General features: G+C 34.7%; 2 long non-coding RNA genes across 3 annotated transcripts in view; one reads left to right on the top strand and one right to left on the bottom strand.

The window, feature by feature from the left end:
- Window positions 1-19982: 19982 nt before the first annotated feature.
- On the bottom strand, window positions 19983-50466 carry LOC148947596 (uncharacterized). 2 transcript variants are annotated; one of them, XR_016142383.1, is made up of 4 exons: window positions 50400-50438; window positions 24528-24699; window positions 22095-22589; window positions 19983-20887 (listed from the first exon to the last, which is right to left on the bottom strand). It is a non-coding gene; the product is annotated as an uncharacterized LOC148947596 (long non-coding RNA). The 2 variants fall into 2 exon arrangements; XR_016142384.1 differs by lacking the exon at window positions 24528-24699 and having other exon boundaries at window positions 50400-50466.
- A 9875-nt stretch (window positions 50467-60341) lies between these two features.
- LOC148947595 (uncharacterized) overlaps window positions 60342-72089 on the top strand; it is a 15043-nt gene continuing 3295 nt past the window's right edge. Inside the window, exons 1-2 of the long non-coding RNA XR_016142382.1 lie at window positions 60342-60502; window positions 67682-67756. This is a non-coding gene — a long non-coding RNA (uncharacterized LOC148947595). The remainder of the gene's footprint in view (window positions 60503-67681; window positions 67757-72089) is intronic.

The raw sequence follows: 72089 nt of genomic DNA, 5'->3' as shown, positions 1-72089 counted from the left end.
CTAAGCTGTTTAACGTTATTTTGCGTGTTTGTTTGAACCATATAGTGACCTAGTTAATTATTAAGTAAATTATTTTTCTAATAAAAGCTGAGACGATATCCTATCAAGGTGGTATCCAGAGGGGGGGGGGGTGGTAGGGGGGTATTACATTTAAATGATAATATCTCGAATTTTTTTTATTGGAAGCAGGGATCCCAAAAAGTAAATTTTTTTAATATAAAGCAGAGAAGGCATCATATCAAGGTGGTATCCAGAGGGGGGGGGTAGTAAGCTATCATATTTAAATGATAAAACCTCAATTTTTGGTTTGAAAGCAGGGATGCCAATAATTTAATTATTTTTTTTATTTAAAGCAGAGACGGTATCCTATCAAGATGGTACCCAGAGGGGGGGGAGGGTATAGGGAGTTATTATATTTAAGTGATAGTACCTTGAGTTTTTTTTTATTATTGAAAGTAGGGATGCCAAAAAGTTGAAAAGCTGACAAAAATTAACAAGATTTTCGTGAGTTATACTTGATACAGCACTTGCATGGTTTTATCTTCCAAAGGAAAAGGGACATATGCGTCCAACCCGTATTTTTTTCTTATTGATGAAACGAGTTTACTTTTAAAACATTCATTCATAAGTACCAGCAGGTTCACACTAAAACGAATTGGTGTGACAAAAGCAATATCGACATCCCCACCTAACGTTGCGCCCGAGTGACAATGGCGCCCTCGGTCCAGTGCCCAAGTTACATTAAAAAGCCTGGTCAGTAGGGAGACCCCAGAAGGCATAGGGGGGACCGTGTGCTGCCATCTATAATTGAGTCTAAGGCTCACAGGACATAATTTATTCATGGATTATCGATCTACTAACGGGTCAATTACATCTAGGGGAACTAGATTCCTGATAAATTGATTTGCATAATCGAGGGGAATTACTGATCCACGAAAGGGGAATTAAGAAACAATATGGCTTTTTTGGTATTTAGGTCTGAAAGATAAATGGTCTTTAGTGACAGAGATAAATTAATATTCTATTTTTTAAATACGGATTCTCTGGTCATTAGGCTTAGTGATAAATTCAGGAATTAATATTCTTTCGAAAACTTAATAGTGTAGCTTGGAACACCTTAGAGAGCAAAATATTTAGATGAGAATTTTTTCATGGGAATTTCAAAAGTGACAGTGCAGCGATGCCAAAACAAAAGGCACACGTAGAAATTACGTTTAGGGATTATTTGGGCGAAACCATTTGAGGCAATTTACAAGATGATTTGGGTAAAACAGTTTGATACATTTTAGAAGATGATTTGGGTGAAACTCCGCGCTCGATATATTCTTTACGTAACGTCCCTCTTAAACCCATTTTACAAGTTGAAGTACTCATCTTTTTCACACACAACTTTAACTTACGGCTTTTTGCATACCCCAACACCAAGCAATACTTTTCAAAAAGGCATTATTATATTATTTCAAAACAAGTTCCGTTCTTAATGTCCCCCCTAAACCAATTTACAAGTTGAAGTACTCATCCTTTTCACCCACCTACAAACAGAGAAAGACAGGCACGTTAGACATACAAACCAACAAAGACAGACACTTCAGACATACAAACCAACAAAGACAAACACTTCAGACATACAAAAAGAGATAGACAGGCACTTTAGACATACAAACCACCAAAGACAGACACTTCACAAATACAAACCAACAAAGACAAACACTACAGACAAACAAACAGAGAAAGAAATGCATTTTAGACATACAAACCAACAAAGAGAGACACTTCAGACATATAACCAACAACGACAAACACTTCAGACATACAGACAGAGAAAGACAAACACTTTAGACATACAAACAGAGAAAGACAGGCACTTTAGACATACAAACCAACAAAGACAGACACTTCAGACATACAAACAGAGAAAGACAAATACTTTAGACATACAAACCAACAAAGAATTACACTTCATACATACAAACCAACAAAGACAGAAACTTCAGACATACAAACCAACAAAGACAAACACTTCAAACATACACACCAACAAAGACACACACTACAGACATACAAACAGACTAAAGACATGCACTTTAGACACACAAACTAACAAAGACATACACTTGAGAAATACAAACAGAGAAAGACAGGCACTTTAGACATACAAACCAACAAAGAAAGACCCTTCACACACACAAACCAAAAATGACACACACTTTAGACATACAAACGTAGGAAGAAAGGTAGTTTGGTTACACAAACCAACAATGACTGGCACCTCAGACACACAATCCAACAAAGACACACACTTCAGACATACAAACATAGAAAGACAAACACTTAAGACATACAAAAAGAGAAAGACAATCACTTTGGGCATAAGAACCAAGAAAGACAGGCACTTCAGACATACGAACAGAGAAAGAGAGGCACTTTAGACATACAAACCAACAAAGACAAACGCATCAGACATACAAACCAACAAATACAAACTCTTCAGACATGCAAGGCAGCAAAGACAGACACTTCACACATACAAACCAACAAAGACAGACACTTCAGACATACAAACAAACAAAGACAAACATTTCAGACATACAAACAAAGAAAGACAGACACTTTGGACACACAAACCAACAAAGACAGACACATCAGACAAGCAAACCAACAAAGACAGACACTTCAGACATACAAACCAACAAAGGCAAACACTTTAGACATACAAACAGAGAAAGACAATCACTTTAGACATACAAACCAACAAAGACAGACACTTCAGAAATACAAATCCACAAAGACAGGTACTTAAGAAATGCAAACCAAAAAACACAGACACTATGCATATACAGACCACGAAAGACAAACACTTCATACATACAAACAGAAACAAACAAGCACTTAATACATACAAATCAATAAAGACAAACACTTCAGACATACAACCCGACAAACACAAACACTCTAGACATACAAACAAACAAAGACAAAAACTTCAGACATACAAACAGAGAAAGACAGTCACTTTAGACATACAAACCAACAAAGCAACAAAGACAGACACTTCAGACATACAAACCAACAAAGACTGGCACTTCAGACATACAAACCAACAAAGACAGACACTATAGACATACAAACCAGCAAAGACAGACATTTTAGACATACAAACAGAGAAAGACAATAGACATACAAACCAACAAAGACAGACACTTTAGACATACAAACCAAAAAAAGACAAACACTTATGATTATGATTTTGAGGAGGACAATCCTCCACAGCCCTCAGGGCAAGGGTTGTAAGTTAAGCCCTGGGAGCATATAAGTTTTTTATAGAAAGTGTTGTCGTAGAAACTTTAAAAAAGGCTCATTTGACTGGAAATACAAACAGAGAAAGACAGACACCTCAGACATACAAACCAACAAAGACAAACACTTCAGACATACAAACATAGAAAGACAAGCACTTTAGACATACAAACCAACAAAGACAGACACTTCAGACATACAAACCAAAAAAAGACAAACACTTATGATTATGATTTTGAGGAGGACACTCCCCCACAGCCCTCAGGGCAAGGGTTGTAAGTTAAGCCCTGGGAGCATATAAGTTTTTTATAGAAAGTGTTGTCGTAGAAACTTTAAAAAAGGCTCATTTGATTGGAAATACAAACAGAGAAAGACAGACACCTCAGACATACACACCAACAAAGACAAACACTGCAGACATACAAACAGAGAAAGACAAGCACTTTAGACGTACAAACCAACAAAGACAGACACTTCAGACATACAAAGCAACAAAGACAAACACTTCAGACATACAAACAGAGAAAGACAAGCACTCTAGACATACAAACCAACAAAGACAAAAACTTCACACATACAAACAGAGAAAGACATGCAATTTAGACACATAAATCAACAAAGATACACACTTCAGTAAAAAAACAAACTAACAATGACGAACAGTTCAGATATATAAACATAGAAAGACATGCTATATAGACACACAAAAAAACAATGACAGACACTTCAGACATACAAACCAACAAAGACAAACACTTTAGACATACAAACAGAGAAAGGCAGACTCTTTAGACTTACAAACAGAGAAAGACTGGAACTTAAGACATACGAACCAACAAAAACAGGCACTTCAGACATACGAACATAGAAAGACAAGAACTTTATACATACAAAATAAAAAATACAAACATACCATATATGAAAGCAAAAAAAGACAGATACTTCACCAACAAACAAAAAGAAATAACGGCAATTCACACATAAAAAACAAGACAGACAAACACTTCAAATAAACAAACCAACAAACAGAGACACTTTAGAAATAAAAACCAACGAACACACACACTTCAGACAAGCAAACCAACAAAGACAGACACTTCAGACATACAAACCAACAAAGACAAACACTTTAGAAATATAAATTGAGAAAGACAAGCACTTTAGACGTACAAACCAACAAAGAAAGACACTTTAGACATACAAACCAACAAAGACTGGCACTTTAGACAAACAAACCAACAAAGACAGAAACTAAAGACATACAAACCAACAAAGACAGACACTTTAGACATACAAACAGAGAAGGACATGTACAATAGACATACAAACCAACAAAGTCAGACACTTCAGACATACAAACCAACAAAGACAAACAGAGAAAGACAGACAGTTTAGACATACAAACCAACAAAGAGAGACAAGAGACACTTTAGACATACAAACGAAAAAGACAAACACTTCAGACATACAAACAGAGAAAGACAGGCACTTCAGACATACAAACCAATGAAGACAAACACTTAAGACATACAAACCAACAAAGACAGACACTTCAGACATACAAACCAAAAAAAGACAAACACTTATGATTATGATTTTGAGGAGGACACTCCCCCACAGCCCTCAGGGCAAGGGTTGTAAGTTAAGCCCTGGGAGCATATAAGTTTTTTATAGAAAGTGTTGTCGTAGAAACTTTAAAATAGGCTCATTTTACTGGAAATACAAACAGAGAAAGACAGACACCTCAGACATACAAACCAAACAAAGACACACAATTCAGACATACAAAAAGATAAAACCAAGGACTTTAGGAATACAAACCAACGATTACAGACAATTCAAACACGCAAACAGGTAAAGAGAATCAATCTAGACATCCACACCACCAAAAACCAACACTTTGCACAAGCAAACCGTGAAAGTCAGGAAATCTAGATACATAAACAGCCACTGAAAAATACTTCAAACAAACAACCCAGCAAAGACAAACACTTCAGACATACAAACAGAGAAAGACAGGTGCTATAGACATACAAACAAACAATGACATACACTTCAGACCCACAAACCAACAAAGACACTCACTTTAGACATACAAACAGAGAAAGTCAGACTCTTTAGACTTACAAACAGAGAAAGACAGAAACTTCAGACATACGAACAGAAACAAACAGGCACTTTAGACATACAAATAGAGAAAGACAGGCACTTTAGACATATAAACCAACAAAGACAAATACTTAATATATACAAACGAAAACAGACAAACACTTAACACATAAAAACCGAGAAATACAAACACTTCAGACATGCAAACAAACAAAGACAGACACTTCAGACATACAAACAGACAAAGACAAACACTTCAGACATACAAACCAACAAAGACAGACACATCAGACAAACAAACAAACAAAGACAGAAACTTCAGACATACAAACCAACAAAGACAAACACTTTAGACATATAAACAGAGAAAGACAAGCGCTTTAGACGTACAAACCAACAAAGAAAGACACTTCAGACATACAAACCAACAAAGACTGGTACTTTAGACATACAAACCAACAAAGACAGAACCTATAGACATACAAACCAGCAAAGACAGACACTTTAGACATACAAACAGAGAAAGACATGTACAATAGACATACAAACCAACAAAGACAGACACTTTAGACATACAAACAAACAAAGACAAACAGAGAAAGACAGACAGTTTAGACATACAAACCAACAAAGAGAGACAAGAGACACTTTAGACATACAAACAAAAAAGACAAACACTTCAGAAATACAAACAGAGAAAGACAGGCACTTTAGACATACAAACCAATGAAGACAAACACTTCAGACATACAAACCAACAAAGACAAACACTTTAGACAAACAAACAGAAAAAGTCACACACTTTAGAAATACAAACCAAGAATGCGAGGAACATTAGACATACAAACCAAGAGCGACGGAAAAGACTAAAACAAGCAAAGAAAAAGACCGGCTTCTTATATATACACCCCAGCGATGGATGCCAATTACCACGTAAACCCAGACACATACAAACTCTACGAGTGTACAAACCAACAAAGATAATCACTTCAGACATACAATCAGATAAAGACAGGCACCTCAGACATACAAACCAACAAAGACAAACACTTCAGACATACAAACAGAAAAAGACAAGCATTTTAGACATACAAACCATCAATGACAGACACTTCATAAATACAAACCAACAAAGAAAAACACTTCAGACATACAAACAAACAAAGACAGACACTCCAGACAAACAAACAGAGAAAGACAGACACTTTAGACAAAAAACCAACAAAGACAGACACTTCAACCACACAAACCAACAAAGACAAACACTTCACACATACAAACAGAGAAAGACAAGCACTTTAGACATACAAAACAACAAAGACAGACGCTTTAAACCTACAAACCAAGAACGAGAAACAGTTCAGAATTACAAACATAGAAAGAGAGGCACTATAGACATACAAACCAACAGAAACAAACACTTCGGACAAACACACAGAGAAAGACAGGCACTTTAGACATACAAACTAACAAAGACAGACCCTTCAGACATACAAACCAACAAAGACAAACACTTCAGACATACAAACGGAGAAAGACAGGTGCTTTAGATATACAAACAAACAATGACAGACACTTCAGACATACAAACCAACAAAGACAAACACTTCGACATACAAACAGAGAAAGACAGACACTTAAGACATACAAACAGAGAAAGACAGACACTTCAGACATACAAACCAACAAAGACAGACACTTTAGACATACAAACAGAGAAAGACAAGCCCTTTAGACATACAAACCAACAACGACAGATACTTCAGACATACAAACCAGCAAAGACAAACACTTCAGACATACAAAGCAACAAAGACAGACACTTCACACATACAAACCAACAAAGACAAACAAAGTGTCTGTCTTTCTAGATTTTTTTGTCTGAAGTGTCTGTTTTTGTTGGTTTTTAGGTGTTAAGCGTCGGTCTTTCTTTGCTTGTATGTGTTAAGAGACAGTCTTTTTTTGCTTGCGTGTCTGAAGATTTTGTAATCGTTTTTTTGTATTTCTGATGTACCTTACTTTCGCTGTTCGTAAGTCTAAACATTTTGCCTTTCTCTGTTTTTATGTCTGAAGTGTTTGTCTTTTTTGGTTTGTATGTCTGAAGTGTCTGTCATTGTTGTTTTGTATGTCTAAAGCGCCTGTCTTTCTCTGTTTGTATGTCTTTAGTGTTTGTCTTTGTTAGGTTGTATGTTTGAAGTGTCTGTCTTTGTTGGTTTGTTGGTTTGCTTGTCTTTCTCTGTTTGTATGTCTGAAGAGTCTGTCTTTGTCGTTTTTTAGGACCAAACTACCTGTTTTTCTCTCTTTGTATTTCCTAAGTGTCTTTCATTATTGGTTGGTATTAATAAAGTAACTGTCTGTCTATGTTTGTATGTCTTCTGTGTCTGTCTTTGCTTGTCTGTATTGATATAGTGTCTGTCTTTGTTGTTTTGTATGTCTTAAGTGCCTGTCTCTGTTCGTTTGTATGTCTAAAGCGTCTGTGTTTGTTGGTTAGTATGTCTTAAATGCCTGTCTTTGTTTGTTCGTATGTCTTTCTTGGTTTGCATGTCTAAAGTGTTTGTCTTTGTTGGTTTGCTTGTCTGAAGTGCCTGTCTTTTTTGGTTTGTAGTTCTAAAGTGTCTGTTATTCTCCGTTTGTATGTCTAAAATGTTTTTAATTGTTTGTTTATATGTCTTAAATGTTTGTCTTTGTTAGTTTATTGTATGTGGGAACTATTTGTCTTTGTTGGTTTTTATGTCTGAAGGATTTGTCTTTGTTGGTTTGTATGCCTGAGGTGTCTGTCTTTGTTGGTTTGTATGTCTAAAGTGCTTGTCTTTCTCTGTTTGTATGTCTGAAGTACCTGTCTTTGTTGGTTTGTATGTCTTGAAGTTTCCATTTTTCTACGTTTGTCTGTCTAAAGTGTCTTTCTTTCTGTGTTTGTATATCTGAAGTGTTTGTATTTGTTTGTTTGTATGTCTGAAGTGTCTGTCTTTTTTAGTTTGTATGTCTAAAGTGACTGTCTTTCTCTGTTTGTATGTCTGTAGTGTTTGTCTTTGTTGGTGTGTATCTCTGAAGTGTTTATCGTTGTTGTTTGTATGTCTGAAGTGTCTGTCTTTGTTGGTTTGTATGTCTATAGCGCTTGTCTTTCTCTGTTTGTATGTCTGAAGTGTCTGTATTTGTTGGTTTGTATGTCTAAAGTGTTTTTCTTTCTCTGTTTGTATTTCTGAAGTGTTTGTCTTTCTCTGTTTGTATGTCTGTAGTGTTTGTCTTTGTTGGTTTGCATGTCCGAAGTCTCTCTTTGTTGGTTTGTATGTCTAAAGTTCCTGTCTTTCTCTGTTTGTATGTCTGAAGTGTTTTTCTTTGTTGGTTTGTATGTCTGAAGTGTCTGTCTTTGTTGGTTTGTATGTCTAAAGTGCCTGTCGTTCTCTGTTTGTATGTGGGTGAAAAGGATGGGTAATTCAACTTCTAAATTGGTTTCGTAGGGGCATTAAGAAAGGAACTTGTTCTGAAATAATATAATAATGTCTTTTTGAAAAGTATTGCTTGGTGTTGGGGTATGCAAAAAGCCGTAAAGTTGTGTGTGAAAAGGATGAGTACTTCAAGTTGTAAATAGGTTTAGGAGTGATATTACGTAAAGAACTTGTTCTGAAAAGATATATTAAAGCCTTTGAAGAGTATTGCTTGGTGTTGTGGTATTTAAAAAGCTGCAAAGCAGGGTTGTGGGTGAAAAGGATGGGTACTTCAACTAGTAAAATGGGTTTAAGAGGGATATTAAGAAAGGAACTTGTTCTGAAAAGATATAATAAAGCCTTTCGAAATGTGAGGGCCTTTCTGTGTCTCAAGTGCACAAAAAAAGTATTAGAAGGGGGGCCACGGGGGCAGGGGGGGGGGGGGCTTTGGGGCGCGGGGGGAGGGGGCCTTTTGGGGTTGGGGTAGGGAGGCCCTTTGAGGTTGGGATAGTGGGGCCCTTTGAGGTTGGGGTAGTGGGGCCCTTTGGGGTTGGGGTAGGGGGGCCCTTTGGGTTGGAGTAGGGGACCTTACATTACTGCGCAAATGGAGCTTGTTTATTATAACGACCACGGAGTTTCACCTAAATCATCTTCTAAAATGTCTCAAACTGTTTCGCCTAAATTATCTTCTAAAATTTCTCAAACGGTTTCACCCAAATAATCCCTAAACGTAATTTCTGCTCGTTCCTTTTGTTTTGGCATCCCTGCGCTTTCACATTTGAAATTCCCAGGAAAAATTCCCCCGTTAATCTCTTCATCTCTAAGTTGTTCCTAGCTACACTATTAAGGTTTCGAAAGAATATTAATTCCTGAATTTATCACTAAGCCCGATGACCAGAGAAGTCATATTTAAAAAATTGAATATTAATTTATCTCTGCTACTAAAGACCATTGATCTCTCAGACCTAGAGACCAAAGAAGCCATATTGTTTCTTAATTCCCCTTTCGTGGATCAATAATTTCCCTCGATTATGCAAATCCCCTCGGTTAGTGGATCGATAATCCATGAATAAATTATGTCCTGTCAGCGTTAGACTCAATTATAGATGACAGCACACGGTCCCCCCCCCCGGTGCCTTCTGAGGCTTCCCTACTCTATTCATTATATAAGCTTTCAATTTGGGAGGTTCAAGGAGGAGTCTTTGACAGTCTTATGATCTCAGGGTACTAGATGTTGCAACGTTCTTACGTATCTACAGTGGTTTAAAAAATTCGATCACCCCAAAAATGATTAAAAAAATATACACAAATATAACAGATGTAACATTTGGAATATTATAGCACTTTTTTCAAAGCTTTGAAGAAAAGTAAAAAAGGCTAACTACCCCTAACTACGCTTGGAAGCTATTTTAAAAAGAAACTCTTTGGAGATTTCCATGGAAATGACCGTAGCAGAAGCTTTGAGCCTGCATGGGTGGGGATCAAAGAGGAGTCTCTAAGAATTTTGACCACAGGTGACTCATTGTTGCGACTTTCTTAAATTTGGTAGTTTTTGTGAGCATTTGGAAATCAAAGCTTAAACTCAATAACTGAAACAAAGTGTCTATAACATTTTGCTTGGATTAAAAGTGACGAATTAGGATGAAAATCCCAACATCTTTCTGGAGCTATTTCAGTCTGCATATTATTTCATTTAATTACATTTAAAACGGATGAGTTTTTCTTTTTTTACCTAAGAAAATAGCTGGCAGTTCATTTTTCTTCATACTGAATAAACCATTAAGTATTTTTGTTTTCATTGTAATTGAATTGTTCTTATGTGAAGTGTTCATCATGTATTTTTCAATTTGATAAATTTACTCCTTTTAGATGCAGTTTATAATTTGACGGATATTAGGTATTTATCAGTTTATAATTTGGAATGAATCCCCAAAAGGAAAAATCAATAAAATACAAAAGAGCAGCCAAAAGCAATAAAAAGCAGCAGTTCAGCCTTAGCCTACATGACATATATTCCATAAAGAAGCCAAAAAAACTTTAAAATGTATTTATTTTTTTTAATTGTTATTAAAAACCATTTTTTAACACAAGAAGGCTTTTTAGGAATCCAAAAGAGCAAAAAAAACCATCAATATCAAAGTCACACATTTCAACTGTTTTAAAGGTGAAAAAACAGATATAGGCAAAGTGCATTATGAAAAAATTAAGCTTCTAAGTTCAAAGTTATATTCTAAGTTTTTACCCAGATAACTGACGAATTTTGTGATATGACATTTGAAGTTTTGTATGCAGCAATGTTCGATGAAAAAAACTACTAATTTTGATAATTATTTATGTTAAGAATACATAGCTAATAGATACTTCAACTACTCGTATTATGCAAGGGTTCTGAAACGTCACAGCCATTTCGTTTCTACCAGATTTCTACTTCTCTTGGTGAATAACGAAGAAGACCAGTTTCCAGCCAGCGACTTGTGAATTTTTGAACTCATGAATAGGGTCGAATCTGTTGTAAATTTAAGCTGTGATTTGAGAAAGACTGATGAAAACATTAATGTTTGCGGTTAACATTGATCGCGCCGGCGGCGCGCCGCCGACATCTTACCGACGGCGCGGCGCGCTGTTTTCAGTCCCGCCGCCTCCGGCTTTCCCTCATCGGCGCGGCGCCGGGGTCTATCTGGAACACAGGATTGAATAGTAAGGCTCTGAAAACTGTAATTTCCAAAAAATTGCCTTCCCTCTGCTTTTATTCTCATGTCAGAATTTAATTTGATTGCTTTGTTTTTATTTTCTAAATCTGAATAGCTAGGCTAAGCAAGACATGCCAGAATAGAACATTAAACATAGTGAATTAGAGCAGTACCGTATTTCAGTAGATAGCCTAGTACTACAAACATCAGTCAAGTTCAATTAGTGTATTACAGAACAGAAGAATATTTCAAGAAAGGTTAGGTCCTTAAGTCGATCCTTAGGTCATTGCAGTTGTAGTTGCAACCTAGTAAAGAACAATCCTCGGGTCATAGTAACCGAAAATTAAAATACTGGTCAAAAAAAATAATGTTAAAAAAGACTCAAAACGACTAAAAGAAATCCAGGAGTTGTACTATTATTTGCTTTCAACTCAACATAAATTTGCGGTCTTGAAATTTTTCTTTTGGAATAAAAAAAAAATATAAAGCCGGAAACCTCCCAAAGATGACCTCAGATTGAAAAGCACAGCACTGGAATCCCCATTTCCAAAAACCCCGCATTAGATTTTTATAGTCCCCTCTCTAAAACCAAAACCAACATCATTGTTATTTCTCCGTTTTTTCAGTGGGATAAGATAACCTACTAAATAGCCTAAAAACAACACACTATTCTACTTGATAATCTCTGTCAAAAGTAGGCATTGGCCTCAGGCATTGGTATAGCATTCCCCACGATATAAGGCCCTAAGCCAAATTTGATTTTCTTTTCAGATTTAAGATTGATTCTACTAGAAATTTTTCAAACCATACAAGGAGGGCAGAGAGTGGTGGCATGGGGTTCAAATAATTTTATGTGACCATCAAGGGGGAAAACCGTCAAAAACATAAATGCAGCATTTGAAGAGAGCATAAAAGAGGAATCTAACCGTACTACTTGTATCATAGGCAGCGCAATCGCGCTGCCTAAGCAAAGAACAGTGTTGGCACAACGCATTATTTATTTATTTTTTTCCTTTAGACCAGGGCACTTTGTACCAAAGGAATTATCGTAAAAACTTCAAAAAGGGCTCATTCGATTGGAAATTGGAGTGGTTTGTGCCCTTCTTAATAATCCAAAGTGATTGGAAGGCAACTAACACCCCTTCCACGCCCGCTGTTTCCCAAAACACATCCAATCAAAATTTTGAGATAGCCATTTTGTTCAGCGTACTTTCTTTCCAGATAGAAATTATGATTTAGAGGAGGACACTCCCCCACAGCCCTCAGGGCAAGGGTTGTAAGTTATGCCCTGGGAGCATATAAGGTTTTTATAGAAAGCGTTGTCGTAGAAACTTCAAAAAACACTCATTTGATTGGAAATTCAAAGGCCTTGTGCCCTTTTTAATGATCGAAAGTGATTGGAGGGCATCTTAACCCCCTCCCACGCCCGCCATTTCCCCAAACACATACAATCAAAATTTTTAGATAGCCATTTTGTTCAACATCGTTGAAAGTTCTGGAAATTAGGTCTTTGAGAATGACAAATTCCCCCCCCCCAGCTTTCAGGGCAAGTGTTGTAAGTAATACCCTGAGGGCAAATAAGGTTTTTATAGAAAGCGTTATCGTAGATACTTCAAAAAGGGATCATTTGATTGAAAATTGAATTGGCTAGTGCCCTTTTTAATAGTCGAAAGTGATTGGAAGGCAACTAACACCCCTTCCATTTTGTTCAAAGTAGTTGAAAGGCCCAGAAACTATATCATTGAGGATGACACTCCCCCCACAGCCCTCAGGGTAAGGGTTGTAAGATACGCCCTGGGGGCATATAAGGTTTTTGAAAAAAGCTTTGTTGTAGAAACTTGAAAAAGGGCTCATTGGATTGGAAATTCAAAGGGCTAGTGCCGTTTTTAATAGTCGAAAGTGATTGGAAGGCTTGACATGTTCATAGTAAAGATCGATGTGTGTACAATGTATTACTTTTTTTTGTTTGTTTGTTGTTTTTTTTTTTGTTTTTTTTTTTTGTTTTTTTTGTTTAGACCAGGACACTTTGTATCGAAGGAGTTGTAGGAACTTCGAAAAGGGGTCATTCGATTGAAAATATAAAGGTCTAATGCCCTTTTTAATAGTCAAAAGTGATTGGAGGGCAGCTAGTCCCCCTTCCACGCCCATCCCCCTCCCATTTGCTCATTATGTTTAAAAACTAAATATTGCCTTAAGATTAAATCAAAAAGCAATGTGTTAATGCCAATTCCTAATAAGGCATATCAGCAGTACCCCAAGAACGACTGAGGGTATTTTGTTCAAACTTTCGGGGCTAATTCTGCTCTTAAAATTTAACCAAATCAAAATAGCGTAAGTGTATCCAAGCTATCAAAGAAATTGAACAGATTTTTTTGCAAATGGTATCAAGTTTTCTATTTCAGGTTAACTAGAGGAGGCATGAAACTAAATTAAACACTATTATTTGTGTCCAGATTTTTAAAAGTGTGTATGTTGTTAAAAATTGCTGAAAATTTTTCTCCAGCGTACACATAGTAGGTCAAACTATAAAGTCTTAAAAAAACAAAACGATTTAAAAAACTATTTTCTTTTTCCCTGAAAAGACTTTGTCAATATAAAACGAACAGAAATTAATTAGAAAAAACTTTTTCCACAAAATAAGTTTTTCAAAGAAAAGTAAAAAATTCCATTAAACAAAAAAAGAGCAAAAATAAAATCAAATAAATTACCAAGCGTTTTACTTTAATTTGCACTTTACTGAAATAAATACAAACGAATGTGCATCGTCAGTTTAATATACATATACTGATATTTAGTAATCAAAATGTTAATATTATATGATTTATTAAGGTTATAAAAGTAAAAACATTTATATTTTTTCAGTAAAATGCAAATTATTTTCTGACCTTGGGAAGGCATAGCCCTAGGTTTTGAGCCCTAATCATGTTAATTTCTGCTTGTTTTGAGTTTGACTCGGTTATTTATTGTAATTTCTGTTCGTTTTGGGTTTCACTTATTGATGGTAATTTGTTGTAGTTTTATGCTTGGTAGATTATTTGATTTTATTTTTGTTCATTTTGGGTTTAATGGAGTTCTTTACTTTTCTTTGAAAAACTTATTTTGTGGAAAGTTTTTTTAATTAATTTTATTAAGAGACTCTTTTCTGAGGAGCCAATAATCTAAAATATTACCTTTAAGTCCATTATGCAGGTGAGAAGGATGGCTCTAGTGATATTCCTGCCAGTGATAACTTCAAAATTTGGTTCAAGACTCTGGGGCATCCCAGCATAGACAACACCCCCTCTGCTCCCAGGCCCTGTCCACACTGCTTTTAAATAACTCCTGGGTTTGAGACCCGAGGTTTGATTGTTTTTTCAATTTTCATTTCCTTGACCATGCACAGAGAGATCCTACAACAATTACAGTACCCACACATGGGAATGGAGAAAAAAACAATAGGCCAGGTCAATTGTCTAATGGCCCAGTATCCACTGAAATATTGTAGAAATAGTTAGCAAGCGTATTTACTTGTGGCCACTTACAGATGCAACCTCAGAAGCACCTGCTTACAAACATTGAGCTACCAAATTACCCCTGGCAATACCTTGGAGCTGACATTTTTACATTCAAGGGGGAGGAACATCTGATTGTAGTGGGCTATTATTGCTGGTATTCTGAAGTTGACAGACTCACTAACATGACTTTGAAAGCAGTCATTCAAAGAATAAGCCACATATCATACGTTTCATTACTCCCAGAATGTTAATAACCAATAAGAACCTATAGTTTTCTTCAGCTGAATTAGACACACAACCATCAGCCCTCACCAACCACAGTCTAACCGATTTGCAGATAAAACTGCAAAACAGAATATTTAGAAGTCATATCAGAGCAGAACAGAGCCATATCTTGCACTAGTGAAATGTCAGAATATGCCAATTGATAACCTGACCTGCTAAACAAATCATGAGTAGACAGTTGAGGTCTTTGCTGCCAGCTCACCCAAATTTGTCTAAACCCAAACTTGTCTGACCAGCAAATTTTATGGAACTAGATACTGCCATCAAAATCTAAAAAAAAAATATCTTGACATTGGATCCAAAGATATGTGCACCTTACAACATCAGCAATCTGTTTGGATCAAGGTTCTTCCTGGAAAGGAATAGGAACCAGGAAAAGTTGTGTTGGCAGCTTATACCCCCAGATCATATTAAGTCAAAACAGAAGCTGGGGATACATACCAGAGAAATATTAAGATATTATCCTGTACTCCAAGCCTGATTCTGGAATTATGAAAGAAACCGTTCCAGATCCACCCAATAGTTGTGATGCAGCAGGGTTGATTTCACAAACATGGCCTCTACCTCAGACCCAACAAACCACTGAACCCAAACTCATGTCAAGCATCCATCAGGTGCCACAGCTGCTTGGAAAAGCATCCCGTTGAAACTATTTGCAGACCTGCTTGTGATCTAAAGCCCCCTTAAAGGTTCTGTGACTACAAGCTCAACTTGTGATGAAGGGAGATGCAATGTTAGAACTTAGTTAAACATCCACCCTAGTTGTTCCTTGCTCATTATCTGCTTGCTTAATGCATTGTGATATATGTATTGCCTTGTTTTTGTTTTATTTTATAAGTGTTTGGGTTCCCTAAATAAAGAATAATCAGACAAATTGTTTACTGTATGCTTCCCTTTTTGAATACAAGTCCAGTGGTCCTCCAATCTTTAGGGAACCTACTGGTATTTAAATACACTAACTAAGGGGAGGCTATCTGGTCTTCTATCTTTCAGGAGCCTCATATGAACTCTATCCAGACATCATGCTTTAGTTAAGGTAAAGGTACCAATGATTTGACAGTGCAATTTTGGAACCCCTGTTGAAATTTCCTTCAAAACAGAATAATTGCTTAGCTGTGACTTGGAGTGCCATCTCTTGAAGCAATATTTGTATTTCAACAATATGAAACGTTGACACAAAATCCAGTAGGCTACACCCAGATAAGAAAAGAACATTTAATTCAGTCAGTTTCCTGTTTTTGACAAGAAAGGAGCTCCTGACAATTTTTCAGGTATGCTTACTTAGTTATTTATTGCAAAAAAAAAAAGTTGGGATTGACACTAATGCATCAAGATGCATCTGATTTTATCTGAATTCTAGTCACATTAGCTTTTTATTGATAAAATTAAAAGGGCAACAAATATTACATTGTCAAAACTAGGTTCCAAGTGTTAAAAATTTTTGTTTAATGTAGTGGAATACCAGGCACACTAAAAAAGTTCCTTTAGTCAAATTCAAACATAGATAATGGCTTCAATAAACTGATTTATTTCTTTCGCGAATATTTTGTAGTAACCTTGTCAAAATTTTCAACAGACAACAACAGGCCCTGTTGAAATATAGGTGACTCTGTCAAAACTTCACTGAACATGTAAACAAATGAGAAATAATTGGTGTCAAAATTCCAGGGTCCACTGAAGAAAATATAGCTGTCAAATTTATGGGTGCCAAAAATTGCAGAGATACAAATGGAAGTAATTTTTTCTTTCCTTAGTACTTATCAATGAAAATAAAAAAAAACTCAAATTTGGGTTGGAAGTTAAACTGCAGCTTGTCAAATACTATGCCGTTTTCTTTAGCAACCAAAAAAAAAAAGCAAGGTGCCATATTTTGTCAGTAGGATTATGGACTTTCTTGACAAAGGACAGTCCAAACTAAAAACATTCAAGTGGATTCGAATCACAGATCACATTTGAAATGGCCAAATGTTGATGACATTTACACTGTCAATAATGAATGAATCTTTGCTGGGTCATTAAAGCTGACAGGAAGTGGGCCATTCCAGAGAGTGTTCAGAGATAATATTCGTGTGGCATATATGCAACACTTAGAAAACAGAATATTTATGTGATCTAGGTCACAATATCACAGTCCTTTGGATTAACCAATTTTGTTATACTAAATACTACATACTTGAAACAATTTTGTTAGTTTTATTACTTCTACTTTTTGAATAGTGTTTTATACTTTTATACATTAAATGAAGTTGAAGAAAAACAAAGAAACCAGAATATACATGTTGAATACACCAGGTTCTGCCCAAGGGTATTCCCCAAGTATTTCAACACATGTCAAATGCACCAGGTTCAGCCCACAGGTATTCTCCAAGTATTTCAACATGTGTTGAATTGTGTTTCAACTTGCATTGAAAACAGGTAAATTTTTTGTTGTGTTGAATTTGTAGGTAAAAAATGCTCTAATGTTGGAAAATTGTAGTTTTCTACTCTTTTCAGATAAAGCTTAAAACTTCTCATCAAACAATTAGATTCCTAGATGTTTCCCTACATACTGAAACTCTTTTCAAACCAAAAGTATTTAAATTAGGACTTCTGGAGTAGAAAAACTTGTTTTTTACAAAAACTGTTGAATCATCAGTACCTTTACCCTATATCAATCTTAGATAGCTGTATATGAACCTCTGCAATAGTGAGTGTCATCTTGGGCACAGGGCAGTGATATGCTTGGTTTGGAAGTTGCCCATAGGGCTCTTTATCACAAAAGTTCGTTGATAAACATTGGTTAAGTTTGTTTGCTATTTAAGTTGGAAGTGTACCCACATGGAAAGCTAATCTCTGGCATAAGGTGTATGGCTGGTATGCTGGAGGACATAAACTCCAGAAGGGTTCTGCATTGTCTGTGCTATGATTTAGCCTACTAGTATCTCTTTATATTGAGTGAAGGTAGATCTCACCAATGTTTTCACCCAACTTCTGGCTTGTTTATAATTGGTGAGGTCCTCTGGTGTTTCAGTTTTTTTATGTTGAGCTTATTTCTCTTCTTTTTGTTTCTTGCTTTTCTGAGTTTTTTGGGGATATATGCTAAAATCTTTGGCATTTAAAATGTTTAAGTATCAAAATATAATAGTTGGGTATTAGTATTGCCCAAATACTAGGGCTGTTTTTTAGCACTAAGATCTTGCATCTTTCTGCAAAGATTATTGTTTTTTAAATCATTTTTGTTCTAAGATCATACAGCTTACTGATGTTAGCAAAAAGTGTGAAGAATGCCATTTTATTGCCATATAGAACAATGATGAGAGAACTCTGATGATATACAGTACTCATCATTGTTCTCAGATCATTGATCAGAGCAGAATGATGAAAGACATTTGCATAAAAATGACAAAAGATGTAAGATCTTAGTTCAAAGATTTCTGACAAAAGATGTAAGATCTTAGCACATTGATGAGTGATGGAGGGAAACATGAAACACTAAAGAATTTTAGTGTTTTTTTAGGGTAACACCATAGAGTTAATGCTCTTCTTAAGGAAATATATTAGTAAAACAAAATAGTAACAATAGATTCCGTAATTTAGTGTCTTTTTTAATATGGTAGTCATAACACTGACAATGAGCATTACACTCCTGATAGTCCATATATAGGCAATATATGTATACAAAACTGAAAGAAAATACTAAACATTGAATGTCTTACTTTGTAATATGCAGCATGGTCTAAATAACCACCGGTTCTCTAACATTGTTATGTATAGTCTCAAATCATACTTAAATAATACTCAATATCCAACAGATCTGAAATTATTTTTGAATAATATAGCCTATAGGCTAGCCTAGGCCTAGTCTAATAGTATTAAAATATAATATTTGGGCATTATTTTATTAGCCTGTTCCCTTAACGAGTGATTATACACTACAAGTTTACCTAGGTGGGTCTAATTAAAGGTAGAAAGACAAAGTCAAAGCAAATATTAGGCTACAATAAAACCTGTAGCCTATAGCAAAGCCCAGGAATTGAGTCAAGTCTTGAAACTTTAAATACGGTTTTACTTACTAGTATTTCAACTTTGTTCTGTAATTCTATTAATCTGGTATTGTTTAAATTTTGTTGCATCGAAGGAATTCGTCAAATTTCTACTGAATGAATTACCAGAACCAACTTCAGCATTATTACAATTCAAATTTTTCCGCCTTGGAGTCACTTAAAAAGCAAAATTTTTTTGTTCGTCGACTTCAAACACATAAAGTTTATTAAGTGTATTGTTAAATATCAAACACCACAAGCCTAAGAAAATTAACCTGGTTCTCAAAAAAAAGTGGCAAATGCACCCTCAAAAAGACAAGTGATTAGAATCCAAATCCCACCATTAGATTCAACATGTTAGAGAGCCCTACTTTATGCGTTTAAAGTTCTTATCAACAGAAATGAAGAACTTCACATTTTTTCCCAGAAGAAAGATGATGAATACGTGTTATTTTTTTCATGAAATAACTTTAATAGCGATACCATACAAATCAGTCGGTAAAAATGGCTAGGAAATGTGTAAAATTAATTGCCCCCGCCCCCCCCCTTAAAAAAATTGGCATGTGACCCCTCTGTTCAGTGACAAACCAATTCCATGTGAAGGAATTAGTCGTACTTCTTAGTCCCAGCCTGTTTGCTGTTTGTACTTCCATCATAAAGCAACTCTTCTACAGTTGCCACTAATTTCATAATTTCTGTAACTTTTATATTACCCTGCTATAATAATTCGACCCCAAAAACACGAAAAATACTAGTTTGAAAAAAATGTAAAAATAAACACAATCGAACATTCTATATCATACAACCTGCCTATATTTTGAAACATATTCGTAATTTTCCAATTTTTTTTCTTTCCTCAATTATTTTTACTTGTCTAAATTTATTTTGGGCTTCTTAATTTTGCATGCGGGGAAAATTTTCCACGTGGGTATTTGGAAGGTGAATTTGCCAAGGGGGGTTTTTCACGGGGCAATTTTCAAGCTGGAAGGAATTCTAGGGGGTACTTTCTAAGGGAGTAATTTTCCACGGGAGAAGGATTGTCTGGGAGGAATACGGCTAGCACCATTTCATCTTTTCAAATGGTGTGTCTAAATGCATTAGAACATTTACTTTTGTTGAATCTCTTTTATACTTCTTGTATTTTCTCTATCGCTATATTAAAAACCAACACTGCTCAGTCCAAACACATTATTCATAATCTAATTTTCAAAACATGGAGATCTAATTTTCAAAACATGGAGATCTAATTTTCAAAACCTGGTGTAACATGGAGATCGCTAGGAGGTTTGTGCCTTCTTTAGTGTCTCAATGGATGACTTAGATGTAGTTTATTGTATGATGAGGTTCAAGCATAGATTTCAGAGTTGCATTGAATGTAGACTATTTAGTATTAAAGCTAATGAGCACTGGTGCTTGGGGGCAATGGTCTTCTTACAACAGTACAGGCATTCAACAAGACATTCTGGGTTGTTCATCAGCTGAGGAGCAAATCCAACACAATGGAGTATGATGTAACCACCGTTTTTGGTAGAACGCTATTGAGATCAAGGGTACCAGCCTTGCACCTGAAATATATAAATGTATAAAGTCTTGAGTGGAAAGGACACGGCATCTGTTTGCAGCAACTTGATTGAGTTCTTGTCTAAATGTATTCCTTGCATATATGTCGGAGGACAAGCTTGGGGCTAAGGAAGGGGTTTTTATGCCTAGTAGAAATAATGGTTTGTTACATTTGATGCCTTTATGGTTCGAGACATGCTGGAAATATATCCAACTGTCTTTTGTATGAAGATTGAGTAGCTGCATTCTAATTCTACTATACTTTATTTTTCATCGTCAATTCCATTGATATTTTGGAGCAGGTGTACTGCAGATTGGGAGTCTGTTAAACAGAGGATATTTTTAGTTTCCATACAATAATTTTTAAGCACATTTAAGGGTGATTGGCATACAATTCGGCAAAATAAAACGGAGGATCCAAGTGTGAGGGGGGGAGTAAAGATTGAGAGGCGGGACACATGCAGCTGCTCCCTATTTCTCACAATGCAGAGACTTATCAGTATAAATTTTTCTATGATGTCTGTAATATTTAGAAATATGGTCAGAAAAAATACTCTCTACTAAAAGATTAAATAGCTACAAAGAAAGTATTGCCTTTCCATCATAAACGCAAACAGCAGGTAGATCAACAGGATTTTTTTTTGTAAGACAATGAAACTCAAACTTCAAGTGAATATTTCAATCCTGTATCCAAGGGCCGTCCTCAGTAATACATAAGGGAATATATATAAAAAAAGACATACATTAAAAAACAGCCTTTAAACCTAATCTTTTTCTTAGACAGTACAAGAATCCTCAATTCTAGGAAGTTAAACCCTGACTGGTAAAGATATTGTTTATATGTACTTTTAAGAACCTGTATGCATATTTTGTGTTTTGATTTTGTTGCAACTTCCCCTTAACATTCCTCAAAAGTTTCGCCTAAATACTATTAGCTTCACTAGTTGCAGTAATTCGTAGAAGTAGTAAGCAGAAAATTCTTTTTGGCTACTTCAAATCTGCCCCACCATACCATGAAAGTTTCAGCTTGATAATTTAAGCCATTCCTGAGATATTGCTGGTACACCTTTTGACAATCTACATGCTTGTAGTGTATTTTGATTCAGTTAAACACCCCCCTAAACATTTCCTGAAAGCTTCACCTTTATACCATCAGCTTCAGTAGTAGCCATAGTTTTAGTAGTAGTAGTATTAGTAGTAGTATGCACTTACCACCTTTTTTCAACATCCTCGTCAACATTAGCAATTTTAACTCGATTCCAATCTACTCTCTGACATAAGACTAAAAAAAAAGGATAAAGATCCTCCTCAGCCATTACTGGCACATAGGGCGTCGAGTTGATGTTTCAGTTGGTGAGTTCTTTTACAGGGTCAAGTAGTAAGCTTGTCGGCCAACGTTTCTGCAGCGAGGATCGAACCCTGGTACTCCGTCTTGGTAAGCAGAGCATGAATCCACTTTGCTACAACAGGTTACTCTTAACATAAGACTATTTAAGTAAAAAATCATACAAAAGGTAAAAAAAAAATCGCATACTAGAACAAGATAATAAGCAAATTTTAATACACGATGGCCCAAAAAAACTTTACTAGCCTACGATAAGAATAAAATGTCTAATATGGTGATTATAAAGGACATGTCAGGGCTTGCAACTCAATGACAACCACAGGAGTTACATGGACAGTTTTTCTCACATTTGCATTCTGGGTCTGAAAAAGAAAATGTAAGCTTAGGCGGGAAATGATAGAAAACTGACAAATGGCACAATAAAAGATAAAAAAAACTGAAGATTGTAGAAATTAGCATTTTCTTTTAACTTAAAGCTGAAAAATTAATTTGGAAATTAATTAATGGGAAAGGGGGTAGGGGTCCGCGGTCTGGAAGATGCGAAGGATTTGTGCTGTTAGGCTGATATTTTTCATCTTCATAAGGAGGGGGGGTCTTAGACTGGTGGCCGGCGTTCACCCTTGGTGTTTATCCCCTTGAAAATATCCCCCGTAAAATAACCCCCACGGTAAATATCCCCCGCGGAAAATACTCCCTGGAAAATACCCACCCGGAAAATAACCTCCCCCCCCATAGGAAAAACCCCCTCCCCCCACGGAAAATAAATCCTCGGTAAATACCCCTCCGGGTAAATACCCCCCCCCCTCTGATAAATACCCCTCCCCCCGTCCCCCGTGGTAAATAAGGCTTTCCAAATTTGAGAATTTTATTTGAGTTTGATTTTTTTAATTTTTGTATGGGAGAGGAGATTTGGGACTTGTGTATTAAGGGCAACTCACTCAAATTTACGCTGTGTAAAACTCGAGAACAAACCGGTTTCCTTGTTGTTTTGTCTTCAGCTGAGCGCGAGACAAGACAAAAGCAAGCGACAGAAAATATGGGATATATATAATTTGGGCTATATACGTATTTGCACATAAAGAAGGAGGGGGGGGGGTAAAGTATTTGTACAGTTTAAAATCAGAAAATAATTCTGTTTAGGTATATGGTCACTAAAAATTACTGAATAATAGTGAGGTATCCGGAAATTTTGTTAGCTAAAAAAAAAAAATCCCAGTAGGTATAAAGTAAATGTAATGTTTTATTTAAGTACTTTTTCAAAGTGTTAAGTTTTTTTTTTCAATGACCGTTTTTTCAAGTATTAAGTATTATTATTAGGTTATTATTAGGTTAGGTTATTATTAGTTTCATTTAAGTGTTTTATGATAATCGCTGATCAAAGTTATATTATTTGTGCCTTTCATTTATGTTTTTCTTACTGTGTTCATGGCCGAATATTTGACTTTAAAATACACTTATCTATACATCTATCTAATATGCAGAATAATTGTACCAAACACACTTTACATGCATACCGGCTATACTTTAGCCCCCCCCCCTATATGCAAATCTATAGCCCAAAATTATTCCTAAAGTAATGAAGAAAATAACGAAAAAACCGGTGTGTTCTCGAGTTCTATACAGCGTAAACTTGAGTGAGTGACGCATAATAGACAAGTACCCAAATTCCTTCCCCCTACGGAAATTAAAAAATAAAACTCAAATAAAATTCTAAAATTTGGAAAGCCTTATTTTCCACGGGGGGGGGGGGGTATTTTACGGGTGGGTTTTCCCACATGTTTTTTTCCCAAGGGGAGGAGGGGTATTTTCCGGGGGGAGGTGGGTATTTTTGTGCGTGGGAGGGGGTATTTTCCGCGGGGGAGTATTTTTCGGGGGTTATTTTCAGGGGGTGGGTATTTTCCTGGGGGGTATTTTCCGTGGAGGGTATCTTCTGGGGGAGGGGTATTTTCTGGGGGGTAATTGCCAGGGGGTAAATGCCTAGAACCCTCAGACTAATCTTGAAGGGGATATTAGGGTTTTTTTCTCTCCCTTTCTTTTGTGTAGAATAGCTTAAGTAAAGCCCACGTTTGGAAAAAAATTCAAATAAAATTTTGAAAAAAATTCTCAACAAAACGTTAAATTTTTTGAATTAATCGTTCCTAGAATAAAATGTTTCTTGTTTTCTTTCAGTTTCAGGATATTGTACACCATTAAGAAAATAACCATTTTTACAACTTATTTTGCTCGATTTGAGAAAAAATGAGCTCGTATCAAAAATCAATCTTTATGTATAAAAACATGTACTAAAAATGATATATAACCTGATTCGCCATCAAACATTGTAAAACTTCCTAGAAACTGATTTTGATCTCTGTCCCAAAATATAAGCAAATTGCGACGTGAGAGCGAAGTTGCAAACTACTCAAAAACCCGCTCTGAAAGAAACTCGATTAAAGATTTTGACTTGTTCTATTCCCAACATTATCATGAATCCTGAAAAAAAAACAAAAAAAACATGAAACTACGTCTCTAAAAGACAAGTTAAGAGGGAACGCAAAAGAATTAATTTCTGTTAAAGAATATGAGTAAAGAAAATCGCTGGGTAATTTTGCCATAGAGTTCATCTTATAAAAAAAAGCGGAATAAAACAAATTTACACAGCGTAAAGGTCATTTTAGATCTTTTTTAAATTTTAATTACAAGGTTTTCATTTTATTAAAGAATTTTCTAAAATATAAAACGGTGAAAATTTAGAAGAGCGTAGTTCCTAGCTTTATATACCATGAAAATTATAAACAAAGAAAATCAAATAAATTTACTGAGAAATAATGTGTATTGTCAGTTTAATATACATATGCTGATATTTACTCCATTAGATCTTAACTAATTTTTGATTTCTTGAAGTTCTAAAAATGAAAACATTTAAAAGATTTTTTGCAGTAAAGTAACAATTATTTTCTGGCTTTTAGAAAGCATAGAGTTTTAGAAGCCAACTCACATTAATTTCTGCTCGTTTTGAGGTTGACTCTGTTATTTATTTTATTTTCTGTTTCTTTTGGGTTTCATTTATTTATTGATACTCATTTTGATTCTATTTTTATTTATTTTTGGTTTAATGGAGTTCTTTACTTTTAATGGACTTCGTATAAACTTCAAAGAGTGCTCATTTGATTGAAAATTGAAAGTGCTAGTTCACTTTTTAAGAGTCAAAACATATCCGAGGGCACACCTTCCCCTACACACCCTTTTCTCCCCAAAGCCATCCGATAAAAGTTTGAGATAGCCATTTCGTTAAATATAGTTTAAAGGGCAGATAAGAAAAACTCCTTTGTCGACGCAACCCCCTATGGCCTGGGACGGGCGTTGTAAATAATGCTCTGGGGGCATATATGGTTCTTATGGAAGGGATGCTCATATAAACTTCGGAGAGGGCTCATTTGATTGGAAATTGAAAGTTGTCGTTCACTTTTTTAGATTCAAATGAGATCGGAGGGCAACTAGCCCCCCCCCCCCTCCACGCTCTATTTTCCTCAATCTCATTCGATAAGAACTTAGAGAGAGCGTTTTTTTTCAAAATAGTTTAAAGATCATAAAATGAAAACTCCGGGGTCGACAAAATTCTTCAGGTCCCTGAATAGGCGTTGCAAGTTGTGCCTGGAGGGCATGTATAGTTCTTATAGAAGGGATGCTCGTATAAACTTCAGAGAGGGCTCATTTGATTAAAAATTAAAAGTTCTAGTTCACTTTCACAGACTCAAAAGAGATCAGAGGGCAATTAGCCCCTCCCCCTCCATTCTTTTTCTTCTCCAAACCCATCCGATAAAAGGTTTGAGGTGATTGTTTTTTTAAAAATTGTTGACAGGCGTTGCAAGTTATGTACTGGGGCATATACGGTTCTTATAGAAGGAATGCTCGTATAAACTTCAGAGAGGGCGAATTTGATTGAAAATGGAAAGTTTTAGTTCACACTTAAAGAGTTAAAAGAGATCAAAGGGCCATTGGCCCCTATCCGATAAAAATTTTGAGATAGCCAATTTGGTAAAAAATAGTTCAAACATCAGATATTAAAAACTCCAAGGTTGGCACAAACCCATATTTTTACTTTCATATTGTTACCTTGATACTAGTTTTGATGATTTGATGAACATTTGATGTTGAAAAAAAAGTTTGATTTTGAAATAAGGAATTTTTTAAAACTTGAAACTTTTTGCAATCAAAAACGGAAAAAATTAATTAAAAAAACCTTTCCGAAAAAGAAGTTTTGTAAAGAAAATTAAAAGCCATTTTGAAATTAAGACCAGCAGATACTAATACCTGTGTAAATTAAGACCCAAAACGACCAGAAATTACTACTAAAGAATAAATGAAACGAAAAGAAATTAAATAAACAATCATAGCAAAAAACATACAACAAGTTATAATATAAATGAATAAATAGATCTTAAAGTGAGTAATGCTTAAATTGAATATGCAAATCAAGCTTAAAACAAAAAAAAAGTATTTTGCTATTGAAGTTTAAATGAAACTCAAAACGAACAAAAGTTAAATAAACAATCAATGTAAACAAACATGCAATAGATATTAATGTAAATTAATACATAAATTTTAAAACGAGTGAAAGTTAAATTGAATATGCAAATCAAGCTTGAAACGAACAAAAATAACTACAAACCAGAGTTTGGGTATCGCCTCCTTCTCTCACTGTAAAAGTCTAAAAACCTACTGCGTCATTGGCACTTTACTGAAAGCTATACGTATCTTGAACAGTCTTGGAAAGTATAAACAAAATTAAATTGAATATTTGATAGATATTGTTATTAATTGTCGAAAGATCCATCAGTTCAAGATTTTATTTCTCTGTAATTGTATTTTCATTTTCAATGCTGTAATAATGAAATAAAAATGTTGTAATATAATAATCATTGCCAGTGACGCAGGCTTTTGGTTTTTACAGTTAAGGAAGGGGGCAGTATCCAAACTCATGTTTCTGGAGAAACTATATTCGTCTTGAACAACTTTAGAAAGAACTAATAAATTAAACTGAAAATTTGATTTACAATGATGTTAATTGCTGAAAGCTCATCAGTTCAAAATCTTAATGTAGTTTTGAAGTTTATTTTCAATATTAAGTACAAAAGAAAATATTTTTAATAAAAATTGGTTTCAGTTTTCAAGCACGTTCAAGTGCCACTGACGCAGATGGTATTATACTTCTACAGTGAAGGAAGGAGGCGATACCCAAACTCTTGTTTGTAGTGATTTTTGTTCGTTACAAGCATGATTTGCATATTCAATATAAGTTTCACTCGTTTTAAGATTTATTTATTCATTTATATTAGTATCTATTGTATGTTTGTTTGCATTTATTGTTTATTTAATTTCCGTTCGTTTTGAGTTTCATTTATGCTTCAATATCAAAATATTTTTTTCGTTTTGAGCTCGATTTGCATATTCAATTTAAGCATTACTTGCTTTAAGATCTATTTATTCATTTATTTTATTACTCGCTTAATGTTTTTTGCTATAATTGTTTATTTAATTTCTGTTCGATCTTGGTTTCATTTCTTCTTTAACAGTAATTTCTGGTCGTTTGTGAGTTTGAATTTTAACAGATATTTGTATCTACAGATCTTAAGTTTAAAATGACTTTTTCTTCTCTTGAAAAACTTCTTTTTCGGAAGTTTGTTTTATTAAGATAATTTGAGAAGGAAATCCCAAAAAACAAAATTTGTAATCATTAAAAATGATGATTCTATATAGGGACAATTCAAATACATTAAAAAGAAAACCAAAAGTTTGAGGCTCAGTACATATCGTTGTTAGAAATCGGACTAGCTTCAATAATCAAATATCTTTGAAAAGGGACAGTATGAAAAGACATTAAATTGCGTAAAGAGCGAAAAACTGGTAACTGCAAAAATATTTGTATATATTTTAACAAGGGATTACAAAAGTTCAAAAAGCTTAAAAAGGAAAACCAAAAGTTTGAAGTTTAGTAGCAATCGTTGTTAGAAATTGGTTTTGCTTTAATTTTCAACTATCTTTGAAAAGACACAGCATGAAAAGACATTAAATTGTGTAAAGAGCAAAAAACTGGTAACTGCAAAAATATTTTTATATATTTTAACAAGGGATTACAAAAGTTCAAAAATCTTAAAAAAGAAAACCAAAAGTTTGAAGCTTAGTAGAAATCATTGTTAGAAATTGGTTTTGCTTTAATAATCAAATATATTTGAAAAGATACATCATGAAAAGACATTAAATTGCGTAAAGAGCAAAAAACTGGTAGTTACAAAAATATTTTTTATATATTTTAGTAAGGGATTACACCAATTCAAAAACATTAAAAAAGAAAACCAAAAGTTTGAAGCTTAGTAAATATCGTTGTTAGAAATTGGACTTGCTTTAATAATCAAATTTATTTGAAAAGACTCAGTGTGAAAAGACAGCAAATTGTCTGCGGTTAGAAGATAAGCGAGAATACGAATCCATACATATAAAACCCTGCCACGCGCCGAGTGCTGGGGCTCGGCGGCTGGTAATTGCAAAAATATTTGTATATATTTTAACAAGAGAATACAATAATTCAAAAGCCTTAAAAAAGAAAACCAAAAGTTGGAAGCTTAGTAGAAATCGTTGTTAGAAATCGGACTTGCTTTAATAATGAAATATCTTTGAAAAAACCGCAATATTAAAAGACAGCAAATTGTCTCAAATCGTCTGCGGTTAGAAGACAAGCGACAATGAGAATCGATATATAGAAGCCTGCCGCATGTCGAGTATAGAATTAATCCAACAGATTCTGAGAAAAATTCAATATTTTGTAATGCCAATATAAAACAAGCAATTGCTAATATACAGAATGAATTTATAATTGTACCAGTTGATAAAGCTAGCAATAATTTGGCCATAATTTGTCAGAAACTAGTAGAGTTGCTCGTCTGGATTCTATGGCCCCTCCGTACCAAACAGGTTGTGTGTGTACTTTCAAGTAATTGGGTTACCAGGGTCATTTGCCTATTACAATGAGCTCTACATGGCTTGGCAGACATGTTTTTTTTTATTATTAAATAGATTTTGTGTGCGTCAGTCGATTAGAGAAAGTTGGTGGTTAGTCCAATATAATAACTTGATTGGTCGGTTTTCTAAAAAAAAAAACTTGTCATGCTATAATGTACTTAATTTAAAAAAAAACACGATATAATGTCCCCACACTGACGAGATTTGTGAATTTTTTGCGAAAAGATATTTGCGTAAAGGTATTGCGATGGTTAAGAATGCCTCACGGGTAATTAAGGAATGGGATACTTGCATCAACAATACAAAGAATAAGCTCAGATACTTAATAGATTTGACGCTTACAAGAGATATTGCTAGAAAGTATTCAATAGCTTAATTGAAAAGTAACGATAGAATGACATTATGACTTGACCTAGCTTTACCTCGCCGATGTGGTCTGTATAATACATAAGTAACGTTTGAAAAATTTTGTCAATTTAAAAATAAATGGCTGACAAGTTTTTTGAGGGGGAGGGGGTGCATGGCGGGGTGAGGTGCTCGTAGTTGCTGTTAAAGGGGAGACCGTTGCACGGGGGGTTTCGGTTACACACGGGTTCAGTTACAAGGGGGATTCAGTGGCACGGGGGTTGAGTTAAATGGGAATTGAGTTCCACGAGAGTAGTGCTTTGTCGTGGTTTAGCCGTGAGGTCCCTTACCACAACCCCAAAGGGCTCCGATACCCCCAACCCAACCCCGCAAGTAACCCCCAGTCCACAAACGTTAGCAAGGCACCCCAACGGGCCGTGGGTTAACATGTAACTTTTACATTCTCTTGATTTTCAAAGTTCCGTTTGAAGGACTCTGTTGTTTTAAACCAGTGTGATTTTTTCTTTACATGGCGTTCGTTCAAAAAAGCGAGAATTTCTGTTAAATAAATAATTCTTATATTTTTTTCCATTCAACTGAAGGTGAGTATATATTTTAAATAAATAATTTTTATAAATTTTACACCTAATTCTCTTTTTTTGAGGGGGCTATTTTTTTTTAAGCTGTTTGATTTTTCCTAACAAAATATGAATTTTTTTTGTATGATCATTTGTGCCCCTTTTTTTTCATTGAATATGCTAATTTCAATAACCCCCTTTGGAATATAAATATAGATGGAGAGAATGTTTATTCTTGTAAAAACAAGTACACACAATTACACAAATTTAAACACATTGCTAGAAAGTATTTAATAGCTTAATTGAAAAGTAACGATAGAATGACATTGTATCTTGACCTAGCTTTACCTCGCCGATGTGGTCTGTATAATACATAAGTAACGTTTGAAAAGTATTGTCAATTTAAAAAGAAATAGCTGAAAAGTGTTTTGAGGGGGATGGGTTGCATGGAGGGTTGAGTTGCACGAGGGTTCAGTTAAAGGGGATAGAGTTGCACGGGGGTTTCGGTTATACAGGGGTTCAGTTACAAGGGGGATTCAGTTGCACGGGGGGTTGAGTTAAATGGGAATTGAGTTCCACGAGAGTAGTGCTTTGTCGTGGTTTAGCCGTGAGGTCCCTTACCACAACCCCAAAGGGCTCCGATCCCCCCACCCCATCCCCGAAGGAACCGCCCAGTCCTCAAAGGGTCTCTAGGCTCCCAAAGGGGCCGTGGTTTACCTTGTAACTTTTACATTCTCTTGATTTTCAAAGTTCCGTTTGAAGGACTCTGTTGTTTTACGGGGGGTTCAGTTAAAGGGGATACTGTTGCACGGGGGTTTCGGTTATACAGAGGTTCAGTTACAAGGGGGATTCAGTTGCACGGGGGTTGAGTTAAATGGGAATTGAGTTCCACGAGAGTAGTGCTTTGTCGTGGTTTAGCCGTGAGGTCCCTTACCACAACCCCAAAGGGCTCCGATCCCCCCACCCCAAACCCCGAAGGAACCCCCCAGTCGTCAAAGGTTCTCTAGGCTCCCAAAGGGGCCGTGGTTTACCTTGTAACTTTTACATTCTCTTGATTTTCAAAGTTCCGTTTGAAGGACTCTGTTGTTTTACGATGGTTCAGTTAAATGGGATACAGTTGCACGGGAGTTTCGGTTATACAGGGGTTTAGTTACAAGGGGGATTGAGTTGCAAGGGGGTTGAGTTAAATGGGAATTGAGTTCCACGAGAGTAGTGCTTTATTTCATTTTTTTAAGGTTCATTTAGACGAGGGTTCGTGCGCGCACGGTACCTCGGCTACATGTACCTGAAAAAAATGAAATAAATCTCTGTCGCCTTTGCCTGTCTCTCATGATTGGTCCCTAAAAAAACAGTCTGGTTGAAAACGTGGAGTTTTCGTACTGCTCACTTTTTTGTAATGTGTAGGAACCAGTGGGGAATCCCTGTTCGTTTTGAAAGGTGACAAGGAAAGTCATACAAATAAAATGGAGTTTCAAAACGTGTTTAATCACGTTTCTTGAATGAAGTATATGTACTGTATATTCAAGAGGTGAAATAAATAAAGAGAATGTTACTTACTTACAAATATTTTTTATAATTTCTTGAATGAAATTTCCGTATTGTGTGTATCCAAGAGTTGACTTCAAGAAAGAAATTGTTACTTACTGAGATTTTTTTCATAATTTCTTGAATTAAATTTCTACATCGTGTAACTAAGTTAAAATTGTTTGTGATAAATAAAAAAAAAAGCTACTTACTTGCGATTTTTTCATAATTTCTTGAATGAAGTATCTGTACTGTATATCCAAGAGGTGAAATTAATAAAGAGTTTGTTACTTACTTACAAATATTTTCATAATTTATTGAATTAAAGTTCCGTATTGTGTATCCAAGAGTTGACTTCAAGAAAGAAATGGTTACTTACTGAGAATTTTTTCATAATTTCATGAATTTAATTTCTACATCGTATATCTAACTCGTGAAAACAATAAAGTTTGTTACTTACTTAGAATTTTGTTATAATTTCTTGAACGAAATGTCTTTTTTGTTTTTTTTGTTTATCAAACAGGTGAATTAAATAAAGAATTTGCTACTTAGACTGAGAATTTTCTCATAATTTCTTGAATATAATTTCTACGTCGTATATCTAACTCGTGAAAACAATAAAGTTTGTTACTTACTTAGAATTTTGTCATAATTTCTTGAACGAAATGTTTTTTTTTGTTTATCCAACAGGTGAATTCAAGAAAGAATTTCCGTATTGTGTATCCAAGAGTTGACTTCAAGAAAGAAATGGCTACTTACTGAGAATTTTTTCATAATTTCATGAATTTAATTTCTACATCGTATATCTAACTCGTGAAAACAATAAAGTTTGTTACTTACTTAGAATTTTGTCATAATTTCTTGAACGAAATGTCTTTTTTTTTTTTGTTTATCCAACAGGTGAATTCAAGAAAGAATTTGCTACTTAGACTGAGAATTTTTTCATAATTTCTTGAATTTAATTTCTACGTCGTATATCTAACTCGTGAAAACAATAAAGTTTGTTACTTACTTAGAATTTTGTCATAATTTCTTGTACGAAATGTCTTTTTTGTTTATCCAACAGGTGAATTCAATAAAGAATTTTCTACTTAGACTGTGATTTTTTTCATAATTTCTTGAATTTAATTTCTACTTCGTATATCTAATTCGTGAAAACAATAAAGAGTTTGTTACTTACTTAGAATTTTGTCATAATTTCTTGAAATAAATGTCTTTTTTGTTTGTCCAACAGTTAAATTCAAGAAAGAATTTGCTACTTAGTTACAATTTTTTCATAATTTCCTGAATGAAATTTCCGTATTGCATATCCAAGAGTTGACTTCAAGAAAGAAATTGTTACTTACTGAGAATTTTTCAATAATTTCTTGAATTAAATTTCTACATCATTTAGCTAAGTGAAAATTGTTTGTGATAAAGAGAAAAAAAAAGTTACTTACTTGCGATTTTTTAATAATTTCTTGAATGAAGTATCTGTACTGTATATCCAAGAGGTGAAATCAATAAAGAGTTTGTTACTTACTTACAAATATTTTCATAATTTCTTGAATGAAATTTCCTTATTGTGTATCCAAGAGATGACTTCAAGAAAGAAATTGTTAATTACTGAGAATTTTTTCATAATTTCTTGAATCAAATTTCTACATGGTGTATCTAAGTCATGAAATTCTTGAATGAAATTTCAGTATTGTATATCCATGAGTTGACTTAAAGAAAGAAATTGTTACTTACTGAGAATTTTTTCATAATTTCATGAATTAAATTTCTACATCGTTTAGCTAAGTGAAAATTGTTTTTGATAAAGAGAAAAAAAAAGTTACTTAATTGCGATTTTTTCATAATTTCTTTAATGAAGTATCTGTACTGTATATCCAAGAGGTGAAAACAAAAAGTGTTTGTTACTTACTTCCAAATATTTTCATAATTTATTTAATGAAATTTCCGTATTGTGTATCCAAGAGTTGACTTCAAGAAAGAAATTGTTTTTTTTTTAATAATTTCTTAAATGAAATTTCCGTATTGTTTATCCAAGAGTTGACTTCAAGAAAGAAATTGTTACTTACTGAGAATTTTTTCATAATTTCTTGAATGAAATTTCTACATCGTGTATCTAAGTCATGAAAACAAATTTCTCGAACGAAATGTCTGTTTTGTTTATCCAGCAGGTGAATTCAAGAAAGAATTTGCTACTTACTTACAATTTTTTCATAATTTCTTTAATGAACTGTCTTTTTTATTTACCCAGGAGGCGAATTCAAGAAAGAATTTGCTACTTACTTAAAAATTTTGATAATTTCTTAAATGAAATTTCTGCATTGTGTATCCATGAGGTAACATGAGTGTGTTACCTATTTACAATTCCTTCATAATTTCTTGAATGAAATTTCAGTATTGTGTATCCAATAGGTGAAAACAATAAAGACTTTATTACTTAATAGCGATTTTATTATGATTTCTTGAAATAAATATCTGTATTGTGTCCAGGAAGCGAATTCAAGAAAGCTATTGTTACTTACTTACAATTTCTTCATAATTTAATGAAATGAATAAAACTATTCTAAAGAATAAAGACGGGTTAAGCTTAAAGATATTTATTGCTTAAACATATTAACATATTTTTGAAAGAATTTGTTACTTATTTACAATTTTTTGATAATTCCTTAAATAAAATTTCTTCATTGTGTATACAGGATGTAACTTCAAGAAAGAGTTTGTTGCTAACTTAGAGTGTCGTCATAATTTATTGAATGAAATGTCTTTTTTTATTTATCAAGGAGTCGAATTCAAGAAAGAATTTGTTCACATGTGTCTGACAATAGATGTATGCAAATTCCTTTTCTTACATCTCAAACTTTTTATTAGACATTCTAAAAGTTTTTTATGCTTGCGAAATCTAAAAATAATGAACACATAAAAATGTAATGCATAATATATTTTTAATGAAATAATGCTATGTAGAATATTAATACAAAAAATATATTATGATACATAATTAATATCAATGATTAACTTTGGACATTTTGAATCTGTTCCATAAAATAGTTCACCATGTTCTCTCTTGATATTATAGCTATTGTCTTTTCTTAGTTCGTAATCAGTAGAATAATCATTATTACATTTTGAGTCATACTCAATTTTTACTGGTGTCTCATCAACAGGCTCAATATGCTTTTCGTCTTTGGTATTATTTGGTTCAATGACTGTTTGATCAATGGCAGTAACGTTTTCTGGTGCTTTGTTTTTCATCAATTCATCTTTATATTCCATCGTGATATTTTTTGTCAATGTCCTTTTTATTTTTCTGGCAATTTCACTGTCTAGTATCACATTATTTTTACACAGGTAACAGTTTCGGCACGTAGACAAGATATGGTTTACGATATTAGTAGAAGAGTAGGCCTTTCTTTTATTGATCTTCCTTTGAATGCTAATACCCGAAAGGTGACGATTGGATGCATCAGTAGGTAATATGTTACCTGCAACAGTAGCAAGGAGTTGTCCTCTTTCATCAACGATTATTTTTATGTCGGCATTCTCTTTGAGTGCAATCATCTCTGGAGATCTCAATCTCACATAACCACCAACATAAGAGTTGAATTTTTTCGGTATTCCAAAGAAATTTAATTCCTTACTGTCATGACAATGCATGCATACATTTCCAATAGTGCTACCACCTGTACTTGTTTCAAAGTTTAAATACTTCTCATTGTCAGCATTCAATGCTACAATAACCTTGTTATGTAAACACACTTTATTAAAATGCTCCATCTTCACTTTTTTTTTAAAGATATGACTATGTGTTTATCGTTCCACTGCGTAAAAAATACTGATTTAATACACGCAATAGATTAGGTAGTGTCAATAACCAGTCATAGAATACCAGTTGTAAAGTCACATCATGTTTCTGACCAATCACAGAGCGTAATTGTTAGGACTGTAAGCATATTTTGACATTTTAAGTTATGTACAAAAAGCTATCATCTTGGAAGTTATTAATGTATTTTTTAAGCAGAAAAATACTTCATCAAACTTTTATATCTTCGCTCAAGGTTGAATGGAGTTATGGCTAGGGGGATGAGTCCTAAGACCATCTGAATTTATTGTGAGGAGGAGTCATAAAACCCCTGGAAGTCATTGAGGGGGGGAGTCATTGAACTCTCGGTAACTAATAAATTCATTAAACTTCCTAAAAAAAATCACACGGAATATCCTCGCTTTTTGAAAGAACACCATGTAAAGAAGAAATCAAACGGCTTAAAACAACAGAGCCCCCTCAAACCCCGTAGTCATTTTAAAAGGTATAACAATTATTTATTTAACAGAAATCCTCGCCTTCAATTGAACGGAAAAAATATAAGAATTATTTATTTAACAGAAATTCTCGATTTTTTGAACGAACACCATGTAAAGAAAAAATCAGACTGTCTTAAAACAACAGAGTCCTTCAAACGGAACTTTGAAAATCAAGAGAATGTAAAAGTTACAATGTAAACCACGACCCCTTTGGGAGCCTAGAGAACCTTTGAGGACCGGGGGGTTCCTTCGGGGGGGGGGGCCTCGGAGCCCTTTGGGGTTGTGGTAAGGGACCTCACGGCTAAACCACGACAAAGCACTACTCTCGTGGAACTCAATTCCCATTTAACTCAACCCCCGTGCAACTGAATCCCCCTTGTAACTGAACCCCTGTATAACCGAAACTCCTGTGCAACTGTATCCCCTTTAACTGAACCCTCGTAAAACAACAGAGTCCTTCAAACGCAACTTTTAAAATAAAGAGATTTTAACTGTTACAAGTAAACCCCGGGCCCCTTGGGTAGCCTAGCGACCCTGGGAGGCCGGGGGGTTTCGTGGGGGGTGGGGGGGGGGGGATCGGAGCCCTTTAGGGTTGTGGTAAGGGACCTCACGGCTAAACCACGACAAAGCAATACTCTCGTGGAACTCAATTCCCATTTAATTCAACTCCCGTACAACTGAATCCCCCTTGTAACTGAACCCCTGTATAACCGAAACCTCCGTGCAACAGTATCCCCTTTAACTGAACCCCCGTAAAACAACAGAGTCCTTCAAACGGAACTTTGAAAATCAAGAGAATGTAAAAGTTACAAGGTAAACCACGGCCCCTTTGGGAGCCCAGAGAATCTTTGAGGCCCGGGGAGTTCCTTCAGGGTTGGGATGGGGGGATCGGAGCCCTTTGGGGTTGTGGTAAGGGACCTCGCGGCTAAACCACGACAAAGCACTACTCTCGTGGAACTCAATTCCCATTTAACTCAACCCCCCATGCAACTGAATCCCTCTTGTAACTGAACCCCTGTATAACCGAAGCCCCCGTGCAACTGTATCCCCTTTAACTGAACCCTCGTGCAACTCAACCCTCCATGCAACCCATCCCCCTCAAAATACTTTTCAGCCATTTCTTTTTAAATTGACAATACTTTTCAAACGTTACTTATGTATTATACAGACCACATCGGAGAGGTAAAGCTAGGTCAAGACACAATGTCATTCTATCGTTACTTTTCAATTAAGATATTGAATAACTTCTAGCAATGTGTATACATGTGTGTACATGTGTGTACTTGTGTGTACACACATACACCTTCTCTCCATCTTGCTTTCTTTTCAGAAGGGGGGTTATTGAACGTATCCGCTTCCTTGAAAAAAAAGGCAAAATTTAGCATGTAACAAAAATGCATTGTGGGTTTGGAAAAAATCAAACAGCTTAAAACAACAGAGCCCCCTCAAACCCCGTGAAGTCATTTTAAAAGGTATAACAATTATTTATTTAACAGAAATCCTCGCCTTCAATTGAACGGAAAAAATATAAGAATTATTTATTTAACAGAAATTCTCGCTTTTTTGAACGAACGCCATGTAAAGAAAAAATCACACTGGTTTAAAACAACAGAGTCCTTCAAACGGAACTTTGAAAATCAAGACAATTTAAATGTTACATGGTAACCCCCGGCCCCTTGGGGAGCCTAGTGACCCTTTGGGGACTGGGGGGTGCCTGGGGGTTTGGGGGGGGGGGACCGGAGCCCTTTGGGGTTGTGGTAAGGGACCTCACGGCTGAACCACGACAAAGCACTACTCTCATGGAACTCAATTCCCATTTAACTCAACCCCCGTGCAACTGAATCCCCCTTGTAACTGAACCCCTGTATAACCGAAACCCCCCGTGCCACTGTATCCCCTTTAACTGAACCCTCGTGCACCTCCCCCCTCCATGCCACCCCTCCCCCACAAAACACTTTTCAGCCCTTTCTTTTTAAATTGACAATATTTTTCAAACGTTACTTATGTATTATACAGACCAAATAGGCGAGGTAAAGCTAGGTCAAGTCACAATGTTATTCTATCGTTACTTTTCAATTAAGCTATTGAATACTTTCTAGCAATGTCTCTTTTAAACGTCAAATCTATTAAGTATCTGAGTTTATTCTTTGTATTGTTGATGCAAGTATCCCATTCCTTAATTACATTTAAGGCATTCTTAACCATCGCAATACCTTTACGCAAGTATCTTATCGCAAAAAATTCACAAATCTCGTCAGTGTGGGGACATTATATCGGGTTTTTTTTTAAATTAAGTACATTATAGCATGACAAGTTTTTTTTTTTTAGAAAACCGACCAATCAAGTTATTATATTGGACTAACCACCAACTTTCTCTAATCGACTGACACACACAAAATCGATGTCATAATAAAAAAAAACATGTCTGCCAAGCCATGTAGAGCTCATTGTAATAGGCAAATGACCCTGGTAACCCAATTACTTGAAAGTACACACACAACCTGTTTGGTACGGAGGGGCCATAGAATCCAGACGAGCAACTCTACTGAAACTCTATTGTGATATTTTATCAAAAGAGTTACAAACAACAAATACATACGAAAAGGCTCATATAGAGGAGAATAGTTTAATTGAAAATATAGAAGAAAGAATTTTTAAAAAATTCAATATTAAAATAAATGATAATGATAAAAAGTTTTCTTTCTTATATTGGACGATAAAATTTCATAAAAATCCACCAAAACCACGTTTTATTGCTGGGGCAGTAAGGTGTCAAATCAGAATTGCAGTTACTGACCTATCTTTAATTTTATGAGAAATTAGAAATAAATTTAAAGCATACTGCACTGGAATTAAAAAAATTTCTAACTTTAACCCATATTGGAGTGTTAATAACTCGTTACAAGTGATATATTCTTTGGCTAATGTTTCAGCTAAAAGAGTCGATTCATTTGATTATACTACTCTGTATACAAATTTTTACTAAATTTAGTATTTGAAAAATTCAAAATGGTCATAAAAAAATCTTTTCTTTTGTCTAATATCAGATTTTTGAAAATTGATACTTTTAATAAAAAAAGCCTGATGGACGAATTTTTTTAGAAGTACTATTAATTCAAGATGTTATAGCTTGGATATGGTATGTGATTTATTGAAATTTGTTCTATTTAATACTTTTATAAGATTTAATGGGAATTTATATAAACAAACTGTTGGCATTCCTATGGGTGGGAATGCGAGTCCATTCATAGCGGACCTGTTTTTAAGTCAATTAGAATACGAATTTATGATTAATAAAAATGGCCCAAGCCATGTAAAATATAACCTTTCAAATAGTAAAAGATATCTGGACGATCTCTTAGTAATAAATTGTGCAGAGTTTATTGAGATTTCAAAAAATATTTATCCACAAGAGTTAATTCTGGAGCCTAGCTGTGGGATAGGACACTCTGGCCATTTGTTAGATTTAAATATTAATATTTCAGATAATAATAAATTAGTTTTTAAAATATATAATAAAGCGGATGATTTTAATTTTGAATAAATTAATTTTCCATTCCTTCAAAGTAATATACATTCTTATATCACTTATTCAGCTTATTATTCCCTACTATCTAAGTATTCAAAAATTTGCAGTAATTACACAGATTTTAAAATTAGATATAAAAAGCTGAGCGAAAAACTGATCTTAAGAGGTTTTTCTGCCAAAAAAATTAGTTGGCAATTCAAAAAATTTAGTTTTATGTATCATGAACTTTTAGGTAAATGTACAAAAAATTATACAGAAATACTGAATGATATTTTAATATAATTTCTCTTTCGCTTTTTTTTTTGGAATTTTGAATTTGTATACTGTTTTCAAACAAGGTTGAGGATCTTTAAATCTGTAATTGGTTCCGGATACCAATAAAAGACACATCCGGACCAGTCTTCATTTGTTCCAGAATGGTCTTAGGTCAGTGACCTCTGGGATTTTATTAAGGAAACAATGAAACACATTTTGTATGTAATTTTTAATAGCTTTACTAGTATGCATGTATTTCACAGGTTTTACCTGACATGGGGATACCATATAGATCTTAGGGTAGAGGCTCTACTGTGCCGGGTAAAGAAAGTAAAGCCTCGAAACCCGTTATGGCACGTGGTATTTCTTCTGATGAGCCCTAATGGAAGGTTCTACTTGGAAATATTTTGCTAGATTTAAGATGCTTTTGCTTGTAAATTTACAACGACTTACATTCATTGATGACAACTTGGCATGGATTTTGACATTTCTATTTGGTTGATGGTTCGGTTATACTGTTTGGTCCTAGGTAGTTGGATAGATGAGTAAGGTCAAAACCTCGTTCAAGTGCACATTTGTCTCAATTGCTGGATTAGGACGACATTTTTTTTTTTTTTTTTTTTTTTTTTTTTTTTTTTGCCAAGTAATTATCTCTTAAACATAATATATGTACTCGTTATATATATATATATATATATATATATATATATATATATATATATATATATATATATATATATATATATATATATATATATATATATATATATATATATATATATATATATATATATATATATATATATATTTTTTATTCCAATATTCAGGGCGCCAGGTACTTCAAAGTATCTGATATGCCGCTATTCATTTACCTCTTTCAATGGCCTCGAGGTTTTAAATGTCTATTGGACCTTCTTTTGAAGGTGTCGACAGAGGGATTTGCAGGGATAATATCTCCAGAAAGATCGTTCCAGATAGAAGTGCAACGCCGGATAAAGCTGTTCCTCAAGTACTCGGTTTTCGGCGTATCCTCCTTTAGATAATCTGACCGAGCTGTGTGCCTTCGTGTCTGCCTTGTCGGCTGGAAAAAGGGGGGCACAATTCGAGAGAGGTCGTCTGAGGGAGCCGAATTCATGTACTTGTAGAAAACAGCCATCGACGCTACATCAAACGTTTCATTTAGAGGCTGGATCAATTCTTGTGTAGAGGCGCAGCCCGCCCTATTTGCCCTATTCTGGATCTTCTGAATTGGTGCCAACAGCGTTTTCGGAGCACCAGCAAATAGCGGGCATCCATATTCAGCTATGGGTCTGATGCAAGACTTGTAGAGTGGGATGATCGAGCTTGATGGAAGAAGGTTTTTGCAGCGAACAATAACTCCCAGCTTTCTTGCGCAGGAGGTTCTCACCCGATCAAGGTGGTTGTTCCAAGAGAGATCGGTGGATAAATGAATCCCCAGTAGAAGAAGCTCGTCGACTCTCTTTATAGCTTCATTTTTGAAGATGAAACAGGGGTGTTCACGTGGCACCTTTAATCGGGTAATTAGAAGCTCCTTTATTTTCGATGCATTGAAGTTGATCATCCATGCATCAGAACACTTTTCAATTTTCAATAGATCCATCTGTAGGGAAAGGGAGGCTTGTGTTGGGTTTTCGTGCTTAGGGACGGCTGAGTGTGTCTTGGTATCGTCGGCAAAGTGATGCAGAGGGTTTGCGAGGTTGTCTCCCATGTCGTTTATGTAGATAAGGAAGAGCGTAGGTCCCAAGACACTGCCCTGGGGTACCCCTGCTTTCACTGGATATTCGCGGGAAATAAACCCGCCAAGAACAACCCGCAGTGAACGATCGGAAAGAAAGCTCTCAATCACTTTTAACAGACATCCACGAACACCATACACATAGAGTTTCTTTAGCAGGCCACGGTGCCATACTCTATCAAAAGCTTTCTCAATGTGGAAGGATAATAGCCTGATGTCGTATCCCATTGCCAGTAGCTCTATCCACTCCTGATACTAGGAAGTCTAATGTTGAGCGTTTCCGGTGGAATCCGTATTGGTGATCGCCTAGAAGGTCATTTGATTCCAGGTAATGATGAAGTGTTATATTGGAGACGCTCTCGTAGACTTTGTGAACACAGGAGAGAAGGCTAATAGGCCTGTAGGAGCCCACGCTCGTTGGATCGCCTTCTGGCTTTAGAGTAGGTATAACATGGGCGGACTTCCATGTTCGTGGGAAGGTTCCAGAGAAAAAGCACAGCCAGAAAAGCAATACAAGGATCCAGCTAGTTCGACACTGCAGGACTTGAGGACAACATTTGGTATGCTGTCAGGACCCGTGGCTTTGGTCACATCCAGATGTTGCAGAATGCGAAGGATCTTGGGAGCAGAAAAATTCACGCGTTCCAGGACAATGTCGGTTCAGTAGGAGAATTTTGGCACTTCTCTACCGTTATCGTCTAGATTCGAGAATTTGGCAAAAGCCTTAGCAAGAGCTTCAGCCTTTGCCTGTGGATCTTGTACCACTGTTCCGTTACTCTGGAGAGAAGGAATTGCGGTCCCCTTGGACGACGGTAAAGTCTCCTTGACAATTTTCCACCAACTCTTTGCCGAAGCAAATTGAAGCTTGGTGGCAAAATTCTCCTTATACTGAACCCGGGACTGCCGAATCGCACAAACTGCATATTTGCGCACATTTATGAATGCAATTCTGTCCTATTCGCTCTTTGAAAGTAGCCATCGCTTGTGTACCTTTTGCTTTGCTCGGATTGTCTTCTTACACTGGGAGTTGAACCAAGATTTGTCCTTAATGGACACCTGGATCCGCTTTGAAGGGATATGCTTATCGACAGAGTCAACTATGGCCTGCTGGTACCTTTCTGCAGCTTCCTCTGGGCCTTCAAGGAGGAAGGCTCTCCACTGCTGAGAAAAAAGAGTGTTTCTCAAACCTTCCCAATCACCTCTTTTGTATAGCCAGATTGTTCGTTCATGCTTTACTGGAGGCGGAATACGTAGGTTTCCACGGGCAACGACGGCAACGTGGTCACTAGTGAAAGCATGAGCGTCTACCTTAAAGGAATCAGGGTGATCTGTAAGGAAGAGGTCAAGACGAGATGATCCGTTTGGGCCGTGATAAGTGTTGAAATCGACAAGTTATTCCAGCCCGTAAGAGAGAGAAAAAAAAGAGAGAGAAAATAGATCATACAAGTCCGACCCTTCCCTATCAGTATTTTTGCTGCGAAGCCACACGCTATGATGGACGTTGAAGTCTCCATGAAGGATAATGGCAGACTTAGCTTACTTGCCCCAAATATATTCAAGGGAGGTTTCAAGGTAGCTGGTAATCTCGTAAGTTGGAGGGTTATACACGGTACCGACAATCACGGATTTATCTGGGAGGGTCACCCTGACCCACAGAGCTTCTTCGCCTGCTGAATCTGGTATGTTCAGGCATGAATAAGGTATATGGCTCTGTCGATAAGCAGCGACACCTCCTCCTCCGTATTTAGTGCCGTCAGTACGCTCTCGATCCCGCCTGAGGAGCGTGTATCCCTGTATGGCAACCTCGCTGCTCTGAATTTCTTGGTTTAGATTGGTCTCAGTGATGCACATGATAGATGGTTTGACCGAGTCCACTAAATGTAGGAACTGGTCAAACTTAGATCTGAGACCTCGTATATTGCAGCGGACTACCGTAAACAGGTCCGTTTGGATGGTCGGTGGACGTGCTACAGGTCGTCGTTGAAATGGCTGTTTGGTCCGAGGCTTTTTGTTGTTAATCATAACCAGGTAAAAGAAGCTTTGCCGGGTGGTTAGCCCAACAAAGCCCATAAATCCATTGCCATGCATCATTAGACGGGGAACGGTGCCACCTGCCACGCACCTCATTACCGCATCTTCAACATGGAGGTGGTATATATTGATTTTTTGCTGGTTTTTCCTCTTTAAAATTTAATGATCAGGGTTTGCGTCTTCTTAGGTCACGGTTGGCGGGTTGTTTGTGGAGTATTTCTGAAAATTTAATCTGATATAAATTCTTTGTTTAATTCTTTTTATGATTCTTCAATAGAAGTTACCTTGGATACATGTGTTGCGCCCCATTCGAATCCGGCATCGAAAAAACCAACCCCTTTGAATCCTTGGATGACTCCGGGACTCCTTAAAAGTTGGAGGAAGAAAATAACCTTTGGAAGGCTTACAGGTCCTCTAAGCCATCTTATCGTGATTCTCGACTTCAACTTTTCAAAGTTTATAGAAGAGTTTATAATTCGCTTTGCCGGAAGGCCGAATCGTTATATTATTACAGAAAATTCTCTGCGTGTGGTAAAGACATTAAGAAAACATGGCAAGTAATCAATTCTGTTATCAGGCCATCTTCTTGGCTCCTTCTGTCCCTTCAAGTGTTGTGATGGAAGGCGAAAATGTAGAGGGTGAGCTAAAAGTTCAAAATGCGTTTACTTCCTATTTTGCTAATATCGGCAAAACTACAGCCTCTTCTGTAAGTCCTTCTTCTTGTCTACCTGACTTTAGGTTTTACCTTGGACCGCCTTGTCCTAAATCAATGGCATTGGAACCTGCCTCTGAAGCTGAAATAGCCAGAATTGTCAATGGTTTGAGGGGTTCTTCATCTTCTGCCCCAGAACGTATTCCGACTAAGGCTGTAAAGTTCATTCTTCCTGTCATCATTTCTGCCCTCACGAGATTTATCAATCTTTCCTTTGAAAATGGTGTTTTCCCAAGTGCTTTAAAGTGTGCTCGCGTTATTATTCTTTTTAAAGGCGGATCAAGGAATGATCCTGCAAATTATCGTCCCATATCCCTTTTATCCGTGTTTAGTAAAATATTTGAAAAAGCTATGCTTTCTTGACTAATTAATTTTCTTAATTCTAAACACTATTTTCATGATTTTCCGTTTGGTTTTATAGCGAAGCACTCAACTGAGCATGCATGCGCAACTTTTTTGAATTATTTACATTCAGTTCTTGACCCTGGTCTGATACCTGCTGCTCTTTTTCTCGATGTACGAAAGGCATTCGACTCGTGAACACACAAGATTCTCCTTTAGAAACTGTCCCATATTGGTATAAGAGGGAATGCTTATTTTTGGTTTCTATCATATTTATCTGTTCGAGTCATCTCGGTTGATCCGTACTTTTCTAAACCTTCGGGAATAGAGTTTGGAGTTCCACAAGGATCTGTTATTGGGCTGATGCTCTTTTTAATCTACGTCAATGACCTTATTAATGCGGTTCAAAATTTAAAACCTACCATTTGCTGTCGTCTTTGTCAACCAGCATCCGTCACTAATTGTGACAGGAGTTCGTCCTTACCGGATGTACTTATTGCTTTTGCCGATGACAGTACTCTTGGTACAGCTGGTAGAACTGAGTCTGATCTTCGTTCAAAGATAAATGCCCTTTTTGATAGAGTTATCCAACGGTTTGATGTATATTATCTTGCCTTAAATGTCGGGAAGTCATTTTTTCTCATTTTCTATAGAGTTTCAAAGGCTTGCCCTGACTTAAATTAAATACACGTATCAAGAGGTTCTCTAAGTAGACCTAAGGATCGTTACGTTCAATTCCTAGGCATCTTGCTTGACGAAAATCTTTCCTTCAAGCATCATATTGCCCTGATTAAAATGAAAGTCTCCAGGAGTCTTGGAATCCTTAGAAAGCTCAAACACATATTTCCAGGGTCAATTCATAGAATCTTGTTCTACAACCTAGTTCAGTCTTATGTTTCATATTTTTCTGTTATTTGGATGTCAACTTTTCCATCGTCTCTGATGCCACTTTCAAAAATTTATGGTTAAGCAAGGACTCTTATTAAGGAAACTAACCGATCTTCACTTAAACCCTTGCTTGATTTGAAATCTCTCTATTTTCTTTCTTGTTCTTCTTTCATCTTTTTATAGTTGCACGGTCATCTTCCTGCTGCTCTTTGTAATAATATGGTTTGTGTTCCTGATTACTCGAATTATCATCTCCGCACTTCCAGCAGTTTCAAGATGCTTCATATTTCATTAGTGAGGTCTGATCTCAACCCTCTGACTACTTGCTACATTATTTGGAACACGCTCCCTGTCTTTGCACGAAGCTGCCACTCGTTTGGTATGTTCAAAAATCATGTTAGGGATTTTCTAGCTAGTAATCATTTTTTTTTTTTCTTGTGTTGAGTCTCTTAAAGGTGTGAATGTATGATGTTGAAAATGTTTTTGTTTTTTATGTATTTGATTCATTTTGCTTCTCCCCTGTTTTTTTCCTGACCATAGATCCTTACGGGGAAGTTTATATTGAAGTTTATTTTGTTGAGTTTATTGATTGAATAAAATTGATTGAAACATTGATTGATTGATTGTATTATATCATATTTAAAAAGTACTTACTGCGATAACACTCGCAACCATGGGGGTAGGGAGGATTAGGCAGCATATTGTCTAGGGGGGGGGCAGTCGATAGTGTGATGGAGTTTTATCAACAGCTTTTTCCAAACCATCTGCTTTTTCAGCCATATCTAATGCAAATTTAAAGGTCTAGGGCAGGGGGCAGCGGGCCCCACCCCCTGCCCAAACCCCTCCCTACGCCCATGCTCGCAACCTTTGTAGCACTTGCAGTCTTGGGCACATTTGCAATTTGGGGCACAGGTACAACCATCTAAAAAAAGATTATTTAAGTTTTTATTATTCATTTTTATGAGCCTCACTTCTATTTTCAGCTGCTATTCCTTTGACATAATAACCCCTAACAAATGCACCCCTTTACACAGATTTGGGATGATTAAATAACACCTGGGTTATCATCTACTAATTCTTCATTGATCTAGTATATCGGAGAAATGTTGTACTTTTGGGGAGGGGGCTTTCCCCCTTTTTGTTTGCTTCAGAAAAACAAAAACGTGTCCTTATTGATTTTAAAACCAAAATCCGTTTGTAACGAGAGAGCGGCTGCAGCACCAACATTGACCATATTGTTAATTGCAACATTGCACCAACATTGCACAAATTATTGATTGCAACATTGCACCAATCAATATCGACTTTGAATATATTCTTGATTATATAGTCTCAAATGGAAGTTAAGAAGAAAATCATTTTATTCCTCATCCGTATTGATCAGAGAGGCCTTTCGTTGGAAAATGGTGAATTTCGTCTAATATACACTTTTTCGACCAGGAGCTGTTCCGTATGTGAGGGGGTTTGATTCATCCACAATACCTTGCTCTTTACGCTAAAGTTTGACTTTTTATCCCAATTCTTTAAGAACGACTCATGAAACACAAGCGCCGTTTATTATAATAAGAGGCTTTTTCAAAGTACTAAAAAAAACAAGCGTTAAGAGTGAGATACTGAGGAGGGGGCAACCCTAAATATATACGGAATAATTTCTGTTTGATTTAAGTTTTAATGTTGCTCCTTACTTTTAGTTGAAAAACTTGTTTTTTTATGTAATCACTGCAAAGAATAAGGAGTAGCGCGAAGCGCAATTATCTGTATGACAAAGGCCAGACATATTATATAAAAATGATATGATGGGCTGGGACTTATACCCATGATATGGGTATAAGCCTCCATGATATGGGGCAATTAATCTAATTTTAAAAAAATACTGAATTAATTTGGAAAAGGGTTGCTTCAAGACTAAATTTGAAGTTGGCCAGGTTATAACTCGCTTTTGTCTTCTTTTTTTTTTGAATGGCATCCTTGCTGCTTAAAGCTCGATTAAATTAAGAAAAAACTTTAGAAAAAGTTAGAACCAGGGCGAATAGGAGGAAAGGGTAATTAAGTAGAGCATAAAAACACTTCTGGGTTTAGACATACATACCTTTTATAGACGGTTTTAGAATGACTTCATTATTCCTGTTTCATTAATTGTGAGAGGTAGGAAAGAGGAAAAAGAAATTGCTACTACTACTAATAATAACTCACCACAGCAAGAAGCCAGCTGAGGCCAACACAGCTACGTACGCTCCTCCTCCACCCCAATATATTTAAAGCCTCCCTTTTTACACCCTCCGAGGAAGTTCCCATTTCTTTTAAATCTTTCTTTATGACATCCTCCCAGCCCAACCACGGACGGCCTGCTTTCCGTTTAGCTCAAGATGGTAATCTTGGGCTAAACGATTTTGGCAATCTGTCATCCTTCATCTGCAGAAAGTTTCCTAGCCATCTCAACCTTTCTCTCATTATAGCCCTACAAAGCGGGATTGAACTACACTTTTCGTACAGCCTACTGTTTGATATATGGTCAGTAAGCCGGGTACCCAGAACAACCGTAGGCAATTTCTCTGGAAAACATTTAGCAAATCTTCGTCCGATTTTTGAGGCGCCCATGCTTCAGAGTTTTATTTGACTACTGTCATCACTGTAGCTTCTAATATTCTAATCTTGGTTTGCAGACTTATCTTCCTATTCTTCCAAACGTTTTTTAGCTGTGAAAAAACACCCTGAGACGCTGGCGTGGAAAACTGCAGGATAACGCTATAACTACACTGGACACAGAAATTTGACCCCTTTCCAAATATTATATTAATATTTGAGAGTGGACAAAGCGGTATGATTTATGAGCGCTAATCAAAATCCTTCCCAATTCATAACACCGGTAACACAGGGCTATCTTGTGTTGAATATAGCATATTTTAATCGATCTTCGTCATTGGCAGCCAATGAAAACGATTTTCTTTACTCAACAAGGAATTTTTATTGGCTAGTAAGGGACGTCATTGGTTAGTAATTAGTTGCAATAACTTGCAATGGCCCCTGTTGAACCCTGTGGAAATTTATGTTAAGCTCTATGTTGATTTCTTTGTTTATTGATTTACATCCTTCGTCCTGCCAGCAGCAGGCCCGGCTTTGATTTGAAAGCAAGTCATAGCATTCCAAATTTTCGAAGGCAGTTCAATCATATAAGCTGTCTAATCATAGCTAGCTGCCCAAAAATGAACCGCCTCCAAAAAATATTGCTGACCGGGTGCATGATGTCAATAATGCACCCGGGGCTTTAGGGTCTTTTTAATGTATGCTTAGACCCTTAACTCAAATTAAATAAAAAAACAAGTTTTTTAACCGAAAGTAAGGAGCCACATTAAAACTTAAAACAAATAGAAATTATTCCGCATATGAAAGAGGCTGCCTCCTCCTCAGCGTCTCGCTCTTTACACTAAAGATTTTATTGTTTAAAAAAATAAAGTTGTGAGAAGGAGTTGAACTTTAGTGTAAAGAGCGAAGCGTTGTGGAGGGAACGGCCCCTTTCATATACGGAATAATTTTTGTTCATTTTAAATTTTAATGTTGCTCCTTACTTTCAGTTAAAACAAACTTGTTTTTTTTTAATTTAATTTCTGAACATTTTTGAACTAATGCAGCTTTGATTTTGGCTCACCGTACATGAATAATTAAAACGAAATTTGCATATTAATTTTACTTTTTTTGGCTAAATGGCTTTCTTGAAATTTTAATCTGAGGTAACTTTCGAATCGACTTACGTAACGAAATTCTATATTCGTATATTTTTTTTACGTATATTAGGGGGTTCACCCCCTTGTCAATACCTTGCTCTTTACGCTAAAATTCAAATTTTGTTGAAATTCTTTAAGAATGACCCCTTAATCACAAAGGCCGTTAATTAGAATAAATAGTTCTGATGAAAACTACAAAAAAAATAGCGTCAAGATCGAGGTAATGACTAGGGGCATTGCTGTTCGTTTTAATTTTTGATATTGCTCCTTACTTTCAGTCGAAATTTTTTTTTTTTTTTTATTTAATCTCTGATCGTTTTTCAAATAATGCAGAGAAATACGGCACCCCCTCCACAGCAATGTCCCTTTCCCATGGAAACTTCCTCCATGGAAAGATCCTCCCCAGTAACCCCTGACCCACCCCACCTCCAACTACCAGAAAAATCCCCCCTGAAAACTTCTGTATACTTCCCAATAACCAATGCTATATGTAAACAATGGGCAAAGTTCCTAACTTGCAGACCTTCCTCCAGGGACTGTGGGGATTAAGTCATCCTCAAAGACACAGTTATTGTATTTTTCGACAGGCTGACCAAAATGTCTACCTAAAAATTTTGATCGGGTTACTTTGGGAAACAAATGAGCGTCGGAGCGGGCCTAGTTACCCTCCATTTTTTCGGTCACTTAAAAAGGGCACTAGAACTTTTAGTTTTCGTTCGAATGAGTCCTCCCGCGATATTCTAGGACCACTTGGTCGACACGATCACCCCTGAGAAAACTAAAAAACAAACAAACAAATAAACACGGACCCGTGATCTTTCTTCTGGCAAAAAATACTAAATTCCGTATTTTTGCAGATAGGAGCTTGAAAGTTCTACAGTAGGGTTCACTGATACACTGAATGTAATGGTGGGATTTTCATTAAAGTTCAATGACTTTTAGGGGGTGTTTCCCACTTTTTCGAAAATAAGGCAAATTTTCTAAGGCATGTAACTTTTGATGAAACTAAACTTGATGAAACTTATATACTTGAAATCAGCATAAAAATCCGATTCTTTTGATGTATCTATTGGAACCAAAATTTCGTTTTTTAGAGTTTCTGTTACTATTTAGCCGGGTTGCTCCTTACTTACAGTTCGTTACCACGAACTGTTTGATTAATGTTTGGTACATAAAAGAAAAAGGAAACAATACTCACTCTTACAGCAGTCCATTTTAGCGTTTGAAATAGTTAGATATGTTTCAAGTGAAATACTTCTTTCGTAATGATTTTAAGTTGCTGATTGTCGTTTCTTTTATGCTTGTAAATCTTTATCATTGGGCGTGAATTTTGTAATAAAAATCAGAATCGATGAATGCTGAGGGATTCGGTGCGAATTCCGGGACTTTTTGTGTGTGAAAATAAAATAACAAAATGAGTTGTCATTAATACCAAACCTATCGTTGGTATTCACTTATTTAGATTCTAACTTCAGTTTCTTAAAAATTCTACATAAAAATACACCAAAACGAAATTAAGATCAAGGTGAAAAAATCTAAATATTGCAATCACAGTTTATAGACAGTAAGCTTATCGCAGATAATTTCTGGTCTTCGGTCTCGGTGCGAACAAAAAGCTCCTCCGACTTGTTTCTGCCTTAGCGGATTAGTCTGTTATCGTCAATCACTGAGAAATGGTTACCAAGTGCATTATTCGTAATAGCGGGTTTCCACTTGTTTCGTGTCCAAGTAAAATCTGACTTGTCTACCCGAGAAAAGATCTGATAACGCCTATGTTTCTATCTGCAAAAACGTTCTCCGGAGCGCTCGCACCCCTGTCCGGGTTTTTATAATGGGAGAGATAGAGAATGATCATACTGCTAATTCTATAAACTGTGATTGCAATAGAGGAAAAAGAAAAGGGAAGTTGGGATACCCCACCTCAAACAATGCATATATCGAAGATGTATGCATTGCGGGTAGTTAACCTAGTGCTTGTTAATCTACATTTTGGGTAGGTTAACAAGGTGCATATTGATTGGACTGAGGAAAAAAGTGGGATATTTAAAAACTGAGGCGATTTAAAATAATAAACTAAAATCTAATTAAACGTGTGAAATCTAGAAAGAAACCAAACCGCAGTAAAAATGCAATACATAATACAGGTTTTTTCAGCTTAATCTAGGTTGCCAAAATCATTTGGGACCCAAGGGTCAAAAACAGCAAAAAGGGCCATTTTTAGTGTCATTCCAGGAAAGTGGCAACTTTGCTAACTGTTTACCACAGACAAAAAGTGTAGGATACAGATGTCTATTACAATTATAAAAAAGAGTCAGGTATCTGTGTTCCTTTAGGCACCCAGATACCCGTGATGACATTAATTCGACGTTATAATGACGTTTTAAAGATGCCATTAATTGGTCATGACGTTAATGTGTGCTAGACGCCTGAAAAACTGAGGATCAGTGATGCCAACAATGTTACAATTGTACCTTTTTTGTACATTTCACATCTACTGGTAGAATTTAGAACAATCACACAGGATTTGGTACATTTTACAAAATTATGGTACAATTGAGTATTTTTGTATTGATGTTTGAATTCTTTCATCTATAAATAATTTTATTTATTATGATCTTGTTCGCCGCAGTCAAGATAAGAGACAAACAAGCAGTCACGTATATATATATATATATATATATATATATATATATATATATATATATATATATATATATATATATATATATATATATATATATATATATATATATATATATATATATATATATATATATATATATATATATATATATATATATATATATATATATATATATATATAGATAGATGTATAGATATGTATGTATAGATGTATAGATATGTATGTATGATGATGATGATGATGATGATGATGATGATGATGATGATGATGATGATGATGATGATGAGTGAGTGAGTGAGTGAGTGAGTGAGTGAGTGAGTGAGTGAGTGAGTATGATGAGTATATATATATATATATATATATATATATATATAGTATATATATATATATATATGTATATATATATATGTATATATATATATATATATATATATATATATATATATATATATATATATATATATATATATATATATATATATATATATATATATATATACATATATGTATGTATACACATATATGTATATATATATATATATATATATATATATATATATATATATATATATATATATATATATATATATGTATATATATATATATATATGTATTATATATATATATATATATATATATATATATATATATATATATATATATATATATAATGGTAATGATAATATTCAAAGGGGTCTGCCGAATATTAGTAAGTATAATGGTCGTTGTTTCTTTGTCAAGATCACTTCATCCCTCGAAGTTATGTTAAAAGCAATTTATATAATAAAAATTTTCAATGTTTATTAATTGGACATGTAAATTGTAAAACAACTAATATTATCTATTTACTAGAATGTAAAAATTGTCATTTACAATAAGGGGGGAACAATTAACAACATATATAATAGGTTTTCGGGAAATAAAACTACAATTACCGGGAAAAAAAACTAACAATTATCTTGTTCAACATTGTAATAATGGTACTTGCTCAGGATCTAATATAACTGTTATAATTTTAGAAAATCTGGACCTAGAAAACTTTAGCAAAGAAGAGAAAAAAAAATAAATTACGCAGACGAGAAGATTATTGGATCCATGCTCTGGGTACCGCTTACTCTTTTGGTATAAAGGATCAAATAGCGAAATATGGAGATGCGTCTAATCTCGATTCTAGGTTTTTTAATAATTTGACTGAGAACCCTTCTTTTAATGGTCCCATTAGACGTAAAAAACGAACAAAAGGACATAGGAAAAATAATAGAAAGAATTATTTAGGTTTAAATGCATTTTTAATCGATTTATGTCAGATATTTGAGACTAATGGAATGGCTAGTTTAATAAAATCTTTAAATAAGTTATCAAGGAATAATTTAATAAAAATATTCTGGATTGCAAAAAATAATACAACATGAAACTCGAAAACTAAATTAATTTATGATGCAGTTTGCATTTTAGCTAAATCAAAATTTATTTCAAAGTATAATAAATCTGATAAGATTGTTAATAAGGATAAGAGATTATATTCGATTGTTAATTTTAGTACTAAACAAATAGAAGATATTAATTTACCCGGAATCTTAAACCAGCGGAGAGTGAAGAATGCTTTTCCATGTAATTTGGTGTATAAAGATAGTCCGATTTTAACATATAAATTTTCAAAAACAATTGGTCAAATGATTTTTAACTATAATTCAATACTTACAAAACTTGACAGGAAGAGTAATTGGAAACTGGTTTGTAGTTGCGAGCAATTTTTACCGTATGTGGATCAAACTTATGAACATGATGTAGCGGGGGATTTGTCCATTATAAAGCATCTTGATCTTCAAAATATAATGAAAATGTGGGCTAAATTCCGTCTTTCCAACCGCATAAAGCCAGCAGGTATTCTTAGGGGATTAAAGAATGATTTTAATTCATTTATTGATAAATGGTGTAGAAGGAGAAAATTACTAAAGACAGATTTCAGAATTCGATAAACTTGATTTTGACTAGTGCACGAAATAGCATGTATAGAATTAATCCAAATAATTCTGAGAAAAATTCAATATTTTATAATGCTAATATGAAACAAGCAATTGCTAATATACAGAATGAATTTGTAATTGTACCAGTTGGTAAAGCTAGCAATAATTTCGCCATTATTTGTCAGAAACTCTACTGTGATATTTTATCAAAAGAGTTACAAACAACAAATACATACGAACAGGCTCATATAGAAGAGAATAGTTTAATTGAAAATATAAAAGAAAGAATTTTGAAAAAATTCAATATTAAAATTAATGATAATGACGAAACGTTTCCTTTCTTATATTGGACGGTAAAATTTCATAAAAATCCACCAAAAACACGTTTTATTGCTGGGGCAGCGAGGTGTCCAACCAGAATTGCGGCCACTGACCTATCTTTAATTTTAGGAGAAATTAGAAATAAATTTAAAGCATATTGCTCTGGAATTAAAAATTTTCTAAGTTTAACCCAAATTGGGGTGTTAATAACTAATTATAAGCGATAGATTTTTTGGCTATTGTTTCAGCTAAAAGAGTCGATTCATTTGATTTTACTACTCTGTATATGAATTTGTCACTTAATTTAGTATTCGAAAAATTTAAAATAGTCATTAAGAAATCTTTTCTTTTGTCTAATATCGGATTTTTGAAAATTGATATTTTTAATAAAAAAGCCCGATGGACGAATTCCTTTAGAAGTACTATTAATTCAAGATGCTATAGCTTGGATATGGTATGTGATTCATTGGAATTTGTTCTGTTCAATACTTTTAAAAGATTTGATGGTGATTTATATAAAAAAAAACTGTTAGCATTCCTATGGGTGGGAATGCGAGTCCATTCATAGCGGACTTGTTTTTAAGTCAATTAGAATACGAATATATGATAAATAAAAACAGCCCAAACAATGTAAATATAACCTTTCATATTTAAAAAGATATCTGGACGATCTCTTAGTAATAAATTGCGCGTAGTTTATTGAGATTTCAAAAAATATTTATCCACAAGAGTTAATTCTGGAGCCTAGTTTGGGACAGGACACTCTGACCATTTCTTAAATTTAAATATTAATATTCTAGATAATAATAAATTAGTTTTTAATATATATAATAAAACGGATGATTTTAATTTTGAAGTAATTAATTTTCCATTCCTTGAAAGTAATATACATTCAAATATTACTTATTCAACTTAATATTCCCAATTATTTAGGTATGCAAAAATTTGCAATAATTTCACAGATTTTAAAAATAGATGTGAGACGCTTATCCAAAAATTAATTTTAAGAGGTTTTTCTGCTAAAAAAATTAATTGTTAATTTAAAAAATTTAGTTTTCTGTATCATGAACTTTTAGGTAAATATACAAAAAATTATAAAGAAATATTGAATGATATTTTAATATAATCTCTCTTTCACTTTTCCTTTTTGGAATTCTGAAATTGCACATTTGTTTTCAGACCAGCTTGAAGGACTTTAAATCTGTAATTGGTCCCAGATACCAATAAAACACTTTGTTTTATAACTCATCTCTGGACCAGTCTTTATTTGTTCCAGAATGGTCTTTGCTTCAGTGACCTATGGGATTTTAATAAGGAAAGAATCAAACTCATTTTGTATGTATTTTTTGAATAGTTTTACTAGTATGCATGTATTTCACAAGTTTGACCTAATATAGGGATACCATAAACATCTTATGGTAGAGGCTCCACTGTGCCGGGTAAAGAAAGTAAAGCCATGAAACCCGTTAAGGCAGGTGGTATTTCTTCTGATGAGCCCTAATGAAAGATACTACTTGGAAATATTTCACTAGATTTAAGGTGCTTTTGCTTATAAATTTACAACGACTTACATTTATTGATGACGACTTTGCATGGATTTGGACATTTCGATTTGGTTGATGGTTCGGTTATACTGTTTGGTCCTAGGTAATTGGATAGATGAGTAAGGTTAAAACCTCGTTCCAGTGCTCATTTATCTCAAATACTGGATTAGGATGACAGTCCTTTTCTTCTTCTTCTCTCGCTCTCTCTCTTTTTTTTCTTGCCAAGTAATTACTTCTAAAACATATATATATATATATATATATATATATGTTATGCACTAATCGCCGCGCCACATTTGGTGTTGAAGGTTGTCGTCATCCCACGAAATTATAGGGACAGAGGGAGCAAATATTTCTTTTTCGGTCCTTAGGTGTTGGGTTTCCAGATGAATTTGAAAGTCCTGCGATATATTTAATGTATTATCGGAGTAAGTAGCTCAAATTTTTACCTAAGAGCCTTTACTGTACGTGTGGCTGCACTACCTATCGACAGATTTCTTTCATGTAGCATTTCCTTGTAGGAAGCTTCTATTCAATCTTTCCGCTGTTGAAGATGTATATCACATAAGAGTTAATGGAAATGATGTTTAGGAGCCCATGAAATACACATAAGGAAACTAAAGGGCCACCTTTTAGATTCTATGGAACAGGACATGTCAGTATAAATTTGGTCAAATGTAACAACCCAAGCTTTAGTCGAGTTGTAGTGCTCAATGACATTTTGGACAACAGAGCGACCACTTTGTTTCGTTTTAGGATGCATAAAACCATGGTAAGCTCCTGGCTAAAGCAACAATTAAGTTCCGCTCAGAATGCTTTTCTTAAAAAAATTTCATCGGGGTCTGCTTTTTTCCAAATCCTCCAGATTTTCCCGGTTAGATCTTCCCCAGAGTCACTAAGTGTTGAGGTATCCTCTTCGTCAATTGCATAGATTAATTCTTGGATATGTTTCCCTTTAAGTCAATCTAAAATTTAAAATTGAGTTATCTAAAAGTAAAAACCAAAACGATAAGAAAAACAGTCGAAAAGGTGTCGTGTCTGGAACGTTCAGGCTCTTGAGGATACAAGCACGTTCCTACCTAAGAAGATGTTGAGATAAAAACTTAAAAAACTTTTATCACAAGAAAAATAACACAAATCCAAGAAAAAACTAAATATAAAAACTCTGATTTTCACAAAAAAAGGTAACGCTATTACTCTCGCTTCGTAAAACTTACTACGTACTCTTGATATCCCAGAAACGAGCAGGGGTCCCTTCAATTTTGAACTTGCTCGATAATTGGCGTCTCAAAAAAAAGGAATTTACGTGAAGCCACGTCATGTTATTTGATGCTGCCTACACGGGGATATAAAAAAACAGCTTGGCGGTCGTAGAATTTACGAATCGAAAGTGTTGGAGGGTTAAAGACATTTTGGAGAAAAATATTGTTTCAACATTAAATCTCTAGTACGAGTTAGACCACAACCCAAAAAGTCACTTATTTGATCAGTCTCAGTTTCAAAATATTTTTTGTCCCCGTATTGTTTGTAAGCAGTAGTGTATATTAAAGAGGGGCTAGAGGGATGACCCCCTCCATCCAGACCTTCATAAATGGAAAAGGGAGATTTGTATGTCAACTATTAAATGGAAAAACAGTTCACAGTAAAGGCTTTTGTGCAATATTCTGAAAGAATACAAGAATAAAATTCGATTTTAGCCCCTGATTTGTATCAAAATCTTCATTTGGGACAAATTTCATTGCGATGGTAAAAACGATCAGAAATTGTGGGAAAACAACAACATTCTTTCGGCCTGTAGTAACATGTTACTGTAGTAGTATGTTACTCCAAACAAATTCTTCAAGTAGTTTCAGGAGCAATGTACTGTTTTAGCAGAGAAAGAAAAATGAGGAAACGGAGAAAGAAAGTGAAAGAAAATGTCTTATACAAAATTTTCATAGATAGTACTGTCCGTCACCAACGATCCGCGTGTTACTCAAAGCGTAACACGCGGATCAAAATTGGGATATGGTACAGCTTTTCTTGTCTTTAGTAAATCTTTGGTGCAATTTGCGGTACATTTTATTTGGAAGTGTTGGTAACATTCCTGAGGATAGATGAGCACAAGCACTAAACTGATTAGTACCATAAAATTGTTTCAGTTTGACGCCTGTATTACGTACATTTTGTCTGTGCTTCTCAATTAAGCTTTTCAGTAGTTCATTCATGTGTTTCATCAAGTTCAAGGTCTTCGAGAAGGTTGCCATTTTACGGAAAGCAGAGAAAGTTAGCATTCCATCAAAACTGGAAAGACTCCACAATTTTTATTAAAACACATACCAAAACTCCTGGAAGGAAAGAAAAATTCCTGGAAGGAAAGATAAGACATGAAATTAACAACAGTTTGATTTGAAATAAAATACAGAAAATGGCTTGTTTAGACCCTAAACTGTCCTGTTGTCGTTCAAGGTGAAAAAGTACTCAAAAAGAACTAAAAGTTTTCTTTGACATCTGTGGTCCAATCGAGCTCTTTTTTTCATATTTTGCTGCGTCATTTTTTTTTAGCGAGCATGGGGAGTAGTTTCCCTCGAAAACCGTGTGCCTCCTCTAGCCAAATGGCAAAGTCAGTCAAAATTCGGTTGGAAGGAGAAAAAACACATTATAGAAAAATTGATCGATGCAGGTATAAGTTGCTCGGAAAATATAGATGTGAGCGGTCAGTGAAACTGGCCTTTATTTGGCTTCTCTTGTAAATGGGAGCTTGGGAGCTTGGGAGCTTTGGTATCTTTTGTATCTTTGTCTTTGTTTAAATGCTGTAGTTGATTGTAACTACTCTTGCCCCGAAACTCTGAGATGAAAAATCCAAGACGAAAAATTTAGAACAATAACGAAACGCTCCATAAAGACGGGCTGAAAGACGCCATCTTCTTAGAAACAAATTCATTCTCTTTTTTTCCGAAAATCAGTCAAAAGCAATAGCATAGTAATGAGCAATTTACCTCCCAAAAATTAATTATATACTTTTTCTAGGATACTTCTTATAAAAGGAGCGGTCGCAGTTCTTTCATTTGGTAGAGAGTTCTAATTCCCTCTTTCTTAGGACCGATAGCACCCTTTTTCTATCGGGACCTTCGTAATCCCTTATCATAGGGAGTAGGCTGCCCACACTATAAGGCCTATGGTAGTGGGTACAAGTTTTTTATAGCCTTTTCTCAATATAGTTGAAAAATGCTAAATATATGACCGTGATAATAATGTGACCCACGCAGCCCAAAGGGCAATGACCCAAATTATGTAAGTTGCCCACTATTCATAGATACGAATAGGTTTTAGATTAGAAAAAAAAACGTTTTTTTATCCTGGTTGTCCAGTAAATATTGAAAATTTTGGGGATTGTTTTCTGGGCCAAGGGGATCTTAAATGTTGTCAGGAGGTAGAAAATGGGCTGACGTTAGCTTGTCTCTAATTCGTTTGAAACGTACAATCATAATTCTTTGGGCCAAGAAGACGTAAATGCATAATCAGAAATGGACCAAAAATAACCAAAAAATGCTCTCTTCTCGGCTTCAAACTTAGGTTTTTAAGTCCTTAGGATCCAATTTACGACAAAAAAAAGTCAATCAAATCGGTTTCTTAAAACTGGGCTCTGAATAGGGGTAAAGAAAACTTACTGTTCCAAGTCCTAGAAAATTCAATTTTGAATGCAAGGAAACATGGTTGAAGGAACAGGCGACTAGCTCAGAAGGATGGATCCCTCAAAGTAGGCCTCCAAAATCTTGGAATGAAAGGAGGAATTCTAGGCTAATAAGAACTAAAAGCGGAACTCACAAGCCACGATCAATTTCAAAAAAAGTAACTTGGAAAAAAAGAGCAATGAAGGCAAATAAAATTGAAAGAAAAAAATGTGTCGACGGGAAAACTTAATCATACATTCATGTTTTGTTTATTTTATTCATTTTCTGCATTGGACCAAACTAACGTGGATTCTAATGATTTTTTCTAATGAATAAGAACGTAAATTCATTAATTTTTATTTATTTATTATTATTTTTTTTGCTGTTCCTAGATCGGATAAGATTAACGCTACAGTAATTTTTCGATTTTCTTTGTCTTGATACTGTTTTCTAGTTTTATTGTTTTTATTATATGTTGTTTTGTCAGAATAAATAAATAATTTTGTTTTAGTCAGCAATAGTTTCTGAGTGTTTCAATTCCTGCTATATATTCTTCATTTGCGCCGAGGACGCCTTGCTAATTAAACAAACGAAATATCTATTTTTTCTAGAGAGTTTTATGAAGCTAAAACAAAACCCCCCAAAAAAGTGAAAAACATTAATAAGTTTAGAAAAATGTTACAAATCTGACAAGAGCAGTGAAATAAATTTTTAAATTTTGTGTTTACCCAGAATACCAACAAACTTTGTTTTTGTTTAAATGGAATAATTTCAAGTGATAATAAGGCAATCGGCATTTACGGCTTATCCTGTTTCCCCAGGGTATCAACAAAACTTTGTTTTCCTTTAAACTGAATAATTTTAAGTGATAATAATGCAATCGGCATTCGCGGCTTATTCTTCGGGCATTCGTGGGCTTTCATTAGTAAGACAAATGTTGGAGTTTAATAGGAACGGTACTCACGCATATTGATAGGTTTACTGGAGACATACAGGTTTGGAATAGCAAAAAATAAGAAAAAGTTGGAAAGTAACCTTGGTATTCGCGCATATTGATAAAGTTTACACATATAAAAGAGAAAAACAATCAATAATTTAATATCATTACCAGGGAAGAATTTCACTTACAAAATCTTAAACTATTTCAAGCAATATCATGGAATACTGCAAGAGTAAGTATTTCTTCCTCATTCGTTTTCATATCTTCAATTCAATTTTGTTAGGGGGATAAATAGGGATGGGGCTTTGTGCCCTGCATCAGCCTTAAGAAAAAAAATAACCGGAAGGCTAATAGAGACTTAATTCGGACGGATGCGAATGAGCGCATATGAGTCTTACTCCTCAGATAATCATGTTCACCCTCAAACAATCATCAAGTTTATAGCAAGGGGGTATATCTCTGCGTACAGCGTGAATAACATTATTTTTGCACCCTGGAATTCCCGTTTACTTTTCCCCAGAATTGCAGATACAAACATATATAATGAAGTAATTTGAAGTGTGTCTATGAGGAGTGTATAGCCTACCTAATGTTGACTTAATGTAACCTAATGTATAGTATACCTTGTCTAATTACCCCTCATAAGCGAAGCCACTTCTAGGACACCAGTTGCATTACTCACAAAATATCATAGGCAGCGCAATCGCGCTGCCTAAGTAAAGAACGATATCGGCACAATGCATTATTTTTTTTTCCATACCAGGGCACTTCGTATCAAAGGATTGCCGTAGAAACTTCGAAAAGGGCTCATTCGATTGGAAATTGGAGTGGCTAGTGTCCTTTTTAATAGTCGAAAGTTATTGGAAGGCAACTAAAACCCCTTCCACGCCCACCATTTTCCCAAACACATCCAATCAAAATTTTGAGATAGCCATTTTGTTCCACGCAGTTTAAAGTTCAGGAGATTATACCTTTGGGCAGGACACTCCCCCCCACAGTCTTCAGGGAAAAGGTTATAAGTTATGCCCTGGGAGCATATAAGGTTTTTATTGAAATCTTTGTCGTAGAAACTTGAATGGGCTCGTAGAAAGAACTCATTCGATTGGAAATTCAAACGGCTAGTGCCTTTTTAATAGTCGAAAGTGATTCCCACTAAGAGCGAAGAAAAAGAAAGAAAATAAACACATATCCTTCCCATGCAACAAAAAGTGATTTCACTTGATGTTCAAGTTGGGGGATTTTCTTATTAAACTTTTCTACATTGTGATTTTTACCCTGTACTTTTTATTTCAATGTAGTGCCATTTTTTATGTGTTTCAGGCTCTTATTCAAAATTTCTGTAAGTTCATTTTCAAAATTACATTTTAATTTTAAGATTAAGTGAAACAATAGTCAAACAGTTCGTGGTAACAAACTGTAAGTAAGGAGCGACCCGGATCAATAGTAACCGAAACTCTGCGGAATTTTGATACAAATAGATACATCAAAAGAATCAAATTTTTATGCTGAGTTCAAATATATAAATTTCATCAAATTAGTCTTACCCATAAAAAGTTACGCTCCTGAAAACAATTGCCTTATTTTCGAAAAAAGGGGGACACACCCCCTAAAAATGACACAACTTTAATTAATTCACACCATCAGATTCAGCGATTCAGAGAACCCTACTATACAAGTTTCAAGCTCCTATCTTCAAAAATGTGGAATTTTGTATTTTTTGCCAGAAGAAAGATCACAAATGCGTGCTTATTTTTATTTTTTCCCAGGATGATCGTATGGACCCAGTGGTCCTATAATATCGCGAGAGGGCTCATTTGAAAGGAAATTAAAAGTTCTGTACTGTTTTAACGTTTTTCTATTGATTTAGAGTTTGATTTAAACGGTAAGTATTCCCCCTCTAATACAGGCCTAGGAGCCTTTGGGGGATTAGCACAATGTATTTTCTTGTATGATTAATTGATTATGAATAAATCTTATCTTATCTATCTTTTAAAAAAATAAAGTTTTGAGACAGAGTCAAACTTTCGCGAACAGAGCGCGGCGTTGAGGAGGGGACAGCCCCTTTCATGTACGGAATATTTTCTGTTCGTTTTAAGTTCTAAGGTCACTCCTTTTTTTCAGTTAAAAAAAAACTTGTTTTTTTATTTAATTACTATCCATAAATGAACTGCAACTTTTCATTTTTTTCTCACTAGATAGTTTGTTGCTTTTTTTAAACTTTAGGTTACTATGAAACGTGGTTCGCTCTCTACTAGGTTGCAGTTGCTGCTACAATAATGATTCTAAAATTTAATTTTAAGATTAAAACTAGCGTTTTGTAAAATCTTCAAATTACAGTGAAATTTTTGTAGAGATTTTAGGAAACTGAAGGATTTTTAAAATACTGAATATTATCATGGTGCCCTTTTTTATTCTTTCTAGCCTTGTAATTCTAGAAATGGGACCAAGGTGTCATACAACACTTTGCAATGGCGTTATAAATTAGAATCTACAAGAAAAAAACATGTTGATGTGATCTAGAGCTTTGAGTTGAGCCATTAAGAATCTCTGTGTGATATAGCAGCGGTGGCTAGCGTTTAATCCCCTGAAATTAACCCCCCTTCTCTCCCGTCGAAAATAACTCCCCTGGAAAACACCATCCAAAAATAACCCCAGAAGAGTCCCCTCCCCCCCCTGTGGAAAATACCCCCCACCGTGGTTGGCCTCCAATTACTTTTGACTTAATAAAAACTAGAACTCCGGATTTTTGATCTAACGAACACCCTTTGAAGTTTCTGCGATCATAAGGTGGATTTATGGATGGGGGAGGGACAGTCTCCCTCCTATAGAGAATATATTCTTCTCATTTTGGGGTTTAATACTACCCTTTACTTTCACAAAAACAGCGTAGATTAACAATATTCCTAGAAATCATAAGTGAGAAGATGTCAATTCCACATTTTTGATACGTTTTTTGAAGTTTCTTTTGTACCCCCCTCCCCTAAAAAAAGTCCTGATTACGGACTTTAGGATTATACATCAAGTTCTACCCCCCTCCTCCCCTCGCCTCTCCCTTAAAACTGATTCTGTACTTATCTTGTGGCTCAATGAGAGTTGGGATGTTTAGGCATTAAAATACATCCTTTGAGGCATCTCCCTCCCTTTCTTACTACAAAACAATTAGAGAACCCCATTGTAGAAGATTAAGTGCCTTTTCAAGTTTTTAATTTGTCCATTGATTGTAGATATATTTGTTATTGGGAAACGCAGGGACATTTTTTGTAGGGAATTTTCTGCAGGGCAAGGGATTTTCTGGGGTAATTTTCAGTGGGAAGAAAATTTTTTGGAAGAATTTCTTTTCAGTTGGGTTCATATTGCCTGGCAAGATTTTAACGCGGAAAATACGGGTACATCTCCACAAAGGTGCTGCAAGGTACTCCTTGCAGCACATATCCCGCTGCACCATTTATCATTTATTCCGCTGAAGTTATTTGCTTCATACTGCAGTGGTCTATAAATAAGGAAAGATGGATGATCTTTGCGTATGGAGAGGGTAAGATACCAAACGGAGTCCGATTCAATCGCCTAGTTTTCTAAGCCTCACTGAGCTTCAAATAAAAATTAAATCGTTTCTTGGACTTCTTCTTAGTTCGCATGCATTTTTTCTGTTTACGCCTTTATTATTGTTACTGAGGGGGGGGATGTAGTGTCCTAGTAGTGACCAAGTCGATTCAGGTTATGGCAGAAGAAGGCTAGGAGACCTGGAATCTTTCAATGACATCCCCCCTAAACAAAACTTTTGCTCAACGACATTCACATAAGGTTTTTTGTTGTAAAAAAAAAAAAAAAAAAAAAAAAAAAAAAAAAAAAAAAATACAGATACCGAAATCAATAATCCCTTGTTTTTTACTACCCTTTTCAAAATATGGGTATTTTTTGACGGGTGGTATTTTTCGGTGGAGAGGGGTGTTCTCTGCAGGAGTTATTTCCCGGGAGGTGGATTTTCTGCGGGCGGGTTTTTGACCATGGAGATATGATAGTGCTCTTTTCATGCTTTCCAAACATTTCACTCAAGAAATGGCACTTAATTATTGGGTAGAATATAGAATTTTGCAATGGCGTTGGTTAAGTTGAACTTACAAAAAGCTCCTAGATATAAAAATTAAATTTCAAATCAACCGTTAAATGGCTCTCCATGGTGTTCCAACGCCCAACAAGTGGAAGAGAACAAAAACAGGAAAAAAGTAGACATAGATAAATGGTTTCTCTTGTTGTTTAAGGTAGGGCGCTGTCTCGGTAGGACAAGATATTCTGATGTCTCGGGCTTTCAATTATTGTCATTTTAATAGTACACATTTCATTCCGGTCTGACATCATTTTTAGCGGGTTTCGGTCTCTTTTCAAAATTCCTTTAAAGTTGTTTTCGTAATTACATTTTACTGTTAATATAGATCAAATAATGGTTAGTAATCCTTAATCAGATACAATTGGTAATTTTGATCACTAAACAGCTTTTTAAAATGTATTTTTAAGCATTTGGTCACTATGGACGGAGGTTGGCTCTTTACTTTGTTGTACCTGCCGCTGCAGCCGTGGTTTATTAAAATTCAGACAAGAATAGTTTTTTTTAGTTTGGATCGTAACTAAGAATAAGTTGAAATGGTATAAAACACCAATGGACTCTTGATAACTTGAACTTCAAAACATAAAAAAAATAACAACGAATAAAAAAATGGATTGAGGGTTTCAAATTGCAAATTATCCCATCTAAATAATGCCAAGGATTGGAATATATCTCAGTTAACTAAGAGTTAGATATAGTATAGCAGCACAGTAAATTTGACACAAAAAAAACTACTGGGCCGCAAAAAAAGAAAAGGTTCATTAAACAGCCGCAATGAGAAAGTGTCTTTTCTATTATAGACACTAGAAAGTGTCTAGTGCCGTTTCTATTCAGAAAAAGTGACAAATAGTGGCTATTCAGAGGCATTCAGAAAAGAGGCATAGGGACTGTGAAGGTCCTAGTCACTACTCTGTTCTTATATTTTGCCTTCAGGAAAGTCCTCCAGTTTGTCTGCTGATGAGGAGAGTAAATTACTAATAATTTATTCATTTATCTTTTTTCTCATCATCAAACAGTTCGTGGTAACGAACTGTAAGTAAGTAGCGACCCGGCTCAATAGTAACCGAAACTCTAAAAAACGGGATTTTGATACCAATAGATACATCAAAAGAATCAGATTTTAATTCTGATTTCAAATATATAAGTTTCATTAAGTTTAATTTTACCCATCAAAAGTTAAGAGCCTGAGAAAATTTGGCTGATTTTCGAAAAAAGGGGGCAATAACCCTTAATAGTTATAGACCCTTAATGAAAATCACATTATCATAGTAAGATTATTATATAGCCATAATGGTTATGTTTAAAGATAATTTAAAAAAAATTTGTTATTTTTCATTTTTTTTAACTTAGACATTAACCTATTGCGTGTTTATTTTTTTGTTTGTTTTTTAGGTTGGGTGGTTTTTATTTTTCCAAGGGGTTATCGTATCGCCCCAGTGGGCCAATAAAAACGTGGGAGGGCTCATTTGAAAGGAAATTGAAATTTCTATTGCCCTTTTTAATTGACCAAAAAAAATGGAGGGCAACTAGGCCCCCTCCCACGCTCATTTTTTTCCCAAAGTCACCCGATCAAAATTTTGAGATAGCCATTTTGTTCAGCATGGTCGAAAATATGATAAAAATGTCTTTTAGGATGACTTGATCCCCCAAAGTCCCCAGGGGGAGGGCTGAAAGTTATGAACTTTACTCAATGTTAACATATACTATTGGTTATTGGGAAGTATACAGACTTTTTCAGAGGATATTTTTTCTGGTAGGTGGGGGAAGGAGAGGGTCAGGGGCTATATGGAAGGATCTTTCCATGAAGGAAGTTTTCATGGGGGAAGGGACATTGCTATGAAGGGGGCGCCGGATTTCCCAGCATTATTAAAGAAAAAGATCAGGAATTAAATAAAAAAAAACAAGTTTTTCAACTGATCAACTGATTGTGATTAAGAGGTCATTTTTAAAGAACTGGAAAAAAAATTCGAACTATAGTTTAAAGAGCAGGGTATTGACTAGGGGCGAACCCCTAATATACGTGTTAAAAATTTATGAATATAGAAGTTCGTTACGTAAGTTAATTCTAAGTTACGTATATTTATTACTAATAAAAACGTTCGTAAATAAAATTAAACAAGTTTCGAGAAAGCCATTTAACCAAATATAATATGCAAATTTTGTTTTAATTATTCATGTACGGTGAGCCAAAATCAAAACCTGCATTAATTCAAAAACGTTCAAAAATTAAATAAAAAAAACAAGTTTTTTTAACTGAAAGTAAGGAACGACGTTAAAACTTAAAACGAACAGAAATTATTCCGTATATGAAGGGGCTGTCCCCTCCTCAACGCCTCGCTCTTTACGCTAAAGTTTGACTTTCTCACAACTCTATTTTTTTAAACAATAAAAAAACTTTAGCGTAAAGAGCGAGGCGTTGAGGAGGGGACAGCCCCCTTCATATACGGAATAATTTCTGTTCGTTTTAAGTTTTAACGTCGTTCCTTACTTTCAGTTAAAAAAACTTGTTTTTTTTATTTAATTCACTATAAAAAGCTAAAAGGAAAGTAGCAAAAATAGGAATGTTGCACTACTGCAATACAACCTCACACATCATTGTTACTTAATAAATGGAAAATTGCGGCCCATAATAACCGAAATGAAATGAAAAGATTCAATTTAAACATCATCTGAGATTTTTGTACAGCTTCAACAGGCTTGCCGGGGTATAGTTTTTAATCCCTTAAAAGAAAGTCAATAAATCAAGAAGCTAAGAGCTCTCTTGTTCTAAGAAAATTCATTAGTTTTACGGTGGGATACTTATTGAATCCGACTTTTTGTAACATTTATAATTAAAATGAACTAAAATACTGAAAAAAAAGAAAAACTGACAATTGCTGACTTAATTGTCGTATTCAGAATCTTATAAGACAGTTCACAGGCTTGGTAAGAGTTTTACACCTTTTTCAATATTTTCAATTCATTTAGAAAAAGACTTAATTTGATCCTTGTAATACAAAGTACTGGAAATAATAGGATCCTGGAAATCTTAGGACTTAGGGAGTGGGAAGGTCCCGAGTCTTCCCTGTCTTCTTATGTACTCGAACGAGTTATTTAAAGTCTTTGGAGTTGCGAGAATCTTAAGTCTTCCTATCCTATAAAAGAGGTCAAATTAAAATAAGATAAGATTTATTCTTCATTAGATACACATACAATATTACACATTATTACTCCCCCAAAGGCTCATTGGCCTGTAAAAAGGGGGAAGACATATGAATTGCTTTGAATGTGGGTTATTCGAATAGTAATGAATTTGGTCTTTTATTTTAGATGGCTGTGCTTTCACTGGATCTTGCAATTGCTCCCCAGACTGGAAATACTGTAAAGATTGTGAACGCAAAGGCAGTAAGTATCTATTTCCCCAGTATATATATATATATATATATATATATATATATATATATATATATATATATATATATATATATATATATATATATATATATAATAATAAAAAAAAATATATATATATATACGACAGGCCTCTACATATAGATTCTCACTGTCACTTGTCTTCTAAACGCAAACAATTTGAGCCGGAATAATTAAAAGAAACAAAGGTTGTCATCAATACCTACCATACCTTTGGAAATCAAAAATCTGGACTTAATAAATCGTAGAAAAAAAAGGAGTGTTTGTCCAACCACCTGAAAATTAAAAGAAACAGAGGATCGGCGATATGTCTTTCATAATTACAAAAGACAAGCCGAGGCAATATATATATATATATATATATATATATATATATATATATATATATATATATATATATATATATATATATATATATATATATATATATATATATATATATATATATATATATATATATATATATATATATATATATATATATATATATATATATATATATATATATATATATATATATATATATATATATATATATATATATATATATATATATATATATATATATATATATATATATATATATATATATATATATATATATATATATATATATATATATATATATATATATATATATATATATATATATATATATATATATATATACAAAGTCCAGCATACAACTTCTTTCTGGATTCTTAGTTTAGTTTTGATTAACTTCACAAGTTTCAGGAGTATATGCGAAATAAGCACCTCATTCATTACTTTAGATGATTATATCATAACTGTATCTTGCAAAAGTACTCCGGACTACGAGTGCAAAAGCGTTATTCATAGGCTACCAATCCAAAATAAAATAGTTATATTCGGAAGGTTATTGAATTATACTAGCTTACCCGGTACGCATTACTAAGATTTAGAAAAAAGGAAATTTAAGGGAAATTTCTCCTCCCCAAGAGTTCTCCGTGGAAAATTCCCATCGTAAAATGACCTCCACGGAAAAATCACCCTTCTGCGGAAAATCCCCCTCGGTGTATTAATAAATACCTTAATTTTGATTATAAAGATCTTAAAAGAATACCCCGACCTCCCCCCCCCATAGAAAACTCCTCTTGCGTGGAAATTGACCCCCCCCCATGTTGAGAATCTCTTCATAGAGAGTTCTCCCCCACAGAGTTGTTTCCCCACGTGCAAAATTCTCCCCAATAATTTCCTCTTTAGAAAATTGTCTAATGTAAAATAATGTTAGAATCAAACAGTTCGTGGTAACAAACTGTAAGTAAGGAGCAACTCGACTCAATAGTAACCAAAATTCTAAAAAACGAAATATTGATACCAATAGATACATCAAAAGATTCAGATTTTTATGTGAATTTCAAATATATAAGTTTCATTAAGTTTATTTATACCTATCAAAAGTTACGCGCCTGAGAAAATTTGGCTGATTTTCAAAAAAAGGGAGAAAGACCCTCTAAAAATTATAGAATCTTAATGAAAATCACACCATCATATTCAGCGTATCAGAAAACCCTACTGTAGAGGTTTCAAGCTCCTATCTACAAAAATGTGGAATTTTCCATTTTTTGCCAGAAGAAACATCACGGATGCGTGTTTATATGTTTTTTTTGTTTTTTTTTCTTTTCCCCAGGGGTGATCGTATCGACCCAGTGGTCCTAGAATATCGTGATAGGGCTCATTGGAACGGAAATTAAAAGTTCTAGTGCTCTTTTTCAGTGACCAAAAAAATGAAGGGCAACTAGGCCCCCTACCACGCTCATTTTTTCCCCAAAGTCACCCGATCAAAATTTTGAGATAGCCATTTTGTTCAGAATGGTCGAAAATCTTATAAATATGTCTTTTAGGATGACTTAATCCTTCGAAGCCCCCAGGTGGAGGGCTGAAAGTTATGAACTTTACCCGATGTTAACATATAGTATTGGTTATTGGGAAGTATACAGAAGTTTTCAGGGGGAATTTTTTCTGGTAGGGGGGGTTGGGGGTGGTCGGGGGTTATATGGAAGGATCTTTTCATGAAGGAAGTTTTCAGGGGGGACGGGACAGTGCTCTGCAGGGGGCGCCGGATATCCCATCATTATTTTAAAAACAAAATCAGAAATTAAATATAAAAAAAAAAGTTTTTCAACTGAAAGTAAGGAGCAACATCAAAACTTAAAACAAACAAACAAATATTAGCTATATGATTGGGTTCACCTTCTAGTCAATGCCTCGCTCTTTAAACCAAAGATTTTTTAGTACTTTCATAGGAGCTATTTATTCTAATTAACGGCCTTTGTGATTAACAGGTCATTTTTAAAGAATTTGAACACAATTCGAACTTTAGCGTAAAGAGCAAGATATTGACTAGGAGGGGGGCAAGCCTTCTAATATACTTATTAAAAATCTACGAATATAGAAGTTCGTTACGTAAGTTAATTCGTAAGTTCCGCATATTTATTACTAATAAAAGCGTTCGTAAATAAAATTCAAGAAGTTTCGAGAAAGCCATTTAACCAAATAAAAGTAAAATTAATATACAAATTTCGTTTTAATTATTCATGCACGGTGAGCCAAAATCGAAACCTGCATTAATTAAAAAACGTTCATAAATGAAATAAAAAAAACAAGTTTTTTTTTAACTGAAAGTAAGGAACGACGTTAAAACTTAAAACGAATAGAAATTATTCCGTATATGAAAGGGGCTGTCCCCTCCTCAACGCCTCACTCTTTACGCTAAAGTTTGACTTTCTCAAAACTCAATTTTTTTAAAACCTTAAAATTTTGTTTTGATTGCAAATTTTTTTAATTAACTGTAACGAAATTCCCACCATCAGATTCAGCTTATCAACGAACATTATTAAAGAAGCTTCAAACTCTTATCTGCAAAAATGTGGAATTTTGAATTTCTAATTAACCTTAACGAAAATTACACCATCACATTCAGCTTATCACAGAACCCTATTAAAGATGTTTCACGCTCCTATCTGCAAAAAAAGGTGGAAATTTGCATCTTTTGCTCGAAGAAAGATCACGATACGTGCCCTCCAAAAAATGGAGGACAACTAGTCCCCCTCCCACGTTCATTTTTTTCTCAAAGTCACCCAATTAAAATTTTGAGATAGCCCTTTTGTTCAGCATAGTCTAAAATCTAATAAATATGTCTTTTAGGATTACTTAATCCCCCACAGTTCCCAGGGGAAGGGCTGCAAGTTATGAACTTGCCCCATTGCTTACATATTGTATTGGTTATTGGGAAGTATACAGACATTTTTAGGAAGGATTTTTTTCAGGTGGGGGGGGGGGCTGGAGGAGGGGGTTACGCGGGAGACTGTTTCAGTGGAGGATGTTTCTTTGGGGCAAGGGACATTTCTATGAAGGGTGCGCCGGATTTCCAAGCATTATTTAAAAAACGATCAGAAATTAAATTAAAAAAAAAACAAGTTTTTTCAACTGAAAGTAAGAAGGCAACATAAAAACATGAAACGAACAGAAATTATTACGTATATGAGGAGGTTCTCCCCCAAATCAATGCCTCGCTCTTTACGCTACAGTTTTGTTTAGTGCTTTGAATAGAGCTATCTATTCTAATTAAACGGCCTTTGTGATTCATAGGTTTGTGATTTAAATTTTTTTTTAAACTTTTAACGTAAAGAGCGTGGTATTGACTAAGGGGAGAACCCCCTCATATACGTAATAATATATATGTAATAAAAAAAACAAGCGATACGGCTCAATAGTAATCGAAACTTTTAAAAACGAAATTTTGATGTCAATAAATGTATCAAAAGAATGGGCTTATAATGCTGATTCTATATATATATAAATTTTATTAAGTTTAGTATTACTCATCAAAGGCTACGAGCCTGAGAAAATTTACCTGATTTTTAAAGAGGGGGAAAGATCCCCTAAAGTGAAAGAATTTTAATGAAAATCCCACTGTCAGATTCAGCGTATCACAAAACCCTATTACATAGGTTTCAAGCTCATATATGCAAAAATCTGCAACTATATCTGCAACGTATTTTTTGCCAGAAGAAAAATATACGAATATAGAAGTTCGTTACGTAAGTTAATTTGTATATCTTAAATTAATATATATATATATATATATATATATATATATATATATATATATATATATATATATATATATATATATATATATATATATATATATATATATATATATATATATATATATATATATATATATATATATATATATATATATACTATCTAATATATATACTATCTATATATACTATCTAATTTGTGACCAGATTGGTTTTGGAAAATCGCTCAAGAC

The sequence above is a fragment of the Artemia sp. Qi Xiang Cuo genome, chromosome 10 (genome assembly GCF_049724085.1).
Source record: "Artemia sp. Qi Xiang Cuo chromosome 10, ASM4972408v1, whole genome shotgun sequence".
Classification (NCBI taxonomy): domain Eukaryota; kingdom Metazoa; phylum Arthropoda; class Branchiopoda; order Anostraca; family Artemiidae; genus Artemia; species Artemia sp. Qi Xiang Cuo.
The sequence above is the reverse complement of the archived record's forward strand: the minus strand, read 5'-3'. Positions and strand labels throughout refer to the sequence as shown.